This window comes from Tympanuchus pallidicinctus, unplaced genomic scaffold (assembly GCF_026119805.1).
Source record: "Tympanuchus pallidicinctus isolate F22 unplaced genomic scaffold, pur_lepc_1.0 scaffold8, whole genome shotgun sequence".
Lineage (NCBI taxonomy): Eukaryota > Metazoa > Chordata > Aves > Galliformes > Phasianidae > Tympanuchus > Tympanuchus pallidicinctus.
The window spans coordinates 45304299-45376387 of NW_026294802.1; positions in this window are offsets into that span (position 1 = coordinate 45304299).

The following is a 72089-nucleotide window of genomic DNA, read 5'->3' on the forward strand; positions in this document are numbered from 1 at the left end:
TATTTCTCCATACCTGAGTATTACGTTGCTTAACCTCTGAATCACCTGCTAATTTCCTTCATTTAAATTATGTTAAGTTTACACCATGTAGTTCTATTCATTCATGAGGAAGGTCAAGCAGGACATTAGTATCCTATTTCTCAAGTCCTAATTGCTCTCTACCATAGTTTTAGAAGTTTAACGGTAGGATATTTTTCACTTAGTCTCTCCTAGCTCTGCAGAGCAAGAAAAAACAATCTTTTTTTGCTAATGGTAGTCTTTCAGATATTAAGTTTAAAGCAATTTTATTTAAGGAACTCTTTCTTCATTGTTTTAAATGATATAAGATTGATAGATTGTAAGTTTCAGAGTGGCTTTCAAATGTTTAACTCCAGACAGTCACTGTACAAACAGGAGAAAAGCAAAAATAAGCCATTTACTGGAAAAGAATTTAACTATACTATGCTATAACTATATAATGCTGTATATGGATATAACATTGTTTAAAAAGCAAAGCTAATTTTGCCTTTTTTACCTTCCTGAGAGAACAGATCATAATATACTTTTCACTGTAATGGATGTAAAATATATCATACCTTTATGATTAGTTGGAAGTCTGCCTGCATCAATATAATATAAGAATGATTGCTGTTTGATCTTTTGTACATCTTATGTAGTTCAAATCTTGCTGGTATTTAGAATTAGGGAATGATTGTATTTGCATTTCCATATAGAAAAATCTAATTCTTTTGCAATCTGATAGATGGCACTGTTGGACTGCTGATAAAACATCTTGAGACTGAATCTTATGTTACTATACACAGAAAGATATTTCTACTTGCTAAAGTGCTGTTGTTTTAGACAGCTTGATAGAAATACACTTATTTTAGTCTGTATATGTTCAGCAGTGGGAGTCAATGTACCAGTCTGGCAGCTGGGCTGTATTTTTCTCCCTTTTATTTGTTCCTGGGGGTCACATTAAGGCTCACTAAGAGTATATGAACATATAGGTGCTCCTTACTTATTACCGTTCTTTTAGATCAGGTGAGAGAGAATTTTGATTCTTTCTTCTTTTATCATAAGATGGAACATTCCATTTTGTGTTTTACACTTCTTTTGTATTCCATTTATCCCTTTCTTTGAGGTCTTAAGAAGTATGACAACCTCCTGTGAGATTGCCCGTACTTACAGATGAATTGGCTATGATCATCTGAAGCAAATTAAAGGCTAACTTGTCTAGCTCTTGCTGTAGCTTAAGATCAGACAAATCCAAAAGAGCTGTTGGAACTAGTCCAGGTAAATCCATTGGATTTTGTTAGGACTAAAACTTAATGCAGCTTTTTTTATAAATACTAGAATGAGAATTTTCTTGATCTGCCATCTAACATACGACTTGGAGCATAACCAAACAAATGATGCCAAGCAATGAACAACAGTGAGTGACTCATTTATCCTTGAATATATAACAGTGTTGTTGAGTAAAAAGTACATTAAAGAGTAATTTTTACACACAAGTGGGATTCTGTTATAGAAAAATCTGCATACCTGTTGTGAATTCTTGATTGTTGCAGCAAAAAACAAAGCTAGTCTGAGACTTGTTGAACATCTGTTTTGCAATATTAATTTTGTCTGGGCTGTGTCATTTATTCCCACTCTTCTCAGCATTTCAGTGAATTAGGTTCACTTTAGAAAACTTCTATGAGCATCTATATGTACAGCATTATGGAATATTTTCTCCATTTTTTTCTGTTTTGTAACTGACTATAATAGTGGGATTTCCGTGATTTGAAATCACAAGGAATGTACATAAACTCACTAAATGCACTCATTAACCTTAGAAGAGTTACCTTTGGAGGTAACAGACTAAGGAAGTGGAGATACTATAGTTGCACAGCTTGAAATGTGTCAGGTGCTGCTAAATTCCCCCTTATGATAATGGGCCAATGATCTGAAAGTGATTGTAGTGATTCAGGTATTTGGGAACTGTAGGGACAGATCATCCTTACTGTAAGGAAAAAATGAGACAACAGCACAAAATGGGAACATTCCATGAAAATTTCCTCTTGGGAAATGTTTCTCCATTTTATTCCTTAAAAAACAAAATTCTGCTGGAGAGTAGTTACAGGCACTGCCTCTAAAAACACCGAAAGCTGTCGGGGGGCCAGGGCACCTCTGTGATGATCCTTTGCCTTCTCTTTTTTTCTGTCTGGTAAACATCTTTTGTTCTCTATCAGAAGATTATCGGCAGAACTATCTTGCTTGGTGATGATAACTGGCTCCAAGATCCTGGGTCTCAATTGGGTTTAGAAAGATATTAAAGTGTAAATGGGAAGCAAATGCTGTTATTTTCATGTAAGATAAGTAATGAGATTCTAGAAGTCTCACTTTGCCTTGAGGCTACCTCCTGGCCTGCCCACTTGATTTTTGATTCCATACACATTCTTGTGTATATACAGTTCTCTTCATAGGACGTGGAGGATTAAGACTGATATTCTTTTGCCGAGGCTTTTATATTTCCGGTCTGTATGTCCTATTACATAGAGTTCCTGCGGGAATTAACTAAATCTTGATTATTTTAATAGACATTAGAGATTAAAGATAATTACTCGTCAGGTACAGGAATAAATCATGAGAACTGCATGTGCTCAGGTCTTAGCAGAGTCCAGTTTGTTTGCACTGAGTCAAGACACACAGAGAAGTAATTTTTTCTTCAGCTGAAAGTATCTGTGCAAAAAATCATACCTGTCGTTCATGTTTAATTAGCCTTTATGATTTTGTGGTTGAATAAAGTAAGCTACTGTAAAAATGACCAAATGAAAAAAAAATAATAATAATTAAAAAATCAATTTATCATGGAGAGTTTGAATCTTTGATTGAATGGAAAATAATTTTGATGATGACTTTACTCCTTTGGTTTCAGGGCACATTTTTCGCTTGAAAACTTTTGTTCAGTACTAATAAGCAATTATTAAGGGAACATAAGCAACTGTTGCTCTGAATGTAATACCTCCTATATTATTATGGTGGCACATGTCATCAGAGGCAGATGCTGGTGGTATGGCAGTGGAGGATGAACCTTCCTGCCAACGTTATATAACACGTTGCTGTCTGACAGATGGCAATGGAGGGGCAGTCTGACAAAATGGTGTTTGACATGGAAGTGTTCTGAAGCAAAGGCGTGTAATAGAATTCTTCCATGAGGAAAAAATGTTACCCATTGACATTATCAATGCTTGCTGAATGTGTATGGAGGCCAAACTGTGTATGTGAGCACAGTGATGTGAAGGTGATGTGTTTTGGCAGTGGCTATGGTGGCAGCATGTAATCTCCACTGGCACAGATTTTAACAAGTACAGCATGCAGGCTCTTGTTCATCACTGGCGAAAATTCGTAGCTTAATTCGTGACTTAATGGTGACTCAAAAGTGTCTTTTGAACAATTTATGGCTATATATACTTTATAGCATACAGTTGACTGCAGTACCCAGATCTTGGTAGGCAAAGCATATGCAATAGATACTTCTCACCTGACTGTGTGCTAGTTGACCATTTGTGCCATTTGCAACTTACTGATGTCTCAACTGCTTCCATAACCAGATGCTTAATGTTCAGGGAAAAGGTACTTGTAGACATTTTTTTTCAAAATCTATTCATTTAAGTGTAATAAAGCAGGTTCTAGGAGTAATTGGGGGCTACTTCACTGCCTGTAAGAATTCATCAAGGCAGTTTTTTTGCCTAATGATCCAGCTGTGGTTATAAATTACAGGACCACTGTAGATTGCACACGTTTTCTTTCAGTGAAAGAAAAAGAAATGGTGCCTTAGAAAGAAAAATAATTATCTGCTATTTTAAATAAGGTTTAAAAAAGTTTAATAACAGTAAAGATGTGAATCGTAATTACTTTCATTGATATCTCTTCTTATTATCTCAAAAACACTTGATCATTTCCCTGAAAGCAGACAAGAGACTAAGATGTCTTTGTCCTCTATTTCTGAAGTGGAAAGGTGAACTTTCCAGCAGCTCATGTCAGAAATTCAGATGATTTACAGGAGACTGGGAAAAGTGTTTCAGTGAAAGAAATCCTGTTTAGAACTGTACTGAAGTAATCATGCATACTTTTCTTTAAATAAATGAAACAAAACAAAGAGTATAGTGCTGACACAATAACTACATCCTGCTACACACTGTGTTTAGGGAAAGAAGAAACTTTTAGCAAAAATGGGGAGTCAGATGAAGATCCTTTAAGATTGCTTTGATAGTAATTCATCTTAATTAATGACTTAACCTTAATTTTAATTAATCTTAATTTATTTGGAAAAAAAAAAGAATGAAAATCATTAGCAGAAATAATATATGTCTTTGCAGGGCTTGAAGTTTGGAGTGAAAACAGTTATTGAATCTAGACTGAATCACACACAGAATCACACATCTGTGTGTTTTAAAGTGTCTTTTCACACTGCAGGTCCAGTGGACTATTTTTAGAAAGAAAAGAAACATGCACTTCAAAGTCAGTCAGGAACAAAACCTGATGCTTGAGGAAAGCTAGGAAATGGGCTTCTCCAGGGGAGAGAACCTCTGAGCACCAACATAGGTGCCCGTGCACATCTTTACACTTTTGATTCTCTTGTATCCTGTTGTCCCTCATGGGAAGGGAAGCCAGCATATGAACTGACAGGAAGGAGGGATATGTTCCAACTGCTCTAATGGTATAATGACAGTAAGAAAGATGTGCTTGTGTTCTAATCTTGACACAGCTTTGGAGAGTTTGTGGTGGGGCAGCTTTGTTCCATTAATGATGGAGGGTGCCTGTTCTGCTGGCTCGCATCTCAGACTTTTTAGGAAGAAGAGATGGAGGAAGAATTGTGTTCATAACTGAAAAATAAAAATTGGCCCTTCAGCTGGAAGAAAGGAACAGGGCGATTTGTTGTGGAAGCTAAGAAGATGGTGTGGTATCAAAATGGACTGGAGGAAGAAGAGAAAATGCTTTTTTTTCTTCCACTTGAGCAGTTACTCTTTCATACTTTTCAGAGCAAGTGTTGCCTATGTCTTGATGAAAGGTACAGGCAGATGTAGGTCTTCTGACTGAAAATGCGTATCTCCTATATTAGCAGCTGTATCATTTGGCTTTGTTGGATATCAACTATTAGATTTGTTGACTGCTAAGAAAACAGAAAAAAAGAAGAAAAAAAAAAAGACTGTAGCTTACAGCTTTCTTGCTGTTTTAGAACAGATCTGCATATCTACAGAGATCTTGCTAGTTACTTGCAGGCTGCTTTTATTAGTATCACGTGTCCCTGTAATGGCCATACGTATCCTGAACAAGTTTACACAGTTGAATATCATGTATATATAATCCTGCTATTTTCATTTTGAGGGTTTTGTCATTGTTTAATAGCACAAATTAAGGCTTCAGCCAGGACAGAAGTTGTAACAGCTCTAACCCATCAGTTACAAGCAGTATGCTCTCAGCCATTTGCTCCTGCACATTCTATAAATCACACACAGGAACAACAGAGCCTTTAATACTACAAGTAAGCTGTTATAGGGATAAATGATTGTCACTAAGATTGTTTAACTGGATGTACAGTCTAACCTTGCCACCTGTGTTTATCCAGTTTATTATAGCAAAGTTAGATTTTGATTAGAAGATTTCTGCTTATGTTACGCCTGTTTGAATAACAATACCCCAATAGAAAGGGTTCTTGAAAATTGTATGTTAACATTTTTTAGAAGGGATAGTCTTCATGGAAATATTTCTCTTTTTTTGTATTGGTTTGATATAATAGGGTCAGTCATTTTATATTAAAAAAAAAGTTATGGTTAGTTAATAATTCTGCTCACTGTCTAGGTCAAATAAACCTTACTTTATCATTAAAAACAGGATTTAATAACTCTTAGGAAAAAAAAATACAAAAATCATAAATAATTTTCTGAATGGGTGATTTTTCTCCCTGTGAAGAAAGGAAGAAATATCAGACAGACAAATGTTGCAAGACTTTTTTCTGCCAATAAATAGCCCAGCTATCTCACTGTAATTAGCAACATGGCATATATTTTAATAAGTAGTGTACAGAGAAAAAAAATCTATTGTGTAATGTCTCACATCAGGATTCAAAACTTGCAAGAATGCATTTGCTGGACTCTAACACTTTAAACCCTGTCATTTTTTCCTTTATAAGCTATTTATGATTAAACAAACAAACAAACAAAAACAACCCACATCTGTACAATCAGATGTGTTCAAAAAACATGACTGAAACTCTTACAAACATTTGCTTAATTTCTTATCAAGCTGTTTTTTTTTTTTATAATCCTGTTGAATCCTAGGGAATTTTTAATAGGAGGAAGTGCCTCTGCAGCAGTCCAGGCTCCTGCCCTCGGTAAGTCATCTGATCCTAGTTATATAGTAAAATATTTATTCCTTTCCAAAGTTTTGCCAATTCAGGCTCTATTTTGGTATAAATAGTGATGTTTCTGTTAGTGAAGAATTATTATGACACCTGTAAAACCTGAAAGTCAGTAATTTCTCATAGGATGATGGATTGATGCTTGATCCTCTTTTCTTTTTACTGAAATAGAAGGCATGATTTCTCCCTGCATGTACACACATACATACACTTACTTCTATGCTACATCTCCTTTCAGAATGAGAAGAATACAAAATTAAATCAAAGCTTTCAGGAGTTACTTACAAATTGAATTAAAGAATTCAGGGTGAAAGTTTGAGAAGTGGGAGGGTTTTGAGATAAGGTGAACAGAATAGCCTGGTGAAAATGATGGAGCTAATGTTAGTCTTGAATCATAGAATGGTTTAGGTTGGAAGGATCCTTAATGATCCTCTAGTTCCAACTCCCCTCTGATGTGGGCAGGCTTCCAGCAACCTAGATCAGGTTACCCAAGGCTCCATTCAAACTGACCTTGAACTCCTCCAGGGAGGGGATATCCACGAGCCATCTGGGCAACCTTTTCCAGTGTCTCACTATTCTCTGAGTGAAAAACTTCCTCCTAATATCTAATATAAATCTTCTCTTTTAATTTGAAACCCTTCCCCCTTGTCATATCACTTTGCCTGTGAAGATATACTTTGGACTGAAAGATGATGATAAGGATGTGGATATCTAGGCTTAAAAGAGGCCTGTAGGACATGACAAGTCAGGGTAAGATTACAGAAGTGGAAGTGTTGGTGTCTCTGGAGAGCAAGAAACTCAATCATAGACTAGCTTAAACTAAAGTAAACTATGGAGGTTACCTAGTCCTAGTCCTACTTACCTAGTCTCATGCTAGGGCAGATATTGGGTCAAGTTGCTCAGGGCTTCCTTGATCAGGAAGCATTGAATATGGACACTTGTAATCTGGACCTGTTGTGAGGCAAAGATATGAATTTTCATGGAATCTCTTCTCCAATGTGAGGGAAGGTCATTCTTCCCTCACTCTTCAGGAACCCAACAGATGAACACTGCTATGCTCCTAGCCTTTTGTTATTTCTTTTCATAGAAGAAAGGAATACCCTTGATGCCATAATAGTTTTGCTACAGGAAATAAAAGAAAAAAATCCCTACCCCCAAAATGATATATTAGACCTTTCTAGGAACATTTCTGGTCTTTGCAAGAAAAAGTATAAGACTTCTAAAGGGAAATATATTGAAATAAAAGGTCTGCCTTTCATGTTTTTGAAAACAGATGAAGTAGAGGTGATGAGTAGAGGCTGAAATACCCGTCAGGAGACTGAACTACATTAAAGACCCTCAGAACATACAAAATAGCAGCAGACAGCAAAAGAATCATAGCAAAGCTGAGGGATACACAATGCAAGCAATTTACTGATTATCCTGGAAAGATAAAAAAAAGACCTGCCGTTTGTTAAAGTCCACTGTGTATCAATATTGGAGAAAAAAAAATTAAAAAACACTCTGCCTCTTTTTCTTTTTTGTTTATGCACATCCCTATCATTTTTGCTTAAGAAGTTTGTTGCACCAGACAATTTACTACATATTTTCTGTATACAGAATGATACGAATTAAGATTACTCAAACTTGCTATTCTAAGAAAAGGAGGCTTTTAAAGTTCTGCTTTGATTGAGCTCCTCTGTTTGGAGTCTCTTTAACTCCCTCATTTTTAATTTAAGGGGAAGCATGCTACTTCTAGGATAACTAGAGTTACGGATGCACCTATGTTTTTATTCACTTAAATAACAAAACTAAACAAAAACAGATGTTCAGGAAAGTTGCTGATTGGCTTTTGATATTAATACATATCTCCAGTCATGCTTATCTCCACAAATTCCGGCACTGATGAGAAATCTTTTGGAATGTAGGTCTCTGTCTCATGGGTGAACAAGGATATCAGCATCTAGTAAGTGTTCAAAGAGTGAATATTTCACTTTTCTGTGCTCAAAGCAGAAAAACACAGTAAAAAAAGATAAACATACTTGCATGAGTACACATTGCAAGCATTTTTTTGGTCTTGGATACCATTTGCTCTTTTTAAGTGTCATTTTTAGGAAACTGTCTAGTCCAACCCCTTGGGGCTGATCTTACACTCAGACATCATATTCCTTTTTGTTTAACCTGATTGATAGTCTGTGTAAATCAGGCAGTCTCATATCTCTACTTATTCTAATTGAGCCTCCTGAATGCTATCCAGATAAAGGCTCCATGTTTTAGGGTCAGTGGGCTGTTTTCTGCTCTGTTGGGGCAAGAAAGCATTTTGTGAAAGCATGTCAGTCATTTGTGATTCATCCTCTGAAAGACACTGTGAATGTTTGTGAGCTAGCTGTCACATTGAAAATGGAATCCCAGTTCCAGATTATCACAGTCTATGCAATTGCATTAAATGCTATCTGATTATTTTTTTTTGCCTGAGTCTCCACCTGCAATTATCTCCTTACTGTACCTCCCAAGTACATAATCTTGAGGCAAGAACTGAGGGAATGAAGTCCTGCCTGCTGTAGAAGAATAGTGGGCACATCACTTACACGATTTCCCTAGAATAGGTATCTGAAATGTTATTGTTTCATTTTTTCTTAAGTGATTGTCTTTTGTAATTTGAAAACATTATTTTATTGATTTATTTTTTTACACTTGTGAAAAATCCAACTCAGTTAAGTACTACTTTGAAGTACATTTTGGGTGTGTGTACCTCTGCTGATAGGCAATGTAGTCCTTAATGTAGCAACAGGTTTTATTAAGTTCAAATTATACCATTTAAATGGTGTCCCTTTTTTCATGTTTGTGCTGAATATGAAAGTAAAGGAACTGTTCTCATTCCTTTATTTCTTACTTAGCATATTGATTCAACTCTTACTGTATAAAGGAGCAAATATTTTATGATAAACCAGAAGTAAATTTCTGATAAAGTGTTTGTGTCATGTAATCCTTCTTTAGCAAGCTGCAGTTTTCTGTAGGATTAAGGAGGATTCGGATATCTTTACTTCCTTATCTGCTCATTCACAATTACTGGTTAGAGAACAAACTGTATTTTATCTTTTCTGTCACATTATGCATTGTTAAACAGAGATATGTTTTGTAAGCCATGGATGGTATTTGAATCGAAGCACAAACCATATTTATATTCCCATATAACACAAGGCCTTATAAGATCCTGGGGGATCTTATTCTACATAAAATCTCCTTAATAATTAAATGCCAATCATTTAGCAATGAGTAAAAATAATTTTGTCTTGTAGGCAATAGTGCGAACCTATCAGATTGAATAATGTCATGGTAGCAACAAAATGCTTAGATATTTAATCTGCATTAGGTAAAAAGAAATTAAGCAACTCAGTCTCACAGTATAAACATATGTGCTTTTTGATTATTTTGGGAAGGTTATATTTTTTTTATACATTCCATCGTTTTAGGATGCTGAGAATAAAGAACAAACTCAGGGAACATACCAGGGCTGCTTCAAAAGTAATGCTTTCTATTTTATTATGTTAACCTATAATGTCAGCATTGGATGTTGGTGATGTGGCAGCAGAAGTTGAAGATTCATGCCAATATTCCATTAACATTTTGTTACTCTGCAACAGATGCCAACGGAGTGGCAGTCTGACCAAACGGCATCTGACATGAAGCAAAAGTGTGTCACTGAATTACTCTGTGTGGAAAAAATGGCATCCACTGACATTTATCTATGCTTGTTTATGGAGACCAAACAGTGGATCCACCAAATCCACCACAGTGAAGTGGTGGGTGGTGTGTTTCAGCAGTGGCTAAAAGTGATGTGGAAGACAAGACACATTCAGGACAGCCATGAAATGAAGAACATTTCAGTCAACTCATCTGTGTAAATCGGTGGGTTATGACCAGGCAACTGTGTATGGAGCTGAATATTAGCCTCAATGCGTTGGGTATTGCCAATATGAAGAGTATGAAGTATGTTGATGTCACAGTTTTTTTTTGTGTGTGTTTTTAGTGTGTGATTTGGTTTGTATTGAAGCAGCACTAGTCTTGTTTTGACTTCTGAAGCAAACATACTGTGGGTGGGATTCAGTCTACCTAAATCCTGCCAAAATATGATAACCAGCAACTATAAATGCTTTTAAGTTTAGGCAGCTCTCCAGTTTACAATTCTGGCTCAGTAAGAATCGAACTCAACAAACGTTAGTCATCTGTGTATGCTTCTAAGTGTTTCTTCAAGGAGTTGCGAGGGTTTCTCTTTTTGCATGAGCTCTGTTGTCAAGCAAATTTAGAAGAATCCAACCCCAGTTATCAAGAAAGGGCACTGTGCATCCCTAAGTGTAAATTACTTGTTTAGAATACCAAAAATAGTCAGTCTGACCTTCCGTCAGCTCTTACTGGGTTAATATCTGACAGTCTTTGGGTTGGGAGCTTTGTATTGGATAGATTTGGTGGTCTGGCTTATGGACTAGGAGCTAGTTCTGTACAGTCTGTGAATTAACTAGTATTGATTGCAGTGCTTCCAGAAATGGGGAAAAGAAGTAGTGACAAGAATACTCGCTGTTTGGAAAGGGCACATGAGCCTCCACTTTTTGTGATCTGTTCTACATGTAAGCATTTTGGCACTCACTACTGTAATCTTAGAGATGACAAAAGATCCTTTCCTATTTATTTCTAACATTTGTTTATAGATTTGGTGCCTATAAATTGTTTAAGTCCCTTTCTGAGCAGCAGCAGATGCTGCTGCTGCTGTGACAGCATATTCCCGAAATTCACTACATACTGTGTAAAAAATGTTCTTTTATCTATTTGAAATTGATCTCCTGCTATTTTTATCAAACAATCCTGCTCTTGTGCTTAGAAACTTAGTGAATTCAGTTCGAAATTTGTCTTAGCCATTGCCAGCTTGAGTTTTGTGAACTTTAATCATATCTCTTATCCCTCTCCTCTCCAGATTGAGGCTTTTTCAGTTTCTCCATTTAAGCTGCTTTATTGCCTTTATCATTTCACCCAATTTCTAACATTGCTATGTCCTTTTTGACATGCAAAGACCAGAACAACAGTTCAGGATATGGGCACTTCCCTGTTTTAAATGACAATAAAATGATGTTTCTGTCTTTCTTTCAATATTATTCTTGATATCTTTTCGGATTTTCTGTCTGCCATTGCATACAGAGCTAGTGACTTCAAGGAACAGTTGATGAACTCAGCTCCTCTTTGTGGATTTGCATCTATCACTTTTGAGGGAAGCACTGCGTAGGTGTGGTTTAGATTGCTTTTCCCTGGATGTTGTACCTTTTATTTGTCAACAGCGAAGATCACCTGCTGTTACTGTTTCCCACTCACTTTTGTCATTTCCTTCTGCAGTGCCTTGTTACTGCCATCTGACAAAAGGGAGCTTAATGGTAGCATCTGCAGACATTTTCTTAAACCCTGCCTCAAGGAGAATGCAATTCTGTTCTGTGGTTATACTGTGCTAAATGGGGAATCAGTTTCTTGGCTGGACTACAGGTACAGATTTAATAATAATAAGTTTTAAGAAGACGTCATGAGACGTGAAAGTATGACCATAATTCTCAGACTATGATCTCTCTTGTTCTCTTACAGCACTATCTTAAGGTGTTTGTATTTCAGTTTATTGGCTTGACTGTACCTAATGTAAATGTGCCAACTCTATTTTAGAGCTAGCTTACCTAGGGACAGACAGTACTTTAGTCATGCTAACTGGGGCTTTCTATGCTCAGCTGGCACCATATATGTGTCTTTCATAGCTATTGCAGCTGAATTCTGCAGTTCTTGATACTATCTAGAGCAAAGCTAGCTAGAATAAGTCTAGGCAAAGCTGCAAAAGGGACAGAGTTACCAAAGATACAAAATCTGAGTTCACAATAAAGTATTTTCACCTGTCTTTGTCCCTGTGAAGACTATTTTCATTCTTCAATTGCATCTCAGTACAGCTTTGTGTATCAAAATATACTTGATATGTAATTGATAACACTAAAAGCAATGACTGCAGTGCATATAATGCATATAAACTGACATAATGTGCTGCATGGGGCATTACTGTGCAAGAATATCCGTCAGTAACAGTGACATAAAGCAAATAGTCTAACTTTGCCTTAGATAAAAATTACTCTAAAAATATAAAGGAAATGTTCCTGTAATAAAAGTTTTGATAGCTTTACCAACACTTCACATTTAGATACTACAACAGATACATTTTAAAAAGAACTAATGTTTTTCTATTAAACCATCATGACTCCCCACATCTTTTCATAATTTAATAGTTTGCAAACAGAATACTAAAGACAACTGTGAATCATTGCTAATTCTGTTAACTGGATGATTATAATGACAAGAACATCTGCAAACAACTGTTGCTAGTATTATTGCTGTGCCTGGAAGCTCTGCTATGGTTAAGGATCTGACAGTGTTTCCATTATTAAATCTCATTTTAATCCTCACTGGGTTTAAATCTGGCATTGATATTTTCAGTCCAGATGACAGGTTTTGGACAACATTTTGAATTAGCTGCATTTTAGTTACAGGAATGTGGGAGAGCCAGTAATACTTTGTCAGAAGCATTTTAAACTCTGTAAGATTTTTAACACCCTGAAATTGTTCACATCATAAATTTATTATGATTGCTATTTATTCTTGATTATTCTAGACGACATGAAAATGTTTAAGTGATGTGATCATTTGAAATAGCAAAATATGGGTAGCATGTGGACACAGATTCTGCAGATGCTTACACTTGTACTTAGCTTAGTAAACATGATTAGTATCCCCAAAGTCAGGTACGACATTCAAGTGCAGAAAATTAAATGAATATACATGTATTTTTTGAAGTGGCCTATAAATTGACTTTGTTGTAGTCTCACTGGAAGCCATACTGTTTGCTAAGATGGAATTGTAGTTGAGGTTGATGGCACACATTGATTAACTTCCATATGATCCTAATTTCATTATTTAGATATGCAAACTTACTTACTTTCATAGCCATGCACATAGGATGCAGAATTTTACTAGCTGTTTGTCACTCAGGAAGATGGAATGGAAGTGACACATGAGAGACACTACATGATGGTCCCTCTGGGATTTCATGTATAAATCCCAACAGAAGGGCTCAAGGAAGGTTCAGTGGTGGTAAACATACACCGGAGCTACACATAATCCACATACTTCCAAAACTTAAAACACTGCAAACACTGAAATAAATACTTTTCTAATTAGTAATTATTAGAGGTAGTCGGAAAAAGTGTCTTGCATTCTTGATATTCCAGCTGATAACTGTAGCATTAAAATGCACAAAAGCGCAGAAATTTCTTTAAAGGAAAATGTTGCCAAACATTTTGTAAACTATCTCACTGAGGAGGCTGATGTATTATCAAAACATGGGATGTATTTAAATATACATTTATGAAATGCAATTATCTTTGAGTATCTCCGTTTGTGAAAAGTGATCTTGCTGAGAAGAGATTAAGTTTATGACACTGGATATGTCCTACAAAAAGCCAGTGGTGAAGCCAGTATACAGGCTATATACAGAAAAATTAAAAATTAAAATCCTTTTTTGTAATTTGGAGAAAACAGGCCAACAACAATCTCTTAAGTTTCACTAAGTATAATTGTGCAAATGTAAGTCATCTCTATAAAAGACCACATTTTCAGAGATCCTTAGGACATCAGACAAAAAAAGATTGCAAAGGAGAAAAGGTGAATAATTTTTCCTTTTCCCATGCCTTTTCTTAATTGTTTTCAACTAAACTGTCACATTCTGATACAAGTTTTGTCCTTATAAGTGACTTTTCTAACCCTAGTATAAATGTATGAATTATACTGTGAAGGACAGGAGATATGCATCTCTGAGCAGTTTAAACTTGTGTGCAATTCTGCTATGAATTATTTGAAAAGGCAGGATTAGGCAGGATTCAAATGGAGGACAGCTTGAATTCTTTTCAAATGAAAGTCAAGTATATCTGAAATATATAGAATATATTTGAAAGCTACTTTTCTAGTCTGATCGACACAGTGACTTTATTCACAAGGGAGTGAGAAAATGGTTAATATGTAGATTCAACTTGCTGATTAATTGTTGCTGTAGATGCATTATTCAGACAAATATGACCCTCTCCCTTTTTTACATATAAGCATCTACTAATGTTTTCTCATGATGGGACTGTAAGTAATCTCTCTGCTTGCTGATATCATCTAATCCTGGTTTTCTTCAATCCTACTATATGCTTCCTAGAAAGATGTTAAGTTTAATCCTTTCTGTTTTAAGGTATTAGCATGGCGTCCAGCAATGTCACGTTGCAAGGAATCTTGTTAAAAATCATATCTCATAATAGCCAGGCTATTTGAATTGAGTTTATTCCAGACATAAGTAGAAAAACAGGCTTCTTTGCACCAGTTATTTTCTGCCCCTCTGGCTCTGTCCAGCTTAATGGATTTAGAGTCACACTTCCCACTGGTTGAATTAGGCAAAATTTTACATTTTATGTTACAATCAGTTTACATCTTTTCCTTTATGGGGTTAAGTTCACAACTGTGAATTTAACATAACATGAACATTTTTTTCTGAGAAGTTTCATATCAAATTTCTTGATCAAATTTTAATGAGGAATATTTTTAAAGTTCCATTTTGTCTTATATCTCTTCAGCTGACATATATTTGAAGTAATATAGTGCAAATAGAAGATTTAAATAATTCTGTTTTGTAGAAATGCTACCTGCGTGGTCTTCATTTTGCTATCAGTCTGTAGTAATGACATGTTTTTGCAGCAGCTTTCTCATTTAATGCAGGATTTTTTTTTTTTTCTTTCTCAAACTGTTCATATTACAAACTTTTCTCCTAAGTTTGAGGAGCTCAATGTGTACCTGAGCTTTGTGTAAGTGCTTGCTCCTGAGTAGAGCAGGAGTAAACAATTCCTATACATGGTGGTACAGAAGAGAGGGTGGAAGGGCTAAAAAAAAGCGTAAATTACTTAATATATTTTGACAAATCCAGGATTAGCCTGCTGCGTGACAATTACACAATCTCTGTAGCATACTGAATTTCTGTCAACAAACAATATACATTGAGATATCTCAATTCTGTTTCAAGTTGTTCATTTTCAGGGAAATGAAATCTTTCAGATACCTGTTTCCAAGTCATGACTTGAAAAACAGAACTTTTATGAATCATCTTTGTCTGTGCCAACTGTATAAGAAATGAAAACTATAGCTTGAATATGTAGCTTGGTAGCTCATTAAGTTAACAAATCTCTTCCTCTAGAATTCCTCTAGAATATATGTATTTTATACTCAAGAATGTTAGATTAAAAACTTCTCTGAATGAAAATAATTTGATGGTATCCCTCTTTACATACCTTCCCTCTTACTTTTTGGAAAGTTTAGTCTAGTCATAAGCCAGAAGTAGAGTGTGGTTTATGATTGTATCTTAAGTATCTCATCTTGATTGTAAAGCTTTATTAATGCACAAATGTATTATCACTGTGACAGAAGCATCTTGGCTGAACTTCAGGTGTGCTCTTTAACGCAAAAGCAAAGTTTCCGCTGAGATTATAACTTGATTTAGAAATTATTTTTTCATCAGATTATAAATAGTGAATAAAAATAGAAGATTTATTTTTCCTATGATGTATCTGAAGACCATTAAAACATTAATTGCATAAATTTAACACTATGATCAAATAGACTGATGCCAGCAAAATGCTGAGTAAATTTGTTTGGTCTGTGATCCATGTTCATTATCTTTACATTCAAGTGATGTTTATGAAGGTGAAATAGGAAAGAAAGAACTAACCTCAAGGGTTGTGTGTTTCTTGCTTCTTAGCAGGTCTCAATATTCTACAGAGAACTAACATCTTGATAATTAAATTGCTTCCACATCTGTGCATCAGGTATCAGCAGGATGCTGTCATATTGCATATATTTAGCAAATTACATTTAATTTACTTCTTTATTTCCATTATGGAAATTGCACTCATAGTATTCAACAAGAAGTCCCTCCATGTGACAATGAGACAAGAAAATGCAAAACCAAAACTGGTCTGAATACTTGCAAGGTAAATGCATTTTTAAAACAACAATTAAAAATTCTGTGTTAGAAAGTTAAAAAAGAAGTAAACAGAGTTGATATTCAGAGGAAACTGTTTAATGAACAAACTATTTACTTCTGTGGTGTCGGCAGTGTTCACAGTATTAAAAGATAGAAGGTAAATACAATCCAAGGGGAATATAAAACAAAGTTTTGATGAGGAATGAGACTTGATAAAGCAGAAGTGAACGTACCACAGAGCTTTGGGGCATAATTTTAGTTACTTCAAATTGCAGGTTAAATTTAATTGTGATTGTTATCAATTGTTTAGTGAAAATTGTTTTTGATAAGTAAACCTCTATGGGTTTTTCAGATAGAGAAAAGAAGTAAACAGTTCATCTCAAGAATAATTTTAAACAGTGTTTGGTTTGAAAAAAAAGCAAAATAAACTGATATCCTCTGGGTATGGTGCAATAATACTACTTTTCTTCTAGGCAGCCTTAGTCTGTTCCCTCTATCTGTAAAGTGGGATATATATACATATATTTGTAATTTATTATTCTTATTATGTTGCTTGCAGATAATAATTAATACTGATAAGAACTACAACACCTGAGAATAGAGTTCCTTATAGATTAGGGAAATCTACTTTAATATTTGTTTGACTGCATGCTCTTAATTCTTAGTCAATCAATTTGCATCCAGTCTAGTGTGATGCCTCAGGCACTCTTTGATTCCTGTTCTTTGTTACCCCACCTCTTATTATCTGGCAATAAATACAAACACAACACAAATACAGCATTCCCCACAGCTTTTCCTGGTAAACAGCCTTATTACTTGGCATTAATCTAGCTTTGTAATTAGTGAAGAAGTACACTGATGTAAGCTTCTCTCACTGAGACAAGATGGGTAGGTGCCACAGTGAACTCAAGCCAAATTTGGTGGAGAGAGAGGAATGTCTTCGATTTCTGTGGACCTTCACATTGTGATGTTGATAGGCTCAAAGCAAAAACACAGTTTAACAGCTGGTGAAAACAGGTTATATTCTGAATTTTCTATCTACCTAAGAGTAGAACTAGTTAGTATCCATCATAAAATTCCCAATGGTACTTTGCCAAGAGTTCATAGAGGTATATGATAGGTATATAAGTATGTTCATACATGAAGTTTATGTATTAAGTTTATACAGTTTTCAGCAAATAGTCATCACTGTTAATGAGCACAATACAGGGAGGGAAAATAATAGAAAATCAATTTAAATCCAAAAAACTTTTTCATTGACTTTTTTGGCTTATCTTAAAAAAAGAAAAAAAAAAAAAAAAGTAAGAACATCTCTACAACCGTTTGTCCTTTATTTTATTCACCACTAGTTGTATATGAATTGTGCATGCAGAGAAGTATTGGACATGCAATGTGATTGTTAACATTTCAAACATTATTCATCACTGTGGGAGGCATCACTCATGTTTGGCTCCTCCAGATCCTTGAGAGTGAAGGTCTGCAGCTCACAATTCAACTAGTTGTTTTCAGCTTTTGACAGACTGCCTTTACAAAGCAGAATTGAAGGTCTTTAAGTGCTTGTAGTGGTTTCCTTTGAGAAATGTATAATTGGTCTGGCACTGGCCCACTGTCTTTCCTCTACCTGTAGGGTAAGTACTATATTCTCAGATTTCGATCAGGATGAAAGGACTTTGGCTGGCAGATGCCACATATATGGAATGCATTACTATAACCCAAGTCTGTATGAAAAGGAAAATTTTCACTTCCTCTGGAGTCTCAAGAGCTGCCAATTGCATATCTGAAGAGAAATAAGAATACCTTTCTAGCAAGTAATTTATCTTATATCACCTTTTCTTGTATTCACTATCAATGCCTGACAGAGGAGGAAAGGAAATTGTCAAGAGCTATATTTCTAAAATGAATATCCATGTTCATCACAATCTTTATCAATTGTCAACCTCATCCCACAACAGTGTCCCACAAGGCACATTCTTCTTACTAGATCTTATTTACCAACTATTTTACAGTGGGGATAGAAGTGTTAGCTCTTATATAGTGGATATAATTTATTTAGTGGATAGAAGTGTTAAATCTATTTTTCAATAACCTTTTGACCTTGTTTTTTGCATATTATAGCCTACTGTTTTCTATTTACTTCTTCTCTTCTTTTTAGTCCCTTATTTAGAGCTTTTTCTTTATATTGCTTTCCCTTCTTTTTTTTCCCCCTTCTTGTCTTCACCAGTGCTGTTTTCCCTTTTTATTTCTAATCTCTGCATCTACATGGAAAGCTTATTTCTGTTTCATGTCCTACCTCCATTGTCACTAGTTATATTTTGCCACAGACCCTTTGTATAGATTATGAAAATATACTGGTTGATTGCTTTCCATTACATGTGCTCCTAAGGTATCTGTTTTCCTATTCTCTGTCTTCTACTTCACAATCAGTGAAATTTAAGGTATAGATCTACCATCAATAAGAACAAAATCTTGATGCTATTAATTATCTCCTGTCTGATTTGATTCTATTATACACCTAGTCAATTCAAAACACTCAGGTAGAAATGCTGAGATTATCTGAATGCAGTACTGTGTTCTGTGCAGCAGTACAGACTGGTTGCTGGAATTATAGCATACATAGAGTTTGAATGATGCAAGGAAGCAAGTTGTCCAATTAGTCTGGCACCAGTAAAAAGAATAACAGAATCATAGAATCACCAAGGTTGGAAAAGATCTCCAAGATCACTCAGTTCAGTTGTCCACCTATCACTAATATGTCTCACTAAATCATGTCCCTCAGTACAACATCAGTGTTTCTTGTACATGTCCAGAGTCAGTGATTGCACCACCTTCCTGGGCAGCCTGTTCCAGTGCCTGGAGTTCTTTCAGAGAAGAAATATTTCCTCACGCCCAGCCTGAATCACCCCTGGTACAACTTGAGGCCATTCCTTCTAGTCATGGAATCATAGAATGGTTTGGGCTGGAAGGGACCTTTAAAATTGTCTAGTTCCAACCCCCCTGCTATAGGCAGGGAAACCTGTCTCTACACCAGGTTGCTCAAAGTCCTATTGCTAGTTACATGGGATAAGAGGTGGACCCCCATCTCACCACAACCTCCCTTAGGTAGCTGTGGAGAGGGATAAGGTCTCCCCTGAGCCTCCTCTTCTCCAGACTGAACAATCCCAGCTCCCTCAGCTTCTCCTTGTGAGACTTGTGCTCCAGACCCTCACCAGATCATTGCCCATCTCTCAACATGTTCCAAGGCCTTGAGGTCTAAGATATGCAAAAAGTAAACCAACTAAAGCAAAGAAGTGCACAGGATTGCTTTTTTTGAAGATAATTGCCCTGACAAATAATTTTATGCAGTCAATGTACATATTGTTTTTTAAAATGAAGTAAGATTTGTTTTTGAACCTAGCTCATATTAGATCTCTTTTTGACACAGATAACAGATTTTCTTTCAAAAGTTCCAAGATGTACAAATTACTGGAGTGGAAATAACAGTGATCTCTTTGTATCATGGTATTTAATCGTATATAATGTTGGGAGATCAGCTTCTAAATTCAGCCAAGAACATGTCTTAGCTGCACTTTATTGCTAAGGATTGGATAATTACGGTGGGGATCAGAATGAATGTGAATGAAAGATTTGTAGTGACAAGTTCTTTATTGAAAAAAGAAAGAAAGAACAAAGAGTACTTTTCTATATCTTGGAAAGACAGGTTTTACTTTTCTGATTTGTTTTTTTGTGAGATAGAAGTCATCTATTTGTGGTTTGAGTTCTTTTATTTTTTCAGCAGCTTCCCGGAGAGCAGAAAATGCCTTTTATTTTTTCTCTTTTTGCCTGAAGTATAGTGTGCTCTAATGAATGACTGTCAGAGGAAGACAACTGGTAGAATTTCATCACTAAAGTGTTTGTTAGTACAAGCAAGAAAGATTTTGCAGTGATGAAAAGTGCTTCACTAGAGTAGAAGTGTCTTCGATCTTCTGAAAGGTATAAGCTTCAGGTCTCCTCCATCAATCTTCCTTTTCATAGTTTCTTTCTTAATTCTAAGGCAAATATTGAATCTCTAATCCAACTGCTGTGAACAGAGAAAGAACAGAAGGTAAAATTTTGCCTGAAATTAAGAACTGAATTCAAGAAGGCCTAATGATCACTCTGTCTTAGCAAATGTTTCAAGAACAAATAGAACAGGTGGCTAAGGTTCGTTTCTTAAGCAGAACCTCCTTTTCTGGTTAGCTGACTACTGTGGTGCCACCTCCTTCATGAGGATGTGTGGTCTTCCTTGAGCTAAACTCCAATATTGATTACTTTCTTAGTAACACATGGAAAACTTATGCATCCCTTTGAACATACAACTTTTATCTAGCAACCAGGTGACTTCAGCATTTAGGGGTGCTATAGAGATGTAGGTGGTAGATTCTCCTGTGTTTGAATATACAGATGTTGCAGTCTGACTAAGTGACCTTGCTATGAAGTAATATTGTGACCTGGCTTCTGTGATATTGTTTATACTGTGGACATTATATTGACAACACACTGGTGTTTTATCTTTAATTGAGTTGTGCTAACACAGCATCAGGGCTGTTTCATGCTGTTCTGTGAATGGGGAGTCAGATGGTGTTCAAGAGGCTGGGAGGAGATACAGCTGGGACAGCTGACCCTCAATGACCAGAGGGATGTTCCATACCATATAACGTATTAAGTTATAAAAACTGGGGAAAAGAAAGAGGAAAATGGAAGATTCAGATTTATGTTTGACTTCCCAGGTAACTGTTATGCATTATGAAATTCTGCTTTCCTGGAAATAGCTAAACATCTGCCTGCTGATATGTTGTGAATGAATTCCTTATTTTACTTTGCTTGCATGTTCAGCTTTGCTTTACCTATTAAGCTGTTTTTATCTCTGCCTGAGAGTTTTCTCACTTCAACTGTTCCAATTTCTGCATCCATCCCACTACAGTTCTTAGCTTGCTACTGGGGTTAATGCATGACAAATACTTTAATCACAGTGCGCCTCTACTTGAAATGCAGTGCAAGAGCTTGTAAAATACAAGTATGTGATCCTGTCACAATTTAATCAGAGTAACCTCTGTTAATTGTCGTAAATGACTGGAATTACAAGAAATAGTTAAGAGATAAGGTAGATAAACAACACAATAGAAAATTAGAAAGGAAAAAAAAGCTGAAATATATCAGAAGTTATTTCAGGCTCTTCTATCTGGTGCCTTTGTTTTTCACTCTTTTCATTATCTTTGATCACTTGTCTAGATCATAGTTCTTAGGGATGTTCAGAGAACTGGCAGGTCCATTAGTTCCTTGAGTCCATTGATTCCCATTCTTTCTTTAAAGCCACTGTCAGGATGGTGTAAAAGATGGTAAAAACTCTTTGGATCCTGAAGTGCTGGTTTAATACATTCTTTTAGAAGATCTCCAATTAGATGCTTTAAATCTACAGATACAGTACCATGTATAAACAGCTTTAAGCCTTGCGCTGACTTTTTTATTTCTTCCTCCCTGAATGGTAAACAAAAATAACTCTGTGAGAATAAGAATAGTACATGTGTACTGTGAAGAACAGGATCACAGAAGGCTATGTCTTTTGTGGTGTCTCGTAGGCCCGATACTGATGGAATTTATTGACTTTTTTTCTCATTAGAGACAGCAATACATTTTATTTCCATTTATTGCATTTGTAAGGGGTTATAATCTTTGAAATCGCTATCCTGCTGATTTTATTTCAAGAACAAATTAAAGCTATTAAGAAGGTAATAACTATAGGACATGAATATCTCTATTGACATACAGTCATGTGGTATGACCACTTCATAAACTTTGAAAGCCAGTCTAAAATTGAAAACCTCACACAAAGCACTCCACAATTTATTACAGCAAAGCTTTGTGTTACTTTTGGTACTGTATTCTAGCCATGTCAAGAGTTATCTCATAATCATTCAGTCAGTTCTGCAATTTGGCCATTCAATCAAGATCAAGAAACCAGTACAATCTATACTTTCTAAATGCAGGGGAAGGGATAGGGAAAAGTGAAAGAACAGGGAGACAGATTTCAAATTTAAATTTTGATGAAGTCTCTTTCCTCTAGAATGATTTTTGCCAAGGCAAACACAAAGATCCTGGCTCTGTGGAGAGGGAGAAGTAACCTTTGGGAGCAATGTACATTTAGTAATGACTCGGTCGAATACAACTGGACTGTCTCATGCAGTAGTTTATTTGAAGATAACTTTTAATGTATTTTTCCTGATCAATGCTTCAAAAAACTTCTGAAAAAGATTTTTTTTTTTTTTTGGTCAGATGTTCAACGTGTTTAGTGAGGTTTTGTCACTAATCTAGACCTGATTCTTAAATGTAGTCTCCTTCAATCATTTCACAGATTATTGCATCACACTTCTGATTCACAGAATCTGTACATACTGTAGGCTTCTGAGATTGCATACATAATATATAAATGTGAAAACATTACAGACAGGACAGTTTTATAATTTAGAACTCTAAATACAGAATATTGCTTCCTGATCTTCCATTTAAAAATAAAGTTACAAATGACTTAGTTACATTGAAGTTTGTATTCAAATGCTCTAAAATATTAATCCTAAAATAAAGGGCTAATTTAATAATTGATTAAATGAGTACATGATCTGCTCCAGCACACAAGGAGATTAATATTTAATACTACCTTGACAAGTTTATGTAAAGTCTAGTCATACCCTTCATTAAGCTATGTTCAGAGAGAAGTTCATTTATTTGGGGAGCTACCAGTATTAAAAATCTAACTGTTAAAAATACTGTATGATATATTGTGATTTAACAGTAAATAAGACCATGCGCAATGTGGTTAATTGGAGTTAGGGTGTTTGTGCACCTTTAAGTCTACCCTACTTTTTGTCTGAAAATGAGTACTGCTTTGATGTGTAGTAAAGCAGTTATCTGGTAGCTCACTTTGTACACTACACACTATAATTATCAAAGTTAGTGCTTTGTTTTAATTGCTTCAAGCATTGAATCAAACTGCAAATAAAACTACCTGAATAATTGTAACACATTTTTTTTTCTTGTCATCAGTTTTGAGTTGGAAAATAAGAATTCATAGGAGAAACTGAAGATGACAAAAAGGCAACTTTCTTATCAAATATGTTCATCTGAGGTTATCCCTTGGAAAATACTGTGACAGAAGCAATTTTTTTGTTTGTTTGTTTTTAATAGTGTCTTATGTAAACAGAAGTTTCCACAAAGTGAGGTATTCATGTATTAGACATATCAAGCATATAATTGAATGTTTATTTAGAGCACTTTGTAATGACAGTGTTTTTTTTCCCCTTTTCTTTAGTAATAAACATAAATTTATTTATACAACCGAAAATTGTGGAAGTGTTACATGTGTACATGTTTATGCATATACATGTGTTTATGTACAGATGTACATGTACATGTACATTTTAGAAAAAAGACTTCACTATTGCAGATTTGAAGCATTAACTACAGCTACACAATTCAAACAAAAACAGCTACTATCCTATCCTACCCATTTTGGTGATGGCTATCAATTCTTTGGACAAATTGAAGATGAACCATGGGAGTTAAAAGACTGCAATATAATTAAATGAAATTTACATAAGAACATCCCTCTTCTCACTTAAGCTGCATGAGAATTAAAGATGAGAATTAAAGATGAGGAGGCAGGCTAAAGCTCTATGAATTTTCCTCAGAAGACTTGTAGTTGCTCAGTTTTTCCAGACCTATGCATTTAAAATAAGGTGAATGGATAAAATCCCCTGACTAATACAAATTCACCATGTCTGCTCAGGAGGGATAGGCATCCAAGAGGCTTGTCATATCTATTGTAAAGTAGCTGAAATATTTCATATCTTATTTCTGTGTAATCAAAATAGCTTTATCCTAAGTGTAAATTTTCCTTTATTTATACTCCATCACTTTTATTCAAAGCAGTTTCTTTATCATCCTTCTGTAATAAGAGTAATACAAGAAATGTAATTTATACAGGACTACAAGACCAAAATTTTCAGATCAATAAATTTAGTTTTCATGATGTAATGTAAAAGGGATTTGCTATGTTGTGTGCATGAAAAATGCTTTGTTTAGTAGTTGGTCTGATACGATGTTCTAAATGCAATGCTCAGTGTAACTGCTATTAAAATCTATTCCAAAGAATATCCCAGGGGTGTCTCTTGTCATTTTGACTGAAGCTTGTGCATAAATTTTCAGCTTTAGAGCAACATTCTAAGTAGCTGTTGTCATGAAGTAGCTGAATGTTCCTCATGAGTCCTTCGAAGGTTTATAAAGACAGTTTCAGAAATAACTTTTTCTAGCAAAATATGTATTAGACGAATTCAAACACATAATTCTACCTATAATTTAGTGAAGCTATACTTACAAAAATCTGGAATCTTTCAGCAAAGATCCCATGGATCAAGATGGAATTCTGAAATTTATGAATTTATTTTGTTTGAATTTTTATTGTAATTCAAATTGCATTCAACCTAACTAAATATCCCAAAGGAAATCCCTTTTGATGTACTCAGCTGGGCTTAGTCCAGCAAGACACTCATCCTGATGAAGTCAAGCAAGACCTCAGATAGTTTCAGTTTGGAATTCAAGTTCTGATTTTGTATAATTTTACACAGTTAAAACTACCAATAATTAATTTTTTATAATTAACCTTCTGCATTTGGAGAATAAGATGAGACAAATAAGAAACATGTTGTGTTAACATTGCTTCATCACTACTAAAAAATGTCCAGCATTCATTTATTGTTACATGCTTTTGAAAACAGCAATTGAGAAAACTGATGCTGATTTATTTTACCAGATGTAAAAGTGATGCTCTGGACCATAGGTTAGTGGTTTCCTTAATAGTAGAAAAGAAATTAGTATGCATCTGTCCCTAGAAACAGGACATTTTTGCAAAAACTGCATAGTCTTTATAAAAGACTCAATATACATTTGATTTCTTGGATTTTCTGAAAAACTAGTTCAATGGATAGGTAAACTGTTATTGCTTATTAGCATTTTTTTTATTTTTCCTTAAAAATTCCTTTTTTATTACATTACATAATAAAATTACATTTTATTAGCATTTTATATAGGTTAGCAATTTTCTAGGTTTGTATGGAAATCCTCTAATTAGCTGGTGTGGATCACATGGCTGCCAGACTGGTTTGAGAGAAGTCATGCATGCTCAATTTGTTTATTTGTACAGATGCACAGGAAAAACTACTCAATTCATATAGCCAAATCTAACAAAGTTCAAAGGGCTTTGATTTCTTAGTGATGCAATTATGTGAGAACCACTGAATTTCACATTCAGAATCAACAAAACGATAAATGTGATAAAAGACACTTACAAAATATTAACAAGCATCTACGAGTTTCTGAACATTCTATTATAGTCAGTCCACCAGTGTCAAAACTTGCCCCAAATGACATCTACCCCGTCACTTGCAACTCCACCTTCCCCAGCCCTTGTTCCAATGGTAATCTTTTTACATACATGATTGTCATTTTCCTCTTTGATGTGACTAATTTTGTGCAGATGTAGCTCGGTGTATTTGATTCACCTTGTCTACATTCATTTTCTTAACAAATGCTGTGGAGATAACACCACGTAGGCAGCCCCAGTGGGATGTCTGGGCCACGTTTTGCACAAGGCTTACCTTTAAGTATAACTTTAAAACATTGACCATAATCTCTAGTGACAGTTTCTCAGAGCCTGCAGGCTTTGCTGGAACTCTTGCATGTAAGCCTTGCTTCTCAGTGCTTACTCACAGGCCTTCCCACTCCAAGGAGACTAGAGATTACGTGGAGCACAATCAACCCCCCCAAAAAAAAAGGTTAACACAGATTTTATCAGTTCATTCAAATAACATCCCTTTGTGTCTCACTTTTTCTTTCTATTACCTGTCAGCAGGAGGAAGAGATAGTGATGCATTTTTGGAGATGAATACCTGAAAATATCTGCAAGGAAACTTGAGACAGCACCCACAGAAATCAGAATCACAATATCTGAAGACTGCTCTGAAAGTAATGCCTCCTATTTTATTATGCTGGCTGACAAAGTCAGAGGTGAATGTTGGTGTAGCAGTAGAGATTGAACATTTCCACCAATATTCCATTACATTTTTTCATTGTGTGGCAAATGGCAGCAGAGGGGCAGTCTGACAAAATGGTGTCTGACATGGGAGTGCATATGAAGCAAAGGTGTGTAATCAAATTACTCCATGAGGAGAAGTTGTGATCACTGACATTCACTGATGCTTGCTGAATGTTTGTGGAGTTGACATGAGCACAGTGAGGAGGTAGGTGGTATGCTTCATCAGTGGTAGTCACCTCAGTGGCTATTTATGAACACAGTACGCAGGCTTTCATTCATTGCTGGCAAAAATGCATAGCTGATAGTGGCAATTATGACAAATAGTGTTTTTTAGGTGAGAAATTGCTCTATTGAATAATGTTATAGTCCTCTTTGCATCTGTTGTAGTTTCCATGGAAATAAAGAGAAAGTATTACTTTTGGATCAATGTACATATGTCAATCTGATGTGGTCTGCATCACCAGATGTAGATGAAGTCTGGTTTACATGGCTCTGACCGGTTCACCACCTCAAGTTTGAGCATAAATATACATCTATGTACAAGTGGTTAAGGAAAGATGGAGACATGACCTAGTTCAACACCACTGATTAGATAGAAGTAATGAACAGTTCATATACTGTTTGAAATAGATTGTAAAGAAACCATACACAAACTATTAAAAACTTCCATAAAATAGATTTAAAAAGAAACAGTTCAGGAAAGGAAAAAATTGACCACTGAAATGAAAATTCAGAGCAGTTCTCTTTATAAAGATTTAAAAATCACAGCTATACCTTTACTCAAACTCATGCTTAATTGTAATTAAAATAGACAGTATGAATTGAGTGATCTAATGACAATAAAAACTGTTGTAATCTATGAACCCTATTTCTTAACTTTTATAAATATTTTTTATACTCCATTTTACAACATAAAATGATAATTGCAGTAAGACGCTTCTGTGTGAATTATGAAAGTATTCTTTCATACCTCATTGCACCAATGGCACTCATCTTTACCCAACATGCCAGTTATGAAACACTATACCATTATTCATGTCCTACATTATCTTACTGTTTAACTCATCTTTTGGATAATTTCCCTGTATTCTCAGCACACACAGGTGTCTTGCTCCAATTCATAGGAGGGAGAGGAGGTTCTTTTAATATATGTATATCTGATGGCAAGATTAAAACATAATGGGTCCAATGTTAGCCTGGTTTATTACAAATCCTAGTTGCTTAAGGAGATGGGGAAGGGAAAGCAGGTGATAGAAAAGAGATAGGAAATAAAAGCAAGGAGTCTTTGTAGAAAGCAAGAGAGAGATAGTCACCACCATGGGTCCAGCACAATTTGTAGTTCAGATGCTGATCTTCAGTAGTGATGGTTTGTTGCTCCTGGCGACAGCAACTTCTTTTCCAATGTCAGTACAAACTTATAGATTTATAAATACAAAGTGGTCAAGTCAGCTCCTTTTGGATTGATAGCTTCTGGCTTTTGAATCTCAGTCGGAACTCCTTTTGTTACCATCTTCCAGGCCTTGCTAGAAGATAAGAGGGAGCAGGGAGGCGCTTACTTGCATCTTGCCTTCACATGACACAATGGTATCATCCCCCACTCTCCTGTACCAAGATGGAGTTATAGGGTTACAGGCCAGATCTTCCACCAGTAAACACTTCTGAACATTCTATTCCAAAGGCAAACAACTCCAAAGAAACACTTTCAAATGTAAAACTGTCAACAAAGTGATGACAACTGCCACATGGCAACACTCACCTCCTAGATAAGTCAGAGTGTTACTGCAAGAAATGCCTCAGAAAGCAAATTCTGAGCCAAAAACAAGGAAGGGTCAGACAACAGGTTACTCTGAATAAATAGAACAAGAATAGCACAACTCGAAGAGAACACCTAAAGGTGTTGTTTGGAGAGAATTTCAGACTTCAACCTGCAAAGGGTTTTTTCTTGTACTTATAAGATTCAAAACACTCAGGATTAACAATTCCTTTTGCTTTTCATTCATTAAATGCTCTTATAATACATAAAAATTTGTATTGAGATTTTGTTGTTTGTTTTTAATGATGCTGTTCTTGCTTGCTCTGACCAGTGTTTGGCTTTTTATCAGAATGTGTATGATTATAGAATTAATCTCATTCTTAAACTTTAGTTTATTTTGAGGAAAAACAGTGAATTCTGAGAACTGACATACTAAATGCCTGAAAGATTGGTCACATTCTGAAATGTATGTATGTTAGTCATTGCATTTAAATTTGTCATTGCCCATCTCAGTTTTCCACTGTCATTGTGTATAGGAAGTACAGTTTTAAAAAACTGAATAACCTTGCAGTTCTGCAAAAATAGAGCTGATAGCCATACAGATGGAAAGGATAACAAAACATGTTTTATACAAAAATCAATTATCAATTTAGTGTTAGTAAATCTAACTTTAGTTTCTAAAGGTGTCAGCGTTTTTTTAACAAAATTTCAAAGGTATTTGGGGCTTAGCAGTTTGTTATGGTACTAACTGTTTAAAACTGAATATAACCTTATTACATCTTTTCTAATTTTATGTGGACTGCTCTTTGAAGACACATTTAGTAACTTTAAAAAATTACTTAGATTTTTCATGTTTTTTAGAATATGTTAGAAAAATATATAGTGTGTGTGTGATTGGAACCTTCCTTCTGTGCATTTAGGGATGTAGAACACAGCTGTACATAAAGCACAGGAGTATTTAGTGGAAGGATTTTTAAAAGGTGTTGTGAAGGAACTAAGGAACTGCAGGAGGAACTTCTTGGGATGAGAATAATATCCTATGAGATGTACTGAATGGATTCTGCAGAACGATGGCACTTAAGAAATGACATCGAAAAACTTGTAAAGGCAAACCTGTGGATTAAAGCTTAGACTGAAAAATAGGGAAAGCTAGAAGATTCAAACAAATGATATACTTTTGACTAGGCAAAAGATTGAGCATCTGGCCAGACTGCACATGGATAGATGATGATGTTGATCTTGCAAAAGTAGGAAAATTTATTCCAACTAAATCACATAGATGGGTTTGTGTTTCATACCTTAGCAACCCACAGCACACAGCAGAAAACATATTATAGTATTGAGAGTCTAACAGTATCTCTGAATTCAGAGATACTTTACATCAGAAATATTTCACTTTCATGGGACCTTGCCAAACATTTGCATATAAAGTTCTCTATTTTTTTTAAGCAGCAACAACAAAAACGCCATTCTAACAAAAAGATTGTTGGGTAGAACTGAAATGCTCTGTCTTAATAAGCATGATTTAAACCGTCTTTTTTTTAAAAAAAAATCTGTACATGTGAGTCAGTCTTTAAACCACTTATCATGTAGATTATTTCATCTAATCTTTTAAAATTTCAATAATAATTTACACTGAAGATTAAAAATACATTTCTCTGTCAGTTGTACTTCAAAAATTCACATAAAAGCTAATAAACCAATTGTGTGCAGCACCAAAGGACAAACCCTCTGTGAACTGATTGCTATACATAGTGCACAAGATTTTCTATGGCCTGAAGAATAGTTTGTAGAGACTTATTGTGTTAATTATAGCTTAACTCAGGAAGCTACATCGTACAACAAAACCTTTCCAAAGTCTCAGTGCCTTAGAAAGATGAATTGATGTCTTCCTAAGGATACCTAAGCATATCCTTTGCTTTTGTATTTAGTCGGCCAATTAATATTTTATTTAACTTATTGTGGATCAGCATCTCTGTTACATACTGAAGAGAAACTATTTTCAAGATGGTTGAATACGAACAGTATGTGAACAGATCTGAAGTCTCCAAATTCCAATGATGAATATTCTCCAACAGTGACTGCAACAAAATGATTGGAGGGCAATATAAAAACAAATTCTTTTTTTAATGTGCTTTATTCCAGAAAGTAAAAAGCACACACTTTGTCTTTGATGCAAGGCAAATACAAATTGTTTACCTATGAATGATCTGAGAATGAATCTTCAGTTATAAGTGGGCAAGAATTTTTTCATCATTGAATAACAATGTTATTTTTCTACAAAAATTGTAAATTTGTTGAAACTTTGGCTGTCTGTAGAAATCCTTTTAGCAGTTTTGATAAGTCACTTACTTAGGTGAAAATCTTAGTGAGAGATATATTTTCCACATTATCCAGAAGTATAACAGTGTAAAAGTGTAATCATTAATGAGAAGTGTGTGTACTACTCTTATAGTTTGTGGGAAATTATATCCCACTTTTTCCTTATTCATTAGTCCACTGAATATATTACTTCTGATTTAGAAAAGTCACAATGAGGCCTAAAACAGTGACTTGATCTAAGTTTTTATGTTCCAGGAAACTGTTACAATCGTCAGTGAAGAACGATGGCTTTAGAGTCTGAATCTAAGACATATTTTGCTTTATATTTTATTGTGATGTCCGTCAAATTTTTTTAGAGTAGTGCAAAATATTTTTTGGAAAATCTCATTTTTACTAGATATGAATTCCAAAGTATATGAGTGATTAAAGATAGCAAAATAGGTAATTAATCTAAGCAATCACCCTGACATTCATAAATTTCCAAATAGAAGAAAGACAGCTATGAAATTGTTGCTATGCAACCTCTTCCAAATGTGAGTGAAGTTGATAGTTGCTTCTGTTTGTTAATTTTTGTAGCCAACTTTCTTCAATGGAAAAAGTAATAAATGTAGGCCTGGAATGGGTAGGTCTATTCCACAGTTACCATTTGACTTTATGCATAAAAACTTGACCTTTGTCATGTAGGTGCACTTTGAAGCTTCACATGCTCCATGTTGAAATTGCTTCTGTGGTCAGAAACTTGAGACCCATTCCAAGTTGCAGCACTGACTTGTATGACTTCTGAGTGCAGAACCATCTGTGAGCTGGCAATAAGGCCTGGCCTCAATCCATGCCCAGAGGTGGGGCTACCCCAAACTTCCCTGCCAAGCTGGACCAGGTCCTGGCTACAAAACCCTGCCCTCCTACCCCCTAGGGGCATCTACAGCCTCCAGCTGACTTGACTGATCCTTGACATGCTGTAACAACAAGTATGACCTCACATCACAGGGTCATAGAGAGTCTGAGGTTGGCAGGAGTCTCTGAAGATCATCATGTCCAGCTCCTTGCTAAAGCAGGGCTACTTACAGCAGGTTGCCTGGGGCCATGTTCAGTTTTGTTTACAGTACCTCCAATGGCGGAAACTCCACAACTCTGAAAAGCCAAGAAAATTCTTTATATTCAGTGCACTTAAAAATGACTAAAATATCTAATGTCCTACAGATTTTATATGTTTCTTAGTTTTTAAATTCTTTAATTATCCCTTAAAACCCTTACACCTGTTCTTTTTCTCAAATATAATACATGAAATAAAATTCAGTGATTAGATGTATATATCTACATATATGCGTGTATGTGCACCTGTCTATCTTGTTTCTGACTATACTATAGATTGTTCAGGATAGAAATTCTCATGCATGCCTAAGGTAGTTACATTAATCAGCAAGCAGGGAAGTCTAGCAGAAAGAATTCTTGTATGCTAAAAGCGGATAGCTAAGAAAATCGGGTGGGAAGGATTTTTCTGCTCTATCCTTGTTTCTTATATTGTTGGTATCTTCATGTTTTTGTAAATACTAGACAATTAAACAGCATCACTGATGCCCATCATATAAGATTATTTTTATTTCTACATATAGAAGAGTTGTGATTATGGGACAGTATTTTATGGGATTAATTTAATTTTTTGTTTGTGGGGAATTTTTTGTGGATGTAAGATTGGTTGCATTTTACAAAAACCAAAACCAAACAAACAAAACACACACACACACACACAAACAAAACAAAACAAAAACAAAAAAAGCAAAACCACAGAAATTTAGCTCCCACTTGTGCCAGAGAACCAGAGAATGTTGATGCTTGCATAGGCCTCTTTGTTCTACAGCAGATCCCGAGAGAGTAGCAATAGAATTTCATTGTTGTCCTTTCTCCAGTAGAAAGATTATTGATCACATATTTCATGCCAAAGCATTAGTATTCTTTTATATCACAGGGTTGAGGCCAGTGTGAGGCTTGTAAAACAGAATTTTTTCAGAAAAACAAACAAGCAAACAAAAAATAAAGACATTCGTTTCTGCTGTTGTTTTAGTGACTAAAAGATGCACTGTAGTAATATAAAACATGGTGAGTGATCCTAGTAATGATCTTTATTGAGAACATTCAAGTTTATTGCTTGTTGCTATGTAAGAACATACCATTGATAAGAAAGCCATGAAGGTGGATTAATGTGGAGTAAAACTTGATAGCAAAGGACTGCATCCTGACCAGGAAAATCTGCAAAGAGGTTTATCAGCTAAATAGTTCAATGCATGGGTGTGCATGGCAGTTAGCAGTAAGAAATGTGTGGAGACAAGAGCTGTCTGGACCCTCCTTGTGTTTACGTCTACATTGCTTTCTCAGTTTTAACGATATCGATAGCTAAATGAAACTATATATTGAAAAAAATCCACAGTGAGAAATGGAATATAGCAGGAATTTTGCATTTTATCACTTGTACTTGTGCTCATCTAGATAAAATCTGCTTACTGAATGCAGTCTCCTGTCCAGATAAGAATACAAATTTCTCTTACCTTTATTTTAAGAGTTCATAAATATTTAATTCATACGAAACTTTAATCTTGCAGTTGTAATAATGGAAAAGCTACAATTAATATTTTTCAGGTAATTCAAAATATAACTTAGCAAAGGAAAGAGGCTATGAGGCCTGAAGAACTCTCATGTAGCCTGAAGCACTAAATACTTCCCTCTGATCTTCAGGGCTTTGGGAAAAAGAAAACTGTTCTTTTGGGTAAAAGAGCAGCTGCTTCATGTCTTTTTCTTACCCTAAAACCTCAAAAATCCAAAAATGCCAAGTACAAAAGATTTTTATCTTATCTCCAGTCATAGGGGAAGAAAAGACTTTATCACTAAAACACTCCTGGAGATATCACTTATATTTTTGACATAATTTCAGTAAAGTCAATGAGAATTTTTTCCTGTATTTATGTGAACAGTATTTCTTTCAATATGAACATGCAAATTCAAGCTGTGACAGGTAGATGAGCATGATCATACATGATTAGCTTATTCTCTGTCCACTCTTCCTGCAAAAGTAATTTATACAAGAAAAGAATACTTTCAAGTATCACTAAACTTTTTAGTTTCTTATAATCAGCATAATTTTAATTATGCTTTAAAGTACTAGATAATGGCTCAACCTGGAAAGGATCCAAGGTATTATCTTTAAAGATTTTTATTAATTCTTTAAAAGGTACAATCAAGAGATTAAGTTTTCTTACCAATTGCAAGAAACTCGTAGCATGGCAGATTGCAAGACCTTATATAATTTTCAAATTATGCTCTACAAGTTTACATTCTTTTATTGCTATGTAGCTGCTTCATCTTGTTATTCTTTTCTATTAAGAGATATATTTAGGAAAATAATTGGTTGACATAACAGCAGGTTGCTTCTCCCCGTCATGTATTTCTCTGATTCTAGTAATGACCAGCAGAATTTTTCTCTATCCGAATTGAAGTTTGGAATCTGGTCGTAACCCAGCATTTGTGAGAAGCTGTGTTTCTAAATAAAATGTTTTTAGATACTGTCTAGGTCTATAAAAAGTCATGTATCACTAAAGCTATGTTCTCTTCTTTCTCTGAGGATAAAACAAGGTTTGATATGTAACATATCTGGAGTATTACAGTATGCAGAGCATAACTGTATCTGTTAAGTCTGTGAGAAAAACATGGTAACACTAAGAGAATAAAGAAGATTCTTCCTCCATCCCCCATTAGATCTACCCTTTGATTTCTTCTCTGAACTTCTTAGATTGACTTAGGAGCGAATCTAGCTTATCATGTGACTTGAGCTATTTGCTATTTGCTTCAATGATCAGGACCACACTCTGCTGTTTCCTACTTCACCATAAGCATTAAGAATAATGTTACTGCTGTAAATGACAGTAGTTCAGACAAAACTTTTATATACATCACTTACCTGCTATTCCAGCCATTATTTGAAATGCTCAGTACTTAACAAAATTCTACCATTCTTGGTCACATTGTAAAAGGGAGAATTAGGTTGACTGTACAGACTGCACTCCTACAAAACTGATACATCTAACATGAGGGCAAATTCTCCTCAATGGATTTTGTGCATAATATAGATTTGATGATGAATATCTCAAATAATTTAGGGTGATAAAACTATTTTTTCATTATCAGAATGTTTTAAGAGGATAAAAGTTGAGAGATACTTGTCCTCAGGCTATGGAAGGAAAATGGTTAAATTTTTATGTTAGTGGAATAGATCCATGATTTCTTTGTCTTCATAAATATTTTTAGCACTAGATAATCTTTGAAAGATTGTCAGTCATACTAAATAACTAGGCCTGTTTATGAAGAAAAAAAAAAAGGAGATTATGATTGCCATTTCATTTTTCTATCTCATTTTGTTATTCTTGTTGTTAAAGTATCTGACCTTTAAGTATTATAAAAATGATGTATGAAGAAAGTATGAAGCTTGAAAATTCAGTTCTGCTGGAAATGCTGAAATTTTTATTCTGAGTGTAAGTAATTGATAAAATAGTTCTGTTGATGTGAGATGATACGTTAAAGTATTTATATTGTGATAGAACAATTAAAATATTGCTTCAAATGTGTGATGTCAATAATAGAATGTCAATGTATGCCAGGGGTTATTATGTTATGACATGAAGTGTCATATTTCATTGCATTATATTATTTCAACTTGACATGATGCAATAGTTGACATGATTTAACCATTACATTACATCAAATTAACATAAAAATTGACGTGTTTTGACTTCATTCAATCAAAAATGTTTCACAAGGTCAAAATAAAATATAATTACATTAGCAGAACTGCTATTTCTGATATCTTTAAAAATGTCATTAATGTAATTAATGTAAAAACCTTCCATTTTGTCAAATAATAATTTAATACGAGATAGGTCTTTTAGTAAAACATTCTCTAGCAACAGCAATACACATGTGAAACCCATAGGTTAAGGATTTTCATCTCCTTTGGTTCTACCCAAACAATAAACCCTTATAACAGCTGAGGATCTGTCCTAATGTTCCTCTTCTGCTTCTTGTCGGTGGATATTTTTCCTTTTTATCATGATGTTGGTAAATCCAGGTCAAACATCTGAACATTTCATTTTGTTTGTGGTCACTCTGATCTCTGTCACAGTAACTTTTTTAGTCACAAGCCAGCTGCTTAGAAAACTGTCTGCCATGCTTGTGGATCTTACTTTGATATCTGACATATCCAGTTCCCCAGAGGAATGTAGTTGTCATGGGAAGTGGAGACTGAGGCCATCTTTTAGGTGGCCAATGCCAGTGTCATGCTGTCCTTTCAAGATCAGGACTGAAATACTGAGCTTCAGATCACAGTCAGCTGCACTGAGAGCAGAGATGAGAGTGATGCACTTTTGATAGCTAGTGCTGCCAAGCAGTTATGGCTTGTTGCATTCTTGACAACATGTAGGTTTGGAAAGAGGAGAAGAAAGGATAAAAAAGAATCCTAAGCATCTGATTTTTTTTCTATTGATCCAGTTGTATGGTGAGGGTGCCCTGAGAGCTGCCCCAGCTCCCTAGGTCTGGAGACCTGGAGCAACAGAGGATGTCTGTAGTAGCTTTGTTGTTCAGTCCATAGTTGTTCAGGAGCTTCACGAGCCTGGGTTTGTCCCAGCACTGAGCCAGGAGCAGGGCTGGGGGCAGCTAGGGGCTCAGATGTTTGATACTGTTACCAGTATCAGAATAAATTCAGATACTGTTATCAGTATCAGAATAAAAGGCACTAGGCACCTCACTGGGGACAGCGGCAGGTCGAGGCAAGACTTGGACATGGCTCTGAGTTTGGTACTTTCTCAGTAAGACTGTGACTGGACATGACAAGACTGAAGGAGATGGAGACCAGTATACTATGGTATAGCTATGGCAGGGACTGATGGCCCTGTGGGGGCAGAAATTGGGTCCTGAGCCGTGGCTGACTGAGGAGAAAATCACAAGTTGGGATGGGCAGGGACAATGGCCTGTTGGTTGCCTCAGGGCCCTGGGAGTACAGTTCTGCAATCTTGATGTTACTGCAGATACCTGTCTTAAGATTTATGAAGATGGAATCTCTTCTTGTAGTGAATGGCACTTTGTCCAGGTGGAGGCCAGTGATGAGTGGTGTCCCCGAGGATTCTGTCTTGGGACTGGTGCTCTTCACGATCATCATCAATGACACTAAGGACGGGCTTGAGTGCAGCCTCAGCAAGTTTGCTGATGACACCAAGCTGAGCAGTGTAGTTGTTATGTTAGAAGAAAGGGAAGCCATCCAGAAAGACATCAACAAACTTGAAAGGTGGACCTGTGTGAACTTAAAGTGGTGCAGCATAGCAAAGAGCAAGGTTTTGCACTTGAGTCAGAGTAATCCCACATATGTATACAGACTGGGAGAACAACTCCTTCAAAGTAGCCTTATGGAGAAGGACCTGTGAGTTCTGGTGGATGAAAAGCTGAACATGAGCCAACAGTGTGCTCTTGAAGCTCGGAAAGCAAATAGTATCCTGGGCTCCACCAAAAGAGGGGTGGCCAGCAGGGACAAGGAAGTGATTGTCCCTCTCTACTCTGCCCTTTTGAGGCCCCATCTGCAGTACTGTGTTCAGGTCTGGAGCCTCCAGTACAAGAAAGACAGGGAGCTGTTGGAGAGGGTCCAGAGGAGGATCACAAAGATGATTAGAGGGATGGAGCACCTTCTCTATGAAGACAGGCTGAGGGAGCTGGGTATGTTCAGCCTGGAGAAAAGAAGGCTGCGGAGTGACCTCATTGCAGCCTTTCCGTACCTAAAGGGAGCCTACAAACAGGAAGGGAATCAACTCTTTGAAAGGATAGATAACAGCAGGACAAGGGGAAATGGTTTTAAGTTGAGAAAGGGAAGATTTAGCTTATATTTCAGGGGGAAGTTCTTTACAGAGAGGTGTTGGAACAGGTTGCCCAGAGAGGTTATGGATGCTCCGTCCCTGGAGGTGTTCAAGGCCAGATTGGATGGGGCCCTGGGCAACCTGGTCTAGTACTGGGGAGAGATAATGGATAACTGGGGAGGTATAATGAGGAGGTTGGTGGCCCTGCCTGTGGCAGGGAGGTTGGAGATTCATGATCCTTGAGGTCCCTTTCAACCTAAGGCATTCTATGATTCTGTGATTCTGTGATTCTATGATTCTGTGATTCTTGTCAACTGAATTTTGGAGGAGCTTAATCTTTCAGTCAACTGAATCTCTCTTTTCCTCAAAAACTGACCCATAAGAGTGACTTTGACAAATTTCAGGGACAAGGTAAAGAAGGCATTCATTAGTACCAGATATTCCTCAACAGAGATAGCTAAATACTCTGAACAAAGTCCAAATTTGGTTTAAAGCCTCCCTGCACCTCCCTGCAGATGCATTCTCATAACATTTTTAAATGAAATATAATGAAATACAATACCTGAAACATGTGCAGACGTCATCATCGTGGTTCAAAAATCACATTTTGGAGCTCACTGCTTCCAAAGAGAAGGTGATAGCCTGAAGAAATAAGAGTTCTTAGACATCAATGAAAAAAGTACAGTATTGCAGAACTGCATTTTCTTTCTAACAAAATAGTTTTAATTTAAATATAAAAGTCTATCTCCAAAAACATTTCATATAATCTCTCTCTTAATGCAAAAGCAAAATATCTCTCTTAATGCAAAATGAAAGCCAGATTTCTGAGAAACTAACCTAAACTGGTTCCTAATTTCAATTGATGATAACTATATACAAACTTATATTCGGCGAAAACGAAGCTTTTCTTTAGTTTTTGAATATCAAAGATAATTGATATTCATGCAGAGAAGGACTTGCAAGGCTGGTGAAATGTGATTTTATATGTTAAATTCAGAATAGCTGTTCTGTAGAAACAAATATGTTGGATATTTTCCTGTGCAAGTAGAAGCTCTGGAAACTCATTTAATGTTGCTTTATAAGTGCAATATTGATCTATTTTAAACTTTTGAAATTAAGTTTACTTTAATGACAATGATTTCTGTGCCACACAGAGAAAAATTACTTTGAACAAGGCATGAATACCATTCTGTTGCCAATAATTTCTGATTCACAACTAAATTTATTTCTATATTTGACACTCTGAATATATATGAAATCTCTAGAAAAGAAAGAAAAGGAAATTTGAGGAGTAGGTACTGCACGCTATTAATGTGCTACAAAGGAATTTGGGCCCATGGGAACTAATTTTCAACCCTAAAAATACCAAATAGGTGGTATAATCTAAGACTTATAAGAGCAAAATAAATCTAAGAGCTTAGAACTGACTTTCTAGTGCACAAGAATATAAATTGCTGCACCCGCTTGAGTTGACATTCATTTACCATTTTGCAGTATGAGAAAGAGCCTCAAGATTAGAACAGAGAAAATCAAATTATGTTCCTGTTCCTTTGGCTGCTGGGAGGATTGTGTATTAGAGATAGCTTTAAAGGCATATGACCACTGGTAAAGGCTACTATCCCAGCAAATCTGGTTTATTCTTAAATGAACTGTCATAGAATCACTGAGCCAGAACTAAAGAAATCAACCAATTTTATTTTCTACTAAATAATCACTTATTTTTGAGGAACATTTGGTACTGTAAACAGTATGTAGATAATGTTGTCACTTTGGGGGCTGATAAGAAACTTCACATTAAAATCCAGAGTCCAGCTGGGGATGTAGCTAAGAAATGAAGCAGTTCCATATTTGAAACAGTACTGCTTTAAATTAGATGAGATTTTCCAGAAATAGAGCTTTAATGTAGCAAAGATAATTAACAGTGTTCTGGGTAGGCTGAATTCCTGTCTATAAAGATGCACTGCAACTATTTATAATGCTAATATATTTAAATATGTTTTATTATCAGTACTTTAGGTAGATTCTGTGTAATATCAAAGTAAATATTCTGACCAAGTAACTACCTTGGGTCTCTGTGAATAACAGGGTGATGAAAATGTAATATAAAATGGATAAGGTTATTAAAAGCAGGGTTGCTGCAGCTTTGATTTCATACTAAGCAGTTAGATATTAAAACATTTATACCCAGGTTTCTGTCCAACCTGTAAGAAATAGCATTCTTCTCTTTTACCCAAAATATACTGTTTATTTTTATCCAGATTCAAAATGCATTTTCCTTCTTGCAAACCTTGCTGAATATACTATATATGTATATATATATATTTTTGTCAAGTTGATGTGATCTAAATTGCCCTGAGAGAAGACACTGTGTGAGGAGAATATATTAAATTTCCCAAATAAAGCATGGAGATGAAAAATACTAATTAAGTATAAGAGAACTGACTTGTCATAGAATTAGCATGAAAAATGAATAATAGAAAAAAGATGAGTAGCATGAAGTAACTCAAGTGTTTTAAACAGAAATCAGTGCCAACTAATTCTGTTTTCTAATAATCATATCAAGAAGATTTAGCAAAAAAAGTCACTGAAACTGGAAACTGCAGAAATGTCTTGCAACCATAATGCCACCACATGTTAAACTGTTAACTAACTGCAGGAAGCCAGAACTGGAAGACTCAGAAATGCTGTGTTTTAGATTAGTAGCTGATTTTGCTGGGAAAGGGTGAACACTCAGCAACTGGATCTCCACTTGTGCAATGGGAAGTGCCTTCCAGTGCCAGCATCTGGGGAAGACACTGCATCTGACTGTTAAAAATGTCCTCCCAGAGACCCTCCTTGGGACACTCTGTGTGCTTGCATTCACTGGCATCACAGGATCCTTCTTCTACAAGTCTCTGCTTCTACTGAAAAGAGTGTTCTGGTGTTTAATGCGAAGATCACAATTTATGTACCTCTGTAGTCCATCTCAGAACAGTAATTGCAAAGCACTGAGAAAGACTGTGATTGGTTTTATTGCCTGTATATCAGAAAGTATCTTGGGTCTGTGCTTTCCATTTCTGCCACACTATGCTTATTTAGTAAGAGGTCATAAAGCTCAAAAAAGACAAGCATAGAGCAACTCGGACTATGTTTTGTTGTTTGCTAAGAAGAGTTTCTGGAAAACAGTAGCCCCTTTAGTAGCTCTGTCAGAGAACTACAGAGAGCTGTACTTGCTCTGGCAGAGCGCAGAGGGTCATCGTTGGCGGTGCAGAGTCTGGCTGGAGGCCTGTAACCAGCGGTGTTCCTCAGAGGTCGGTGCTGGGTCCAGTCTTGTTCAACATCTTCATCAGTGACCTTGATTAGGGGATAGTGGTCGCCCTCAGCAAGTTTGCTGATGATACAAAGTTGGGAGGATTGGCTGACACGCCTGAAGGCTGTGCTGCCATTCAGGGAGACCTGGACAGGCTGGAGAGCTGGGCAGTAAGAAACCAGATGAGGTTTAACAAAAGCAAGTGTAGAGTCTTGCATCTGGGGAGGAATAATTGCATGCACCAGTACAGGCTGGGGGATGAGCTGCTGGAGGGGAGCTCTGCGGAAAGGGACCTGGGTGTCCTGGTGGACGACAGGTTGGCCATGAGCCAGCAGTGTGCCCTTGTGGCCAAAAAGACCAATGGCTTACTGGGGTGCATTAAAAAGAGCGTGTCCAGCAGGTCGAGGGAGGTGATCCTCCCTCTCTACTCTGCCTTGGTAAGGCCTCATCTGGAGTACTGCATCCAGTTCTGGGCTCCCCAGTACAAAAAAGACAGGGATCTCTTGGAAAGAGTCCAGCGGAGGGCCACAAAAATGGTGAAGGGCCTGGAGCATCTCTCCTATGAGGAAAGGCTGAGTGAACTGGGTCTGTTCAGCCTTGAGAAAAGAAGACTGAGAGGGGACCTGATCCAGGTCTATAAATATCTAAGGTGTGGGGGGCAGAATTACAAGGACAGACTCTTTTCAGTGGTGAGTGGAGACAGGACAAGGGGAAATGGACATAAGCAGCAGCATAGGAAGTTCCGTACAAATGTGCGCAAGAACTTCTTTACAGTGAGGTGACGGAGCACTGGAACAGGCTGCCCAGGGAGGTGGTGGAGTCTCCTTCTCTGGAGATGTTCAAGACCCACCTGGATGCCTACCTGTGCGACCTGGTGTAGGGAACCTGCTTTGGCAGGGGGTTGGACTCGATGATCACTGGAGGTCCCTTCCAACCCTACAATTTTGTGATTCTGTGATTCTGTGATTCAAATGGAGTCACAGCACTTGATTGCTAAATTTGGAAGTTTAGGCTGAGCAACAAGAATTGCTATGACTGTATCAGACAAAATTCTCCTTCAGTGCAGGGTTCTGTCTTTAATAGCAGCCACCTCTAGAAAAGTGTGATTAGAAAGCATACATAAAGAATGATACTTCTCTAGACACATGCACTCCCTTTGGAGAAGCTATAATGCAGATGTATCCTGAGGTGAAATCTGCTACTGCATTTTTTGCGTAACAATCCTCAGTCCATGATTTGTACAGCTATCTTTGTAAGTCTTTGTACTTTTGACATCCATAGAAACTCATGACAGTGAGTTCCATAGGTTTATGAACTGCCTGGTAAAGTATGCTTTCTTTCTTTGTTTCAAAGCTTCAGCTTATTTAACAGGATGTTATGAAACATAACTACAGAACAATATATTAAAGAGACAGGAATAAAAATATTGGCATTTAGCAAGATTGAAGCTGAAGGCAACTGCAGTGGGTTTCCCTGAGGACAGATGGCAAGGGCGAGAATAGGAGGACTAAGTCATCTGGATCTATGTTTATAGGCCTTGCCCATTTCTGAGGAAATGCAGGAAATACAAAAAAAGCTGAGAGAAGGTAGCAAAAAAGCAGAGATACTATGAATTTGTATGAAGAATTTGTCCTTCTATCACTCCCATGCTCTTAAAGAAGAACAGTTGTGTTATGAAGTTGTGTAGTTCCACACTCCCTGATATGGGGCAATATCAGCTTCTGTATGAGCCTTTCTGTATTCAGGGAAACTGAATTTCCTGTTTTACTTGCAAATAACAATAATTTTATCAAAAGAACAAGCAAGGTTGCTATAGAAACAACCAGAAGAGCTCCAAATTTCAGGTGATCCTTTGAGTTAAAAGAGGACTCAATTTCAAAACACCTTTCCTACCTAGAGATTTATTGCATTGCATTCCCATTGTTTTTGAGATAACAGTTATATATTTGTTATATATAAATATATATATATATAAATTATAAATCATACATATATATATATTTGATAACAGTTCATATTTATTATGTTAAAGGGAAGAGCTGAAAAAACTTTAACATTACTGATGTTTGAATGTGTGCCATCATTCCCTTTGATAGCACAAATAGAATATTGCTAGCTACTGTTTAACTTGACTTGGGTCATTGCTGTAACTCAGCAACAACAGCAGTCTTTCATCTACTAAGAGCAAGGATGTCTAGATTTAACTGTACTCTGTAAGGAACTTAAAGACAGCACTGCATCTCATGGATGTTTCACATATCTAATGAATTGCAAAACTGCTGTTCTGTATTTCAAGGTGCCTGAAGTGCCTTGTGATTATTCTATATTCTTTCAAGTCCACTAGTTTAGCAATTCAGATCTGGCAAGGATCTGTGCCCTCTTAAACTTTGTAGCCTTCAACTTTGTTAGGCATCCAGTACTCTGGGACATTTTGTTAGCAATGTGAGTATCTAAAACATGAAGTCTGAAAATTAGAAATAAATATACAGGCATGTCTACACTTGCTATTTATGACTGGGATGAGGCGAGGGAGTAAATTCCAGAAGCTGGTTCTAGGGTAAATATTGTCCTTCCATTTTGTCTGACATTATCTGTATTGTTTTAATTATCTGTAGATAGAGAGATTACAGTTACCAAAATAATCTGAGATTTATTTGCCTCTTCTATACATATGTATATTTTCAAATAAAATTATGTGGAAAAATGCTGATGTTGTTAACTAAAAAACAAAAAGGATATGACTAATAATACTGAATCTTCTCTTTAAATGTGGTTATTAAACAGTTATTAATTATCCACTGCTAGTGCTAATTGTCAGTTTTTGAATGCTCATCATCTTCAAAGCAGACTGCACTAAAAGAGTCAGTGTTTGGAAGCTTGTGCTAGCCAAGCTCAGATTCATAATAAGGCATCCTTTAATAGGGGAGACAATTAACCAGTGGCAGAAACTCCTTAGGGATATGATGTGTTCTCTAACACTTGAAATCTTTAAATCAACATTGGATGGTATTCAAGGAGACACTTTATGTCATACGGAAAAATTAGGATCTTAGAGCAGAAATTAGTACGTGATTTATTCATTGTAGAGAAGGTTAGAATAGATTATCACAGTATTTTTTTTTTAGTTTAAATTATATAACCTAAAGATAATTGGATGTTGTTTATTCTTAATTGCTGATTAGGGTATTCCTGACAAGATTCCTAGGATTTTGCTGAATTGTGGAAAATGCAAGGCAGATTCAAGTTTGTGCATTGTTGTCAGAATTTAGGTTTCTACCTCATCATTGTTTGTTCTATTTAATATGTTAGCTTCATTCTCATGAGTTTAATCAAACTGATCCAGCAAGTGGTTCAAATTCACAATTTTTAATCTGGTTTAACCACCAGCAAAAAATTGGAAAAAATGATGCGAGGCTCCAAAGTCTGCAACACGTGATCCTAAATACATCAGTTCATTGCAAAAACAAAACAAAATAAACAAACAAACAAACAATCAAAAAAACCCACAGAAAAAAAGCCTTTCAGAGAGAACATGACACATGTGTCATCTGTATCATGATTTGTACCACAAATGCCTTGTATTCTCGTCTTTCATAGAAGGATATGAAAACAAAAGCAACAGAATTCTAGCAATTATTCATTTCAGAAACCTAAAAATATTATTTCCATTTACATAGATTCCATTTTAGCTATAAAAAGTAAAAAAATTATATGTGTTCTACTTCGTCAGTGGTTTCCCACAAGAATTTATAGGTCAGTCCACTATCAGCTGAAACTAATTATACCTGACATTTCTGGTATAGCATTCAAAGTTGTTTAAATTATATTTCTAAAGGAAAGTTCCATAGGTATGAAAACAAACACTGAAAAGTTTAAGGTGACTGCTGGAAAGAAGGATGATAGGATAGCATACCTTCTCACGATATTGTTATTTTTGCAGTTTCCAATATAAGACTTTTTTTCTTTTTTAAGGTTTATTTTCTGATTACTAAATCCAAGATAAAAGAGACAAAGGCTTTAGACAAAAAACAAAATCATTATTTTTACTTTGAGCCTGTGTGGAAAGAAGAAGGAAAGAAGAAATGAATAATATGGGATGATTTTGACTTGTTAAAAAAAAAGCACTTTACTTATTATGAAGCTGCTTCAAGTTGTTTTTGGAAGTAGAGCTTTCTAAGTTGTTTTAAAATGTATTCTTATTCTGATATGCCTTTATGTGCAGTTACCTTATTTTCTTTTATACAAATTTAAAGCTTTAAGAAATTGTTAGAAGTGATAACTTGTTTTACTCAAAATGTGGATATATTTTTAACAGTAGGTTATTTCATTTCCATTAAATGTTTCCATTTTCGTTCACTTATATACCACGAAAATGTCACCTGTACTCTCACTCCCATTTGCTAATGGACATTCATACAGTAGTATACTGTGTTGACTTAGCGTCATGGTGATTTTAATCGAAGTTCCTGCGTAGTAAAGACTGGAGAATTTTCTTATGTCAAATTTCCTTGAAGTACAACTGATGTGAAATTCACAACAAGTGTTGATTGTCCCTCAGCTTAATTAAACTCACTGATAAAAATCTCTACACTTGCTATTTATGACTGGGATGAGGCGATAAAAATCTCAATTTTATTGCTACCCTGAATTTTGTTTGGCCTTTCAATCTTCTGGTTCTTTTTATGATGAAGAATTGTCTGTTATAATTTTTCTGTTCCCTATGTGAGTATTCACAGACTTAACTGTCCTTTTGTCAAGTTAAATATACTTAATAATATATTTTAGAATCCCTTGCCACATTGCTAGCATGATTCTCCAAACATTCATACATGGAGGTTCAAGGAGTATCTTTCCTAGATTATCAATATATTTCTGGAATTGTTGATATTACATCTGGGCTTAGCTTTTCAGATAGCTCTAATTTGTGTCTTTCTGTTTATTCATTCAATGTTCATCCATGTTTAACTGAATTTTAAGCAGTTTAACTGATGATTGAAAAGATAGAATATTCTCTTCTCTAAATGTGGCTTCTTTTCTTTTTTCTCAGCGGATGACTTTACTTTTAGTCATACTAAAAAATACATTATTTGCAAATAACAAGTTTACCGAGCATTTCAAGCTTCTCTATCTTAATTGGTTGTTCCTTTCATAGTTTATTCTCACTTCAAGCATTTTTTCACTTTCAAATAAATCCACAATTAAATTTTCTTCAGATCATTGATAGCCACATAGGCCACTGCATGATTAGTTCCATTCCAGCACTGATTTTACTAGAGTACTCTTAAAAATTACTTTTTGTACACGTACAAGTTAGGAGGACTGCTGAAGGCCATCTTGCCCAACTTCCCTGTAATGAACAGGGACACCACAGTGCCATAGTGAATTAAGTAAATGCCATCAATTTGAGTAATTTCTGAAATAAAATGTATTTTTGGACGTATCCAGAAATACTGGGGTTTTGCACATCATTTATATCACCTTGCACAGAAATTATGGAAAAAGAACCGTTCATTTGTTGAACATAAACTTTTTTTTTCCCCCTTAAAAGACGTCTGTGGCTATGTCATATTTTTAGTGCTCTATCTTAATATTTTCATGAACTTATTTTGCCCCAAGCAATGTGAAAGTAATTCAAATGAGCTTTCTCTTTATATTTTCATCAGTCAGGCTTGATCAGTTCATGTTATTGGAATGGAAATCACTTAATAGTCTGATCAATGAGTTGATGGGGAGATTCTGGATGTAAGTTATTTACAGATTTCCTTTTTAATACCAAGCAATATATTTATAACTAATCATAGAATCATAGAATGTCCTGGGTTGGAAGAGATCCTAAGGATCACCCATTTCCAGCCACTCTACCATGGACAGGGTTGCCACCCACTAGATCAGGCTGCATGGGGCTCTGTACAACCTGGCATTAAACAAAGAAAGCAGGAGTTACTCAGACAAACCGAAGTAACTATCTGTTAGTTCAAGTGTAAAAAATTAACTCTGTTGCTCTACAAACACACACATATAAGTGCATTTCTTCATAAAAAGTGGTACAGAGATGCACTTCAGAGTAGGGTTATGGTCAAGACATTTTGATCTTCAGTACTTCTCAGGAAAGAAACCCACAAACTATCCTTGTATTCCTGGTAGATTAGGCGGTAAAGGAAAAGGTAGTTTGTGTAAAGCTTGCCATTTTCAATCAACATTTTTCTCAGACACTACTTCAAAATAAAATTACACAAGCTTTAAATAGTTTTAAAAAATCTTTTTAGTTTTATTTTGATTTTCAAGGGAGAAATAGGCCTCTTGCACTTCTTGCTGATTTTCCCTAGCTAGAAAAATTAATGTGCAAAACAAATATTTATTATGTTTCACGTAATAGAAATATGCATGCAGGTTAACTTTGTACATAAAATGGGCAATCAGTGTCTTCAGTAACATGTAAACAATTACATTTGTATTGTAATGAAAAGGTACAATTCTGTTTCCTATTTCATTAGTAAAACTATAATTTTATGATCTTTAAACTTCCTGTGCTTCTGATTAACTAGGAAAAAAGATTTATATTTTGTAGCTGTGCTTCATGCATTTTTTTAAAGATATTTTTTTCCAGTAATTTCTAATTATATTTTACAATTAATGTATCAATCCAGTCTATTGTAAAGACCTTTAATTTTAGGTGCCAATTCTATGATGAGATTCATGCTGGCAAATCCATTTATTTCCCTCCCAGTTCCTTTTATAGCATCAATGGCTAAATTAAGAAGTACTCAACTACAGAGTAAGGTCATTGACTACAAGGGTGGAGGAAGAGGCATGAGATAAATTATGAGATCCACTGGAACAACAATAAAAATTCCACTTCTGTATTTTACTTTGTATGATTGTACAATTCTTTTCAAAAAGAAATGCATAGGTTTTTCTCTTCGATAGATACTTTGAGTTAAATACTTACAAACTTCAGTTAAGGAAGAGAAAATTATAGATTTACTATACTGAGCAAAACCACGTTGTCCTTAGAGTATATAAATAATTAATTCTTCCATTTTTCTAGGTATTTAAGAAACAAGGTCAAGGTACAGTTTGTGACAAATATTTAGCCTAAGTGTGCATGAAAGTTGCAATGAAATTTTCCTTCCTTTTCCTAAATGCCTTATGATGCTCCTTATTGCCATCTAAATATGTTGCCCATGCTAATAATAACACTTATTCTATCAGTTAGTTAAAATTCTACTGCTACTGGACCCATCTCTAGGGAAGACACTTTATTCAACAAAACCTTAAGCTATCTCATGTTAAAGAGATAACTTCACTCAGCTTCACTGCAGTTCCTTCAATAAAAAAGACACTATGCTAATAAGTATCACTCGAGAATAAAAATTGAAATAATCACTTATGAATTTACCCACAGCTGACAGCTTTATTAATCTCTGTAGCTGCTGTCATTTGATAAAGAACAACATATAATAAAAAAAACTCTCCAAATTACCTAATTAGACATTCTGCTGCAGAAGCTCTGCTATTATAACAGCCAGCAATCAAGAAAAAAATATATATCATTTGTCTTGGAAAGAAACAGTTATTTCAGAATTTTTCCCATTTATGATGATCTAGCTACAAACCAATGAGAAAATAGTGATTCATAGTCAACATAAATATTCTGGCATGTAACTATTATTACTAATAGATGAAGAAGAATCCTTGTACTTGACAGAAAGTCTATCTTCCAAAAATACTCTGGTGAACATTTGTTGCAGCAAGCAGAGAAATATATCCCAGGACCTGCAAGCACTGTATCAGGACAGCAAGCAGGACTTGGAGGGATTACTTCATTCATAGATCTACATGAGTTTCTCCATTCTTCTGTCTTGCTAAGGAAAGACTTAGTTAGTCTCAATAGGGCTGTATGCATTGGGAAGCAATTCCTTTCAAATAATAACATTTGAATCAGCCATGTATCTGCGATAATGGGGATGGATAAAATTACAGTTCATAATGTATTGCAATTTACAGAATATATCTTTTACTTCAATGGAAGGTTTTCAATATATAGAATCATAGAGTCATGGGATCATCTATGTTGGAAAAGACCACTAAGATCGTTATGTTTAATCATCAACCTAAGTCCATTGCCAAACCACATGTTTTGTGGTGCCATGTCCATGGAATTCTTAAATACTATTAGGGATTGGGCTGCTCAAGGAACACTACCATTTCCTTGGGCAGCCCATTCCAAGGACTGACCACTCTGTGAAAAAATTTTTCCTCATGTCCAATCTAAACTTTCTCTGGCACAATTTCAGACAATTTCATTGCATCCTATCACTTCTCACCTGAGAAAGGTGATCAACACCCCACCTGAGCACTGTCAACCAAGATGTTCCATTAAAGAACAGTCACTTCACTAGTTCTACTGGCCATACTATTTCTGAGGCAGACTGGGAGGCTATTGGCCTCTTTGGCTAACTTGCTTGTGTCCAAACAGCAGTTGACAAGCACCCACTGATCCTTTTCTGATAGGCAACTTTCCAATCCCTCTTCCTGGGCTATACTATATGCTGCTTCCTCTACTGCTGCACGTGGTGATCATGACACAAATGTAATACATGGCATTTAGTACTGTTGAATGCCATACAAATTGATTCAGCTGATCAATCCAGTTTATCCAGATCCCTCTGCAGAGCCTTCCTACCCTCAAGCAGTCCAATGCTCCTATCCAGCTTGATTTACTTTCACTCATACAAGGCTGTTGTTGCTTCCAAAAATATACTTAATTCTAATATACTTAATTCTAATTCTAAGCCCGAATTATGAAACATGTAGAATTAAATGGCTACATTTTCTAAAGTGTGTGAATTGTGGTATTTATTCCCCTCAGAAAAAATGAAACAAAACATGGTTCTTGGAAATGCATAAGTGAAGAGAATATGTTTATTACTCAATCTATCTAATGTTTGGGACCACACCTCAAAAATAGTTATTTTTTTCTCCTGAATTACTGGTGTGATTGATTTAGACAAATGGGGGTAACTATAACCACTGGATTTCTACTGAGATTCCTGTTTGAAATGCATATGTGTGAACCATGTGAAAAATAAAGACATGCTATTGTAGGCATGGCCAACTCTCACTTCAGAGAAGCTGTCATTCAAAACTGTATCATTTCCCATACAAATAGCTTTCTAGTGGCAGTTACTAAATATTCATATATTTATGCTTATTTCAAGGCACAAATCCAACCTTTTACTCCAGTGCATTTTTTGTAAGCATGTGCACTGACAAAAAAATTTGACACTCATTACCCGAGTCTGTTTGATACTTGACTACTCATCAGTCTCTCTGATGAGAAGCCTTGGTTCCTGCTTTGTTCCCATTGATCTCATTAGATCTCTTCAAGCAGAGGATAAACAGAACTGCTGGAAAATCTAAAATAATATGATAGATGTGCTTAATGTACCCTAATACTATTTTCAGACATAAAGCTTTTATTCTGCTTGAAACTCTTCATTCACTCTTGGTCATCAAACAATGCTCCTAGAAAGGTAACTTTAAGGACGTGAAGCTTAAGTGATGCAATTCAAAGACTCTTTTCTCCAACACACACGTACAAAAGGTGTTAATTTTCATGCAGTATTCAGGACAAAAATGTATGTGCAATATCTTAGTATTTTATTTTATCTTTAGCTATGTCCATTTTCATTTATGTTTTTTCCTTCTAATGATTATCTTGTTTTTTGAATATCTTTTGAATCAAATTAGAATTGTTTGTAGAACTTTAAAATTTATCTTCCAATATGAATTATAGAATAAACATCAGCAATTTGCCTCTAGGCTCTAATAGAATTCATCAGAAAGAACATATTGGGTTTATCAAAGTATATATATCAAAGTATATGTATCCTCTCTAATTGGCTTTAAATTATTCTCATTTCATTAGCAGTCCTTTCCTGCCTGGAAATCTTCTGTGCAATTGTCTAATAGATAAAGTGTGTCTTTCTTAAGACTGCTATATTTATGTTAGACAACAAATAGGTAGAGATTAAATTTTCTGCTCAGTTTTGGCAATCCGTGAAGCTCTGCTTTCATACCAAGTTAGACCTAGGTCTATTCTCATTGATACTTATGCATAAAATATGCCTAATAATCTGTTGAGGAAGATTATTCATCATGTTTACTACTACAAACATGATGGTCAGCAAGTTTATGACTTTTCCCAATATATATTTTTTTCATAGCAGACTGTAGAAAGTATGAGTAGAATGATAAATAAGTGATTATTATTAACTGAAAACACCTGAGGCAAGCAGCATGGGTTTTGTAATAAAAAGTATAAAGATAATTTTCTGTGTCCTATATTGGTTTGAAATTATTATGTTCAAACATATTAAGTTTCTTCCTTGGCATAAAAACAATTGTTAATGATTGTACTGCATAACTAAATTAGTGATGTTATTTGCTTATAATTTCTTTCTGATTAACTTGTTCTTTTGGATTTTGAGAAGAGGTAGGAGAAAGATAAATTATAAAAAATAAACTAATATTACTCAAACTGATATTATTCACACCAGCAAATAAACTCACCATTATTATATTTACATTAATCAAAGACACACTTCTCAATCTTTAAAAACAATTATTTCCATTCTTCCTATTCTTAAAAGACATTTCCTTCTATTTTAGGGTGTATGGAATCAGTATAATCATGAAAAAAATGATAAATTTACAATCAATAAATTTTTTCTGGAGCTTTCCGTTGTAGAAATTCTCCATGTGCACATAGCAGAGAGGAAAACTATGTATACATATATACAAAAAAATTAATAGAACAAAAGACTTAATTTGTGAAATATTAATATTTGCAAACTTAAAAGGAAAAAAAAATGTTACTTTTCAGTTAGTTATTTTCATGTTCTTAGTGAAGAATCATTGCAACAGACATTTTGTGAAAATTTTGAATTTGATACATAAAGATGAATTTTCATTCCAAGATATTTATATGTACAAAAAAAAGTTGACTAAAATAAAATATTTTTCACCACTATCACTTCCATTTGTCTGGTCTTAATAAAATATATTGTAATCTTTTATTGTGATTTTATCTTCTCTTCTGCACTTCAGTTAAACTTTTGCTATGCACATGCCATTGTTCTATTCCTACTGAGAACCCTGTAATTGAATATTATAGAATTTTAAATGTCTTCATGATCATCTCAGTTCATACACTCTTCATGGAAAAGCAGAGAAGTTAATCAGCTGCACTACATAGCATTAATTTTTAACATTGGGAGAGTCATCTGGAACCAAATTCACTGGAACTTAGCAGTGTTCAATATTTTAACACATTTAGAAGCATTTTATGGCTCTTGAATTTTCTAAATTTCTCTGGATAAAATTTATTGATCCTTGATTCCTTTACTTAACTGAAGTTCTTTGGAACTGGGGAAAAAAAAGTCAACAAAGATTTCCTCTCACAACAGTCAAGCTTTATTTATTTATTTATTTGTATGTCTCAGAAAACATCATCTATTTTTTTGGTTATCTACTGATTGTTGAATTTTTTCCACTTAGAAAACATGCTGGAAAAGTACAATTTGTAATTCTACCTTGTAAATATATACGTTCTGACTCTGTAATTTCATTTAGATATGCTATTTTGCAACATTTCTCATTATCTGAGAAATCCCTTTGTCTTGTTTTTTGATGCTCTATCTTAATTTTGGAATCCAATTGAGATGAGATGAATCATAGCATCACAAAATGGCTTTGATTGGAAGGGATCTTAAAACTCATCCAGTTCCAACCCCTAGTATGTGGACAGTGCTGCCACCCATCACCTGAGGCTGCCCAGGGCCCCATCCAACCTGACCTTGAATGCCTCCAGGGATGGGACATCCACAGCTTCTCTGGATCTCTTCCAGTGCCTCAACCCCTTCTCACTGAAAAATTTCTCCCTAACATCTAGTGTAAATCTCTCCTGTTTTAGATTAAAAACATTCTCCCTTGTCTTATCAATATCAGAATGTGTGAAAAACTGGTCTCCCTCCTGCTTATAAGCTCCCCTCAAATACTCAAACGCCACGAATTCTCCCCAACTTCTCTATTCTGCCAGGCTAAACAAGTTCAGCTCCCTCAGCCTTTCTTTGTAGGGGAGGTGCTTCAGCACTCTAATCATCCTCATGGCCCCCTCTGTACTCCAGCAGCTCCACATCTTTCTTGTGCTGGGGGCCCCAGTCCTGAATGCACTACTCCTTATGGCAATACTTCTGGATGCAATGCTCCAAATACTTCGAGTAGAATTTTTTTTTTGCTTGTTTGTTTTTATGTGTGTATGAAACAGCCTCTAGTAATGCTAAAAAAAGGAAACAAATCCAAACAGCAGCAACAAAACAACAAAAAAATACAGATGACATACATGTCAAAGAAAATATCTTAGAATCTTATTTCATATTTTTGACACACTAAGATGACCAAGAAGTAGAAATGATATTAGTAAGGCTTGCAAAAAAGATATTTTGAATTATTAACTCTACATGACGCTCACAGCAACTTGTTTTAAAAATAAACTAAAATACTCAGATTATATACACTACCATTTTATCTCATTATTTATATTACTTTTTAGAAATTCTTTTGGTAATTTTGGTAAGTTCACATGTATCTAATGCAGGAAAGTTTGTACACATATTATTTCTGATTCCATATAGTATAGCATATAATACAAGAAACATTATATGAAGAAAATATTCATTTAGTACGAGTTTGCCATGTGATATTCATGCTGTGAAAATTTACTTGAACCAGTCTTTTCCAAAGGCTGCTCCTACTGCATTGTGATGGTAAGTTTATGGACTCAAAATAGGTGGTACTTTTTTTTTGAATTGTTTGTTTCTAAATCTGGTTCCACGTTTCTTCATGCTTTTATCTTTGATTTAACTGTGGACCTCTATTTCAAGCTTAGTTTAGTTAAAATCTTAAATTCATTGGATGATTGATTGGCTGGCTGGAGCAAAGTCTACCATGAAAATTGTCATGACCTAACCTTGCAATGTTCTATCTCTCTGCCCTGTCATAGCAATTTGAATGAGACCCATATTTTAATAGCCATTTATGCTGTACCTGAATGTTATCCAGTAAGCTTGACTACATCCCTTACAATTATGAACTGAATTGCTTCCTTCTGCTGAGGAACAGTTTTTATGCTGTGTTATAACCTGATATAGCATTTACAATATTTCTTTGCCCATCAGAGTAAGAGTGAGAAAAACACATATCACCTCAATTATAACTTTATTCTCTTCCTTTACCCTCTTCTTGCAGGCTTTAACTTATTTTCACACTGCTGAAAAGTTAAATTAAAAGTAAAAGTATTCTGTTTCCTCTGTCTTTTACAGAGCAAAAATATAGATCTCCAGTGCCCTCCACCAAGGTGTTGTGCTTTAACCCATCAAGCACCAAAACTCCACAAAGCCTTTTGCTCACTGCTTCCACTCCCAGTAGGACAGAAGGTAGAATCACAGAAAAAAGGTAGAACTTGAAGATTAAGATAAAAACTATTTACTAAGACAGAAAAGGAAGAGAGAAATAACGGTAATGATAATTACACGTATTTCCAAGTGATGCACAAAGCAACTGCTCACCACTTGCCAATCAATGCCAAGCCAGTCTCTGGCAGTGGTTCTCCCCCAGCCAACTACTGTAAGTTTTATAATTGTTCCACATATCATATGGTACAGAATACCTCTTTGCCCACTTCAGGACAGCTGTCCTGGCCCTGTCCCCTCCCAGCTCCTTGTGCCATCCCAGAGCCTTGCTGGCATGGCAGTATAAGCAGCTGAAAAACCTGAGGGTCCATGGGACAATATACTAAAACATTAGTGTATTGTCAACGTTGTTTTTCTCCTAAAGACAAGTCCTTCAGTCACTTCCAGCCAAACATCTCAGAGAGAGGCTTTTTCCTCTGGGCTTGAGTATCCACATGGAATTGAAACCCCACTGTCTGTCATGTTCTACACTAGGCACAGGGTTAAGTCTTACTTGCAATCATTCTCTCTGGTTAAAGCACACTGAAAAATTCTCCAGCAGTAGACTAGAAGACTGGATAAAAATTGATTCCAAAATGTGCATTTCCTTGAAAATCCAGAGAAAACTCTGGATGTGCTGAGACCATGTCCACACAATGGGTCATTGCTGTACAAGGTGAATTATTTCATCAGCTGTCTCATGCACAGAGTAAAAAAAAACAACTATCAGTATGTCTGAAGAAAACTTATTCTTGAAAATGCACTCTTTGATGGTGTGTAATACTCATGTCTTGCTGTCACTGACTTTTGAGATATCCACATATATAGTGTGTCCTCTGTCTTGTGTTTGAGCTGACACCTGGAAATAAGGTTGGCTAATTATATTACTTCTGAATTAGGAGTAGTAAAACTTTGACCTCTACTGAAATAATGCATACCTTTGAGTATTTCCTGTTTCTCTCTCTGCCACAGTGTGATTCCGTGTTTTATTCTTGCCAGATCACATTAGAAGGAAATGTGCTGTCATCAGTTGCCACGAAGTACATCATAAAATGTCACAAGCTGAGCCTAGCAGTAGTAGATGCAACCCCAGAATTTCAGCAATTGTCCTTGTTCAGACTGGAACTTGTCCCCTTGAAAAAATACCTCATAAACAATTAGACCAAAGGGAGAAGAAAGAAAAAAAAGCAGTTATAAGAATAGAATAAAAGACAGTTTTTCAGCAAGCTTCTCTTCTACCTCTGAATCAAGACTGTCAGTATCTTGATACACTGAACAAATATATCACAGAAGAACCTGAATATTTCTAAATGTTTCTGGCTTCCATAAAATTAAATGCAACTCAGATGAGCACATGTGTACAGAGGTGGAAGTAAAGCCTAGACTTCAGAAAAAATGAGATGAAGGTGGGTGACATTTATTATTTAAAAGAGTAAGGCTATTACTAAGTTGAAGGCTATAGTCATAGATATACAAAGGAAAATGTGACAGAAATTATCTAAATGATATTTAATTAAAATAGTTGTTGATTTGCACAAATTCATTATATTAGCCAAAAACTTGGAAACTATACCAAAACTTTTTATATGCTTTCAATATATTTGAGAAAAATACTGAAATGCAGAGTTTGGCATAAATTAATTCTGCAATTATGTGCTCCTTATGCATACTGACAAGAGAAGCTCTGTTTTCAGGAGTTGTGAAACATGTATGCCAACACAAATTTACATGAGTTACCAAACATTAAATCAATCTAGGCAATAAATAATACATAGAATTGGCTCTTGAATACTGACACTCTCAGAAACAGAGTTTGCTGGCTTAAAAAACAGTCTTCTTAAGTCTCTTATATCTCCATGTTTCTGTAGAAAGAATGGCTAGAGAAATATTTAGGTTATGTTTTCATGTATGGATTGCAAGACTTTAGTAGAAAATCTTTACCAGTCTATCAGATGTATTTAGATGCAAGTTCACACGATGTAGTGACTTTTTTTTTTGAAGAACATTAGCCTGGGCTTTCTTGGCAAGCATCAGGAAATGGGAGAGGATCTGAAATGTAGTACTCACAATTCATTTCATCACAAGACCACTTGACACCACTGCTGTCAGTTAAGAAATTAGTGTAAAGGTTTCACGAGACCATAGGGAAATGCTTAATAAACCAAATTAAATCTGATAATGAGAATGACTTCTCTGGTTCTACCAGTATGATTTATTGATCCAGACCTGAGAACAACTACTATGGAAATCTATATGATGGGATTTCTAACTAGAATTTTTATCAGTATTACTGATTGCTGTCAGCAATGACATTTTATATTCTTCCTTTTATAAAAATGGACATTCTGGACAAGTTAATAAGAGCATGATTAAAGCAGCTAATAAAGTAACAAAGCATTGTTATATTTTTAAAAGCACTTTTCTTACCCTTTTTATGACATGAGCCTGCCAGCAAGCTTAGATGTAGAAATATATATATATATATATTTCAGAAAATGTGATTTTATTACCAGAATTCATAACATTTCAGAGGGATGGCAACAATCTACTTATTTTATAACCAACATCAATTGTTTATATCTTGAGCCTTATATAAATTGTTCTGTTAATTCAAATTGAGAAGTTCATATTAGAAAAAATTGCAATTAGAACAGGGTTTTAAAAAGAGTATAAACTAAGTCCATTATAAAAGTGACAAAAGTGTTAGCACTGTACTGCATTCATGTGCTCTGTCCACCAATAGTAATGAGAAAAGAGCAAATGTCCCACAGCATCAGCTCCTTCTAATATTAGTATAACATTTCCAACAGAAGTGGAAATACTCCCATCATATATTTCATATATTTGGTTGGAATTGACTTTTGCCTTTGTACAAGCAACAATACAAGGTGACAAAATTAAAGAAGGAAAAAGTTACTGTGTATTAATGCTCTGGTGTGAAAAAATACAAGAATAAGTATTAAAGAAGGAATTAATACTTTATTATTCATCTCAGAGAGAAAAAGGATCATAGAAAGCTCTCGTCAGACTCTACGTACAGTTGCACATACTCTTCTCTGGGACTGCTGACTTGCTGGCAATTACACAGTGTCCTCCTCTCTAAAGGCAGATAGCTCCCATCTCTCTAACACGCGTCCCTTCAACACGTTTCTCATATCCCTTGCAGAGTAGCCCCGTGGGCGCTGCTCCCTAGCATACAGCATGGACAAAGGCTGGGGACCCAGTGAAGGGTGCCTGGTGGAGAGTCACAGGGGAATGTGATCAAGGAAGTTATGATCTGTTGGTGTGCTGAGGCACCCAACACTTGTAAGCCATGCTGTATTTTTTATGTCCCACATCAGAGGGTACGCTTACAGTGCAGAAAGAGCAGATGATAATTTTCAAGGAGATGATACCCTGCTTCATCAGTAGTCCTCTGCCAGCTAACAGCAAAAAACTCCTCCCCTTCACCAAATGAAAAAAAAATAATAAAAAAGAAATGTGCTGACCTAAAAAAAAAAAAACAAACAACACAAATCAATTTGGAGACTAAACCACAATTTTTGAAGCCAATGGAAATCTGATATAGACATATACAGGCATACAAATTCCTTTTGATTGTAGTCAGCTTTGAATTTGACCTTTATCACACAGAGAGCAATATTTCTCAATGTATGAATTACAGCAAGCTGAAAATAAACAAAATACTTCCACAGAAAACAGTTTCTATGAGCTGTCATAATCAAAGTGTTTCTTCTGGTTTCCTTTGTAATGAATTGTCCTATCTCAAAATAAAATTGAAATTTAACTGAAGTGTTGGCTGTAATAAACATGGGAGATTTTTCCACCCTTTGTCTTAAAGTATAAGATTACTTTTATATGGTATTAAGTCTCTTCCTCATATGCCTTAAAATGGGAAATAAGTTTCCAGCTGTTATCTCAGCTACAATATATAAATATAGAATTTTCTTCTTCTTTTCCAGTAGTGTTTCTGTTACTTACTGTAAAGGCTATATATATGTATATATATATATATATATATACACACATACACACATATTTCTGGCTAGAAATTTTTGTCATATCATGCAGATTATATTGAAAAATATCAAAGCTATATGCAACTGCTGATGCTATCTTTCTCTTGAAGTTTTAAAGTCTGTATTTCACAGTAGCTTGTACATTTTGGAAACATGGAGCCTATCACTGAATTAGTCTTAACTTGTTCTGTACTTCCCATTCTACTTACCTAAAAACCCCCTAAAAACAATTTTTCTAATGAATGTATTCTTCATCTTCTTCCACAGTCAATGTTAGTCTTTGAAGCTCATTTTAACTTCTCTCAGAATGAAAGCATGTGGCTGTGTCAAATCGAAGCCCTAAATAGAGTAAACTACAACAGTAGTATGTGTTTGATTAAATGTACTCTAGTCTCCTTTGTGTCCCTGCTGTCCTCTAGAAGGGCCAATCACCTTTATGAGAAAGTGAATATTTCACCACTGAAGAGTTGTATGAGGTCTCCTTCCCTCCACTCAGTCGGAGTGCAATGTGTATGTTACGGTTTTTGGCTGCCAGAAATTTTCAAAACAAGCAAGTGATGAGTATTCAGGGAATCTTTTGTCTCCACTGACGATTAAGAAACTGTTCTAAAAATGCATAGTACTTCACATTGCTTTTTGTGTAAAGCTTAGTTCAGTGGGCTGCTGAGTGCCCACTGAATTCATTACATCTTAGGAGTATTGAATAAGCTCCTCACTGTACTCGCAGTCATGAATCTCTTGGGAAATATCTTTTTGAATGGCTAACAACTCACCTTAATTTGCTAGAATCATTTGGACACCTTGCTAATTTTATTTAGCACACAGTGGTAGAGCAAGGAGAGTAACTGACTCCTCTGGGTTGCTCAAGTTTTCTCCTTTGTGTTATGAAACTTTTGCTCATTTATCTTGATTAAGCCCTAAATTTCAATGAGAAGTCTTTTCTTCTGGGATGTTTTTTTTTTTTTTTTTTGTTTTGTTTTGTTTTTTTTTTGTTTTTTGTTTTTTGTTTTTCTCCTCTGTACCTCTCTTTTTATTTCCTACTTCTTTTCCTGGTGTCTTTCCTTGTCATTTTACACAATACACCCTAGCAGCCAAGAAAGCACACTGCATTTTGGCACGCACTAAACACAGCATAGCCAGCTGATCAAAAAACACTGATTAAAGCTTCTCCTGTGATGGGAGACTGAGAGAGCTGGAACTGTTCTGCCTGGAGAAGTGAAGATTCAGAGGGGAACTAACAAATGATAATTGTCTATAAATACCTGAAGGGCAAATGTAAAAAAGGCAGAGAGACGAGAGATCATGGGAACAAACTGGATTGCATCCATCTAAATATTAGGTTGTTCTTTCCTGTGCAAGTGATAGAGCATTGGTACAGGTTGCCCAGAGAGGCTATGGAGTCTTCTCCTTGAGGATCTTCTGAAGCCACATGGACATAGTCCTGGGCAACCTGCTTGGGGCGTTCCTGCTTGCACAGCTGTTGGGCCAGATGGGCCCAGATATCCCTGTCACCCTCAGCTATGCTCTGATTCTGTGATTCTCCCACTATATCTAGAGCTGGAACAGCTCTACCTTGAATATTGTACTACAGAGAATACTTGGGTTGTAAAAAGAGAAGGCTCAGAGGTGGCACAGTTGTTCTCTACAACTTCCTGAGGATGGTAAGCAGCGGGAGTTACCAGTCTTTTCTCTCTTGTCACCAATGACAGTATATCAGACTGGGCATTAGGAAAAATTTCTCTGCAGTGAGAGCAAACACTGGAATATTCTCTCCAAAGAGGTGGATAATGCCTTAATACTGTCAGTGTTCAAGGACCATTTGGATAACAGCCTCAATAATTTGCCCTGAAACTTTTGGTTAGCCTTGAAGTGTTCAGGCAGTTGGGCTTGATGATCTTTTCAGATCCTTTCCACCTACCTAGCCATTCCATTCCATTCCATTCCATTCCATTCCATTCCATTCCATTCCATTCCATCCCGTGCAACTTTTTGATGTCTTTTTCCTGCTCCTTTCCATTCCTTCATCTTTCTTTTGCTTTGTGTGTCCCATCCTCTTTGGTCACATTTCAACAGACTACCCCACAATAGATCATCTAGTTATTTTTTTCATGCAGTTATTCTTTTTCTATTAGACTCCTACTTTCCTGCTTTTTTTCTTTGTGCAGTCACCCCAAGATGCAGTTCAGTAGCACCTCCTGTATTACAGATAAACTACAAAATTGTTCTCAAAAGTGTATTAAAAAGAAAACTTTTGCCAAGTTTTGCACCAAGTTATGTTTCTATCTTGTGCATTGCTACCATTAACATTCTTTTCTGAACAACTAGGATGATCTCAAATGGAAGTATTATGGAGACATCAACAAACACTTGAAAAAAAGAAAAGAAAAATGGCATAAAGAAAAATGAAAAATGTAAACCAGCTTTGATAACTAATTTGTTAGCTTTATAGAGTGATATAATGTATTAAATAAGAGCAGTATGACATATCAATCTGCAACTCAGTGAAGTGATAGCAATTTTGTCATGAGGGAATGACTAGCAACATTGAAGAGGACAAACAGAACAAAAAAGGCAAGAAAAATTGACTGAGCTGTCATAGCGGATGGCCTTACGGGGAACAGTATTACAAATAAGATTAGGATATTATGTCAGTTATAATAATAATTTTTTGTATGTCACTTTTTTATATAACATTATTTTAGACATTCAGAATATGAAAATAAGTGCAGCAGATTGATGAAGTTATTAAAATACTTACAAATCCAGTCTTCAAGATATTTCAAATATCCCAAGGAATAATTTCTAAGTATTTCTACTATATATAGGAAAAAATAAGTGCACGAGGAGCTAGAGAAACCTTATCAAATTGCTGTGCTTAAATCCGATTAGCTAAGTTGAAGAAAATATTAATTAAAAGATAAAAGCAATCTAGCTTTCCTGATGCAACAGGGAACATCTCTTTTGCAAGAACACAATGAAAGAACTTGGTCTGCTGGATCTTTAGTGAAGGCTGAATTAAAATGTCATCACTTCTTTTACCATAACAATTTTAAAGTCATTATACCTGGAGAATAAGAGGAGAGGGGAAAAAAAGAGGGCCACGATTGCATGAAAACAGACACTAAGCAGATATGAATAAAGAATATATATATACACCTGGTAGAAGTATTTGAATGTTTTAGTTTGCACTATAAATATAAGTAGAAAGGGTAGGAAACAATTGGTTTTAAGAATTTTGCTATATTTTTGCACAGGCTTGATAGGACATGATAGGAAACAGTCTTAGCTGACCTGAGAGGTTCTTTCCAGTTCAATATCCTCATGGGTATCCAAATGTTATCCTCAGAAAATTTATGTGATGAAAGCATTTTGTAAGTCTAAAATTCATTGCTTAGACATCTTTCATAATATAGTTTCAGACTTATAAACAAAATGCTATTTGAATGCAATATAATCATATATTAACACAATTTACTTTCCATAAATGAAGTATTCTGGTTCTTTTTATTCCAAATTTGGTGCAGGGAGTCAGGGAGTCAAAAAAGAGCAACAAAGCCACTTTGGAAGTAGATTCTGTGTCACTACGATGGAAAGACAGGATGGGATGAGGAAAAAGGAAGGACAGGAGGAGACGTAAATCACTTTTTGCTCACTGTTGTATACATGCTAGAACAATATTACTTTATTGGACTCATGCTCATTGTAAATTTATTTCCAAAAATGGGTTGTGCTTATATACATCTCATGCAGTTCTTATTTCAGTGGTATTGAAAAATAGTCTTCTCGCTCAGTCACAATCCTCCATAAATTCCTCTGGTTCCAGATATTATATTGTTCTCCCAAATATTGTTTCAGTAGGGAAAATGAAAGGCTGATAGACATGCTAGAGCAACTTAAAGATACCTCTTTTTGTTTAAATGAGCTCCCTCAAGGAATAAGTAGTTTTGTAAGCACAATAGTGTGGTATGAGACCTGGGGTAATGAAGATTCATTTATGTCACCTGGATCCTCTCCTGAAACTAACTAACTGTTTATGATATGCTAATAACCACAGCTTCCTATTTGCAGAATTGCTTTGGTAGATGTATCTGGAAGAGACTTTGAGGGTCTCAGTTATTTTCCTGCTGAGGCTGGCTGAGTGCTAAGGAAAAATCTCTGTTTATGTTATGTGACTTTCTTCAAAGATTCCAATGGCAGAAAGGTCCACTATATTGAGAGCTCTGTAAGTGTTTTAGATTAAATACTAATATATATTTATATATATTAATATATATTTATATAAAGGAAATTTGTTTTGGCTGCTTTGTGCATTGACCTCTCTGCAAGTTCTTTCTGGATGGAAGCAGAGTAAATCTATTCTTTTTTCTGTTTTCTTTTTTCTTTTTCTTTTTTAAAGAACCTTTAACTATTTCTGGTTATTTTGTATGCTTATAGAGACATGTCATTTACTAAGGTGAGCTGCTTTGCATCTTCACTAAAAATTTCATTCAAGCAGCATCAGCTCAAAGGAGAACAGAGGATGGCATGTTATCACCTCTAGAATTGTGTATCATCAGGTCAAGGTTGAAGCATGCCAGGGGAAAAATGCGTCTGACTGCTGCTTGCACTTTGTTTTCTTTGTGACTGCATAAAAGGACTTCAGTCTCCAGAGATATAATTATAGCAACTTTCACAGGAACTAAATCTGTGCACACGAAGCTGGCATACAGAAGAAAAAGATACAAAGAGAACAAGACAAACCTTGGGATTTTGGTATGATTTCTTGACTCTAATGGAGAGCCCTCTGTCCTAAAAGGCTGTGAAAGAAATTCAGGTTCTGTATCTTTTTTACTTCTGTCAGACATAATTGGCATTTGGGAGGATAAGCAGCACTGTAGTTAGAAAGCATTTGTCAATAAGCGCATGTGTAACCAAAGCTCAAGCCATGCAGGCCAACAGTTGGCCTCTGTCAGAAAGTAATTTAGGACTACCTACTTTTAAATTAATATAAAAGATCTTAAAATGATCACAGTTACATATAAGTGAGCTAAGAGCTTTTATTTAACTGTCTAACATAAGACACAAGGAAAGCTTCATTGAAAGATGTGGCTTTTACATCTAAATATATACCACATAAAAAAAGAAGTACCACTGTATATTCACATCATAGTAATAAAAGTGTAACAAATCAAAAAAGGACACAGATTATTAGAAAGTATACAGTCGTTATTTTAAATTCTTTGCAAAACAACAACAATATGATCCTCAATCTTTCAGTAACAACTGGGGATATCCTCTAATTCAAATAGCAGTACCAAACAACAACAGTGGATATTCTACTGTGTAATAACAATGTCCCACTGGTTGAAACATCAGCACTGACAACACATGCAATAAAAATTTGGACAACCCTAAACTTCTCAAAATCCACTTGACCTGCTTTCTTCATGGGTGAGAGGGCTGTGAAAAATATTCACTGCTAAGGTAATTTAAATTAAAAAAATCAGGTAAACTAAAATATTCCTAAGAACATTACACTGAATAAGCTTCCTGGATCACTCAATTATAGTGTTCAACACTCATCAGCACAGACTACCAGAAGCAAGGAATTCTATAACTGGACAATTACAGATGAATTTGTTTAGATAAAGCCAATATCACCTTCATACCTTTATGAAGTTCATTCTAGTTCATTTGCACCTTTTTTGAATGAAGTAAATTTTTCAGTTTGTCTTGGATTTTAACTTTTCTCCTAGTTAAGTCTTCCCTTCAGATAGTTAATTTCACAGTTGATGCCCTATCTTTAACATCTATGTCCATTTTATTTCTTCTGAAATCCTAATTAGAATAGAATATTTTACAGGCAACTTTTAGTTTTGTTTTAATTTTTAGACCCTCTTTTTCCCCACCTGTTGTTCCTTCCCTCAACAGTCTATAACAAGCCTTGTGTAATCATGAAATGTTCTTCCCCCTAATCTTATAGGGCATACTGTATTCCCAGGCAAAAACTGCAATGCAAAAATGACCTGGAAAGCATTTACCACTGGCTAATGTTGATAATGTATGTTCCCTGCGGCTAAGATTCTCCTGGGGCAGCCCTGAAATGATCAGGTTTCTCCACTGGGCAATGGGTGTTCCGTGACCTTGGTGCCTTCTAGCTCCTACAGGCTTGTGGATTGATTGTTTATGGGCTAGTTGTTCCTGGAATGGGAGTAAGTGTGGACATGGCATTTATATCTCACAATCTACTACTTTACAGTGACCAGTGACATTCTTGGAGCTTTCAGAAATGATACCCAAGTGTCTTTCCTAGGTCCTTTCAATTATTTAAAATATGGTTGTGAGCATAAATAAAATAATTTCTGAAAATCTGTCAGTCATATATGGGATTGCTAATACATATGGTTGTAGTTAGCCACAGATTCAAAATAACTGGCAATAATCTAAATATCTTATAAATCACCCACCAGGAAGATTTGATTCTCCAGTGTGTATTTTAACTCAGTGAACAGTTAGAGCATTTAGAACTATAATACATATTAACATATGTTATAGAGCTGTGTTTTAGTTTTCCTGCATCATACAGACAATATATCCTCAGTTATTTAAAAAATAGAGATAGTTTAAGTAGATATCCTCTAATACAAATAGCAGTACCAAACAAATTTTCTATATTTTCTTTTGTAAAAACAAAATAATTTCCTGATGCAATTTCTTATAATTTTATATTTGTTGAAGGACAATTATGCTTTTGTCATTTAACAATGTTGTGTTGAGGGACATGGTTTAGTAGGAGCTATTGGGAATAGGTGAACGGTTGGACTGGGTGATCTTTTAGGTCTTTTCCAACCTTGGTGATTCTATGATTCTATGATTCTAACTTTTCCTGGGATTATTAACTCTTGTGAATATGTAAAGCAGTAGGTGACGCTAATTTGCAAAACCACAGTGGTCCAGATCAACTTCTTTATCTGAAGAAAAATTCTGTTGGGAAGTTTGGAACATCTGTGTGTAAATGACAATGAATCTTTTTGTTTGTTTCTGTTTGTACTGTAAGAACACAATGAAAGATGTTCTTGCATGCTGCCCCAAATCTATTGCAGGTTTCAGATATCACACAGTAGCCACTGAGAAGCCTAGATTTTTTTGAGTTGATGGTTAATGCTGTCATAGCTGACTAGTTTTATGAAATGATGGGATTGTCAGAGTCTAAATTTAATTTTCCATGACCTTGAGATGGAATAGCTGTAAGATTTGTGAAAAGAAATAGAGAACCATAGTTTTAGGCTGGGCAATTTTGTCTTGGGTGGGATTAGAGATCATTTTTTGAAAGTAAATGTTTTTCATTTATCAGTTAATACATTATGTTCCAATTTTCTTGGTGCCTTGTGGTCATTTTGTAAAATCAGCCCAAGAAGATTCCACTTTGAGAGATGCAATTGTTGATTAAGCACTTGAGATACCAATAATATTTTAATTCCAGCCCCAGGATTTTTACTGGTGATACAACTATAGGTATTTTGTTTCTATTTATTTGTTTTATTCAATACCTACCTCTTTTCTTCAGAGCACATAGCAGTAGTGAAGCTGTAGCACAAACTACCTTTATGTTGGATCTACTACAAAGATCATTGGGCTTTCTGGAAAACTCTTGAATAGAAAATTGCATATAACATCATAAGCAAAAGTTTACAGAATGGACAACAGCAGGTAATCCAGTTTTCACTTTTAAAAGAATTTCTTGAAAATATCCCTTTCCCAGGTTATCATTAGTAGGGATATTTAGGTTGATTTCAGAGCAAAGATATTTGTCAACATTTCTTATCAAGATAAACTGTCGTATGTTCTGCTAATTTTTCTTCCAATTCCATTACAAATGTTGTCCACTTTATGTAAGCTGTCAGTCCTATATGCTTCAAAAAGTAGCAAAAAGGTGATTTCTGTCTTGTTCTCCTGTCTGTCATGAGTTTTAAACAGGTGGCTGTTTTCCTTTGTTCCTCATCTGCCGTAGAATGATTTTATAACAGATTATTTCACCGAAGGATGTTACTTAACAATTCTATCTGCTGGTGTGCGAGGTTTGATGGAATGTGAGGGATATCTAAGCAGTGTTTCAACATTTTCAAACTGAAACCTTCAAAAGTGATTATTCACTAAGAAAATATGACTGAAATCAATGATGTAAATAAATTGATTAGCATATTCAGTGACATATTTTTGGATCTATATATTAATTGTCTCTGCCAAACTTGTTAAAAAAAAATAAAATAGCAAGACGGGCAGCAAAATAGATTCACTCAGATGGTCCTTGGCCTTCCCATCATGATTTGTTTTGCTGTAAAAAGGTATTTGTTTGTTCAGGCTTAGGAGACATTGTTTGGACAGTTAATGTCAAAGCTACTAATCTGGAAAAAATACACTGTCTGAAGAGTACTTGAGTGCGTATCTCATCTTTTTCTACTGCTTTGGAACAGTTGTCGATATCAAGAATATTTATTTTCTGTGCTCTGATTTGTCAGATGATAAGTTCATTTGTCAATAATACTGAAAGAAATGAACACCAGAAAGATCTGTTAACATCAGTGGTGTTAATGATAATGAAAGATACGACAGCATCAAAGAAAATAGATTTTTTCTTCTATATTATTCTTTCATATTATACTATATTATTCTTTACTGAGATCAATCTTGTTACCTCTGAAAAGGTAAAGCCTTTGGTTTATCTCACTAGGAGAAGAATGAGACTTTAAATACTCAGAAAAATGTTGTCTTAATAGAGATTTCCTGACATTTTCTAACTTTATATTTTGGAAATTGACTGGTAGTTTAAAGAACAGCGAAGGGTTTTGTAGTACCCAATGCAGTGACAAGCTGGGAAGGAGTATTTACAGCAGTTCAGTACATCTTGACCATCAGACAGCAGTGTTCCTTTGTGGCCAAGAAGGTCAATGATATCCTTGGGTGTGTTAAGAAGAGCGTAGCCAGTAAGTTGTCCTCTAGTGAGGATCCTCTGCCCTAGTGAGACCACATTTAGAATACCACATCTAGATCTGGGCTCCCCAGTTTAAAAAATTGGGGAGCTCCTTGAAGGAATCCAGCAAAAGGCCACAAAGATGATTAAGGACTTGGAGTATTGTCCATACAAGAAAAGAATGAGCAACCTGAGTCTGTTCAGCCTGGAGAAAAAAAGACTGAGAGGGATTCTTATCAATGCTTATAAACATCTAAAGAACAGGTGTCCAGTGGATGAGGCAAGACTCTCTTTGGAGATGCCCCAGAAAAGCACAAGACTGAATCACTGGAAGCTCCATCTTAGCTTGAGAAAAAACTGCACTGAGTGAGACAGCCTGCCCAGAGAGGTTGTGGAATCTCCTTCTCTGGAGATATTCAAAGCCCACCTGGACTTCTTCCTGTGTAACCTACTTTAGGAAACCTGCATTAGCAGAGGTTTGGACTAGGTGATCTACAAAGCTCTACAAAGGTCCCTTCCAACCCCTACGATTCTGTGATTCTGGAGTGAGGGTGTATCTGAAATCTACTAGGAGTTTTGGTATAATTGGACTTGTATATTCTTGGAAAGACTGAAACAATTATTCATTGAGAGATTTATGAGAAGTGAAAGTGTTGTTTCTGAGGAGCTAGTGATCTGAGTGATGTCACTAGTGGGAGAGTAGAAAAGAAAAGAATGAGAAAAGAAATGGAAGAGAGGTTAAAGATCTATTAATAACAAAGGAACCAAGTGGAGTGACAGTAGAGAATGTATTAAAAGCCATGACAGAATGGAAGAGAAAAATAGAATGTTAACCCAAAAAACAAAACAAAAAAAACAAAGGGGTGCAAGAGTGCAGAGCTATATAGCATGTCACTATCCAGATATGTTTGGAAAGATGGTCCATTGACGCATTTTCTTTCCTGGTAGACCATTACACTGCTTAAAAGGATGGATCCCTGAGTGAATTTCTTGCTTTGGACAATGACCTAAACAGATGCAAACAATTATATTACAAAATAGGTATTTGATAAAAGAAATTCTGAAGCACGTTTAAACTTCTGATTCTTAAAGATCACTAGTAGGACAGCAAGAATGACATACGAAATCGTTTCATAAGTCAGAGTACTCATCAGTGTCTCCACTGAAAAATAGTATGGTCCAGACCTGACTCCTGGCAATGAACTTAACTAGAAGGGCTATGCTTATTCCACAATTGCATTTTCCAGATGGACGGCTAAATCTAAACCGCCTGTTGGAAACACTCTTGTGCCAGGAACACTTGGAGAGTGATAGCTAGCATGAGTGATGCAGAGACTGTGTAAACAGTAAAGATAATTATAGGCACTGTTTCATTTACTTGGGCAGGCCTCTAATCCCAAGTTCATTCCAAACTAGAGCAGGAACAATGGTTGTTGTGTTATGGCGCTACCATGCATCATGTTCAGAAATGTGTATAACAATTCTGGCAGCAAAGTTAATATACTGCTTATTTAGATGTTGCATACTCTGTTTTATTTTGTTTGTTTGTTTTTTGTTTGGCTTTTTTTTTTAATATATATATATCTTTGTTTTCTTGCCTTTATTTCACTCTGAATTACAACTGCAAGGCTTTTCAAGGAAGATAGACATTGTCAGGTATTTCATCAGGGAAGAAACTGATGTTGAGCCCTAAGGGAGCACAACACAACAGAAACACAGAAAGAAAAGGACCAGACAAGAGGGAGCAGTCAGTCCAAGAAAAAGTGTTCTGAGAGCCCTAGCAGGCATTTTTTTTTAATACCTCAGAGAAATATAGACCAATGTTTCATTTGTTAGCAGTTTTAATCTAGCAAATCTTTTCTTGACATGGAAAGGCTGGTGGTACTGACAATCATCAACACTCATCTTGATCTGTTCATCTATCCATGTGAGGATATGAAAAGTACAGAGCACACTGAAATACAATGCCTTTTGGAATAAATAATAAATAAATGCTTATTGGAAATACGCATTCTTAAATGACTTAAAACCTGGGAAGCCTACCCAGTGTTAAGAGTAGTGGCCAGAGAGCATCTCTGCTCCCAGAGGTTTGCCTGCCAGTTCTTGGGGGCAGCTTAGAGCTGGCACAGCTGAGAGTGGCACATTCAGTGACCCTGATCACAGGCTCTTAGATTCTGTGGGGCATCCACAACCACAGATGGCCTCTAGTCCAGAGGATGCACTTTCAGGTGAGGCTTCTGCCTTGGCTTCTGTCTGAGCTTCAGCTCTCTCTGCTCCACAGCTATGTGCCTGGCTGCAGACCCCACTGAGATAGGCCCACCCTCAAGCCAACACTCCAACCTGGCCCATCTCTGGTGAGATGCTTCCTGCCCAGGGCTGGGGCTGTTCCTGCTGCCTCCTGGCTGCCCTGCTACCAGGCGATGTATAGCCATTCCAGGATGAATCCCCATCTCTCCAGGGGAACTGCCATTCCTGGCAAAACATACAGTAAGTCTAACATTTTGCATATCTGAGGATATAGGAATGTGTTTAGATTGCCATGTTGCTCCCAGTGTGATGTATGTGATGCCCTGATAAGCCCTGCAAACAGCTAGCCATGCCACTTCAGGGAACTCCACAGCAGAAGGTCTTGTGAAAGAAGGAAGAAGGCCACATACAGTACTGTCTTTACCTGATGTGTAGCTTAGGAAGCTTCTTGAGGGTTTTTTTTTTATTATTTGTTTTTATTTTTTATTTTATTTTTTTCCTTTTCTACTAATTTCATTTCAAAATTTAAATTTAAATTTTAAATGTCTCCTGGGGACACTAATCCATAATTACATCTTATTCAGAGTCTACTGGGATATTTTTCTCTTTCCACTTATTACTAGAAGTTAAACTTCCTTAAACATGAAAAGATAAGGTGTGAGTGGGGAGGGAACCCCATGTGAGCATGACCTAAGTAGAATACCTGCGTGCAACCATTTCTGGAACCTGAAAGGTAAAAATGCTTGCAGAATTTGAGATATTTTTATCACAATTCCAAAAATGTAACCTTTTCACTGTTTTTCACTTTGGTTAATGTGATATTTTCCCTTTCATAATGAATAAATGTAACAAATGACCTTTAGATTTAACTTGATTAACTTGATTATTCATCATTAAAATGTTGTCTGTCACCCTCCATATGGAAAGTATGTAAATTTACTCAGATAGTGGGGATGTGCTGTTCATGCCAAAACAGATAACATTTATATTACTATTTGTTATTTCTGAGTTTACCTCTACATTGTTTATACAAGAAATTTTCCTCAGGAATAATATTATAATAAGATTCTGCAAATCAGTAATTGAGGATTTCATAGTGAATTTTTTTTGCCATCATTGAAATGCTTTGAGGAGGTTATTTAGCTCACTTAATGCTAAATGCATACATAAACACAAGTTGAATGCAATTTTATGTGTTATACTTGGTATGCATTCATTATTTCTTATCTAAGTCAAACTTGGTTCTCATGGCTCTTGACTTTACAGAAGGGTTGTTAAGCACTGCAATAGGCTCCCCAAGGAGGTGGTTGAGTCATCATCCCTGGATGTGTTTGAAAACCGTTTGAATGTGGTGCTCAGAGACATGATTTAGTGGAGAGTTGTTAGGGTAGTATGGTAAGGTTGCAGTTGGACTTGATGATCTTGAAGGTCTTTTCCAACCTGAGCAATTCTGTGATTCTATGATTCTATGATTCTATGATTTACTGATAGTTACTTCATTAAATTTTTGCACAGCAACTAATAAACTTGAGCAATTTCTTCTAGTCAGGAATTTTCTTATCAGCTGTACACTGTCCCTGACAACACTTCAATGGTTTTAAAGTTCACCTTTAATACTTCTAGAAATATCATATGGATTTTAATGTTTGGAGTTCATGAAATTAGGAGATGTCCATAATATGTTATATTATAACATTATATATTATATATTATATGTTATATTATAATAAATAATACAGGAATATAGTCATGCCTTGAAGTTCAGTGAAAAAAAAATGGTTAAATATAATGACTGTCAGCAAAAGACGGACACCTGTTTTTCTGTTTCTGAAATGAAATCTAGTAAAATGGAAATTCTTCCTTCAGAATGTAAAGTGTAATTAAAACTGTTGTAGTTTCTATAGCCAGGTACTTTTGGTAACACACTGTTACTCCTGCACAGCTTGAAACACTAGGTAACCAGAGAATTCATATTCATTTCCATAGCCTCAATGCTGCCCTTCCATCCATCTTCTCCAGATTGTTCAGAAATTTGGCCCCTCAGTTTTGTCCTCTGACAAATCAGCAGGTCTGCCTGATCCCTCCTCAGAGTGCACATCTAACTGGAAATTAGGTATGCAGTAAGCTATTCTCTGCATTTTAGGGTGGAGTGAATTGCTGTGACTCCGTATGGATCTCAGAAGAAATTTGAATTATGAGATATTAGAATCTGTGAAGGAAGGTGCAGAAGTATAATGAAGACTACAGTGTTTATATGTCTGCTATCTTGAAGCTAGACAAAAAACTGTGGTAACAGTTCACTTCAGTGGCTCCTTCTACGTGCTAATTCCTCTAAACATTAGTGAGGCCATTATACTACGTTATTAAAATGCTAATGTAACTTCAGCTATCTTTCAGATAATGTGACTAGTATGTGTAACTGAAAATGTAACAGACCTTAATTTAATGTGTTTATTCACCATTAAAGTTCATCTGTGATGATTTGTATTGGTGTACATGTGAAAACGTGATTGTATGTCTTTCACAAGTAACCACAGGCTGTTCCAGATTGGTTAAAGTGATTA